The sequence below is a fragment of the Rhinoderma darwinii genome, chromosome 7, assembly GCF_050947455.1.
Source record: "Rhinoderma darwinii isolate aRhiDar2 chromosome 7, aRhiDar2.hap1, whole genome shotgun sequence".
In the NCBI taxonomy this organism is placed as follows: domain Eukaryota; kingdom Metazoa; phylum Chordata; class Amphibia; order Anura; family Rhinodermatidae; genus Rhinoderma; species Rhinoderma darwinii.
This window is the reverse complement of record NC_134693.1, coordinates 88903663-88975751: the sequence shown is the minus strand read 5'-3', so window position 1 is coordinate 88975751 and position 72089 is coordinate 88903663. Positions and strand designations below refer to the sequence as shown.

The 72089-nt window shown below is 42.8% G+C and overlaps 1 protein-coding gene across 2 annotated transcripts; it reads right to left on the bottom strand.

Annotated features, from left to right (window-relative positions):
• Nucleotides 1–17995: 17995 nt before the first annotated feature.
• LOC142658012 (active regulator of SIRT1-like) lies at nt 17996–44814 on the bottom strand. 2 transcript variants are annotated; one of them, XM_075833651.1, is made up of 4 exons: nt 44451–44814; nt 25853–26021; nt 24903–25000; nt 17996–24332 (listed from the first exon to the last, which is right to left on the bottom strand). In XM_075833651.1, the coding sequence occupies exons 1-4, from the start codon at nt 44592–44594 to the stop codon at nt 24201–24203; spliced, it is 543 nt and encodes a 180-aa protein (XP_075689766.1). In that variant the 5' UTR covers nt 44595–44814; the 3' UTR covers nt 17996–24200. The 2 variants fall into 2 exon arrangements, with proteins under 2 accessions (XP_075689766.1, XP_075689768.1); XM_075833653.1 differs by lacking the exon at nt 44451–44814 and adding an exon at nt 35835–35936.
• Nucleotides 44815–72089: the final 27275 nt, after the last annotated feature.

Below are 72089 nucleotides of genomic sequence, written 5' to 3'. Positions count from 1 at the left end.
AAATGCTGGTGACAGGTTCCCTTTAACCCCTTCCCGCAAAATCACGTACAGTTACGTCATGGGAGATGGACTGTTCCCGCATCTCCACGTAACTGTACGTCATGGAGATGAAGTTGGCTCAGGAGCTGAGCCAGCGACATCACCGCCGGGTGACAGCTGTATGTTACAGCTGGCACCCTGAGGTATCGGCCTCCGATCCGACCGATTAACCCCTCACATGCTGCGTTGAATAGCGATCGCAGCATGTTGGGAGTTTATAGCCACCGGCGCCCCAGCAACGTGATCGCTGGGTTGCCGGTGGCTGCAAAGGCGATCGGAGGGCTAATGCTTACCTCCCGGTCCGCCAGCAACGGAATCCTCCTATGCCCCGTCGTCGGCGGGGCCCAGGAGGCTTCCGGTACCATCGGCAAGATGGCACCGACTCAGCTTCCGGCTCAGAAGCTGAGCCGGCGTCATCAGCAGTGGGTGTCCACTGTATGTTACAGCGGACACGCCGATCTATCGCCAGGAACCGGAGCTAGCTCCGATTCCTGGCATTAACCCCTTCGATGCAGCGATCCATTGTGATCGCTGCATCCTAGAGGTTTGTACCAAATCGGCAGCCTTGCCACGCGATGGCAAGGCTGGCGACTGCTACCATGGCAACAGGAGCCCTAACAATGGACTCCTGTCTGCCATTACGTAAGCTGATTACTCCCCGCCCAGTTCTAATACATTGCACTACATTTTCACTCTGCAACATCACGTGCACACCAATTTCTGCCAATCACCTGTGGGGTTAATATGCTCACTACACCCCTAGGTGAATACCTTGAGGGGTGTAGTTTCCAAAATGGGGTCACTTCTGGGGGGGGGATCCACTGTTTTGGTCCCACAGGGACTTTGCAAATGCGACATAGCGCACAGAAACCAATCCAGCAAAATCTGTACTCCAAAAGCCAAATGGCGCTCCTTCCCTTCTGTGCCCTACTCTGGGCCTAAACAGCAGTTTATGACCACATATGTGGTATTGTCATACACAGGAGAAGTTGCTTTACAAGTGTTGCGGTGCTCTTTTACATTTATTTGTTGAGAATATGAAACATTTTCAGCTAAAACTACGTCTTATTGAAGAAAAAGGATTTTTTTTATTTTCACTGCCCAATTCTAATAAAATCTATGAAACACCTGTGGGGTCAAAATGCTCACTACACCCCTAGATGGATTCCTCAAGGGGTGTAGTTTCGTGAATCGAGTCACTTTTGGGGAGTTTCCACTGTACTGGTACCTTAGGAGCTTTGCAAAAGTGACATGGTGTCAAGAAACCAATCCAGCAAAATCTGTGCTCCAAAAGCCAAATGGCACTCCTTCTCTTCTGATCCTTGCCGTGTGCCCAAACAGCAGTTTATAACCACAAATGGGGTATTGGCATACTCCAGAGAAGTTGCTTTACAAATGTTGGGGTTCTTTTATTCCTTTATTTGTTGAGAAAATGAAAAACGTTGAGCTAAAGCTACGTCTTATTGGAAAAAAAGGATTTTTTTATCTTCACTGCCCAATTCTAATAAAATCTATGAAACCCCTGTGAGTTCAAAATGCTCACTACACCCCTAGATGGATTCTTTGGGGCTTTGCAAATGCGACATGGTCTCCGCAAACCATTCCTGCTAAATTTGAGCTCCAAAAGCCAAATGGCGCTCTTTCCCTTCTAAGCTCCGCCGTGTGTCCAAAAAGCCGTTTATGACCACATGCGGGGTATTGTTTTACTCGGGAGAAATTGCTTTACAAAAGTAGTGGTGCATTTTCTACTTTTAGTCCTTGTGGAAATTAGAAAAAATTAGCTAAACCTACATTTTCTTTGAAAGAATGTAGATTTTCATTTTCACGGCCTACTTTCAATAATTTCTGCAAAAAACCTGCGGGGTCAAAATGCTCACTATACCCCTAGATAATTTCCTCAAGGGGTATAGTTTCCAAAATGTTGTCACTTTTGGGGGATTTCCACTGTTTTGGTGCCGCAAGAGCCTTTCAGACCCGACATGGAGCCTAAAATATTTTCTAATAAAAAGGAGGCCCCAAAATCCACTGGGTGCTCCTTTGCTTCTGAGGCCGGTGCTTCAGTCCATTACCGCACTAGGGCCACATGTGGGGTATTTCTAAAAACTGCAGAATCTGGGCAATAGATATTGAGTTGCGTTTCTCTGGTAAAACTTTCTGTGTTACAAAAAAATAGATGAGAAATGAATTTCTGCAAAAAAAAAAAAGAAATTTGAACATTTCACATCTACTTTGCCTTAATTCCTGTGAAACATCTAAAGGGTTAAGAAACTTTCTAAATGCTGTTTTGAATACTTTGAGGAGTGAAGTTTTTAAAATGGGGTGACTTATCGAGGGTTTCTAATATATAAGGCCCTAAAATCCACTTCACATCTGAACTGGCCCCTGTAAAAATAGCCTTTTGAAATTTTCTTGAAAATGTAAGAAATTGCTGCTAAAGTTCTAAGCCTTGTGATGTCATAGAAAAATAAAAGGATGTTCAAAAAACGATGCCAATCTAAAGTAGACATATGGGTGATGTTAATTAGCAACAATTTTGTGTGGTATTACCATCTGTCTTACCAGCTGATACATATAAATTTAGAAAAATGCTAATTTTTGCAATTTTTCGCTACATTTTGGTGTTTTTCACAATTAAATACTTAATGTATCGAGCAAATTTTGCCAGTAACATAAAGTCCAATGTGTCACGAGAAAACAATCTCAGAATCGCTTGGATAGGTAAAAGCATTCCGGAGTTATTACCACATAAACTGAAACATGTCAGATTTGAAAAAATTGGCTGTGTCCTGAAGGCCAAAACAGGCTGTGTCTTGAAGGGGTTAATGACCAAGCCAGATTTGTTAAATCTGGTATGTCTGATATTATCAGAGAATAACTCTGCGAAAGTTTTGAATATCCAAGTAATTCTGACATTGTTTTTTCGTCACATGTTGTACTTTATTTTAGTGGTAAAAGTAGACTGATACGATCTGCGGAAATTAATTAAAAAATAGAAAAATTAAAGAAATTCTGTAAAAATTATAATTTTTCCCTATTTTTAACTGCAATATGTCACATATGTACATACTGCACAATTTTTTTTTATTAAATATATATTTCCATCTTTTTACTCTATTTTGGCAGCACTTTTGAAAAAATATATTTTTTTTTTTAGCAATTTAGAAGACTTACAAATTTAGTAATAATTTTATACATTTTGAAGTACATTTTGTTTTCCTGCACCAAGCCAGGTTTTCAGAGGCTCATAGGTGTCAGAATGGTGGAAACCCCAACAAGTGACCCCATTTTGAAAACGACACCCCTTAAGGTATTTATTGAGGGGTGTTGTAAGTATTTTGACACCACAGTTTTTTTTGTAAGAATTCATGCAAAGCAGGCGTAAAAAAATATAATTTCACTTTTTTCATAAAAGTATCACTTTGAAGACCAATTTCTTTGTAAAGCAATGATGAGAATGAAGAAACACACCACAAAATCTATCACCCTGTTTCTCCTGTTTTCAAAAATAGCCACATTGTGGCCCTAATGCGTTGCCTGGACACACGGCAGGGCCCAAAACGAAGGGAGCACCCGGAGACTTTCAGACTTATGAAAAATTCACTTTTTTCATAAAAGTGTCAGTTTGAAGACCGATTTCTTTCTAAAGCGAACATGAAAATGAAGAAACACACACCAAAATCTATCACCCGGTTTCTCCTGTTTTCAAAAATACTCCCATTGTTGCCCCAATCTGCTTATTAGACGTGTGGCTGTGCCAAAAAGTGAGGAAGAACCCTTTGGCTTTCAGGGCACAATTGAATAAATTCTAGGCCCCATATCATGCATTTAGAGGCATTGAGCTGCCTGAACAAAAAAAAAACAACACGCAGAAATGACCCCATTTTAAAAACTAAACCCCTAAAGGTATTCATCTAGTGGTGTAGTGAGCATGCGGCCCAAAACATTTTTAAAGGAGGAAATAATGGGTATTATTTTAGACACTATTGGTATAGGTTTTCTTCAAATTCTTATTACGTTTCCAGATAAAATAGAGGAGACGTGGTAGAAGGTTATTTTGTTAGAAATATGCCACATTAATAAATTTGTGCGGCATACAAAAGAGAAGTGAAGTCGTGTATTCATAACGGATACATGTTCCTATAGACGTATTTGCCTGTACTTATAACTATGTCTTGCTGAAGAAGGAGTTGTCCCGCATCTGTGCCATTATGATGTCATTGTGGACAGAATTCTGTCCTAATATAAAATCAGTCAGAGAGGAAAAAATAAACTGTACTGGAGTGATGAGCAATATCTTCAAACAAATGGCGGAAAATGTATCCAACTATGTTGCAAACTCGAGTCTGTTCACTAGATAGAAGAACACCTGCAGGGCTGCCATGACAAGGTGTTTTTTTTTTCAGTAAACTGGTTGTACAACGTCTCTTTGGCTCCATCACTGCTTATGAGGGACGAATGTGCCAAGTGATGCAGTACACCATAACAGGCCCCTGCCCGGCAAGGTAGGAACCGCTATATCCACAAAACAACCAATCACCTACAGAATATATAAAGGGGCAGTGTCCAAAACCATCTATAGGAACAGTAAAGGATCACTAATCCCCAAAATGATGTCAGTATTTCCAGAAGAACTGTAAGAAAGTGTATTGATAAGGAACAGCTCAATTATTAGAGATCCTCCAAAAAAAATAATATCATGCCCATATCATGGTACAGAATTAGGACTGTAACAGCTGTATGTGGCAGGACATAGTCATCAGAAAAAGGAAATACATCCTCAATTTATTCTTGTAACCATTGCTAAAATGCACGACTTCCACTAAGGCCTCATTTACACGAGCGTGTGCGTTTTGCGCGAACAAAAAACGCAGCGTTTTGCGTGCGCAAAAGGCACTTGACAGCTCCGTGTGTCATCCGTGTATGATGCGCGGCTGCGTGATTTTCGCGCAGCCGCCATCATAGAGATGAGGCTAGTCGACGTCAGTCACTGTCCATGGTGCTGAAAGAGTTAACTGATCGTCAGTAACTCTTTCAGCACCCTCGACAGTGAATTCCGATCACCATATCGAGTAACCGGTTTTAAAAAAAAGAGGTTCGTACTTACCGAGAACTTCCCGGCCGTTGCCTTGGTGACGCATCCTTGGTGACGCGTCCTTGGTGACGCGCCTCTCTTGACATCTGGCCCCACCTCCCTGGATGACGCGGCAGGCCATGTGACCGCTGCAGCCTGTGCTTGGCTTGTGATTGGCTGCAGCTGTCACTTGGACTGAATTGTCATCCCGGGAGGTCAGACAGGAGGAAGAAGCCGGGAGTCATCGGTAAGTCAGAACTTTTTTTTTTTTTTTACACGTTCACGTATATTGGAATCGGAAGTCACTGTCCAGGGTGCTGAACCAGTTTAAACTCTTTCAGCACCCTGCACAGTGACTGTCTCCTGCCGGGTTCGGTCAAAACGAGTTCGGCCGAACCCGGTAAAGTTCGGTTCGCTCATGTCTAAGACACTCCGTTCAGATGTTTGTAAACAGAAAAGCACGTGGTGCATTCAGTTTGACAGCTCTTGCGCGAATCACGCAGTTCGCACGGAAGTGCTTCCGTGCGACCTTCGTGGTTTTCACGCACCCATTGACTTCAATGGGTGCGTGATGCGCGAAAAACGCACGATTATAGAACATGTCGTGAGTTTTACGCAACGCACTCGCGCTGCGCATAATTCACGCATCGTCTGCACTGCCCCATAGAGTAATATAGGTGCGTACGACACGCGTGAAAAGCACGCGCGTATATTACGCTCGTGTAAATGAGGCCTAATTCAGGGGTGGCTTAGGCCGCAGGTGTTCCGATTCTTTGGCAGTTTTTCGGGCGTTTACTCCCCGAAAATAGGCCGTGTGAACATACCCTTAGAGAGGGTAACGGCGGATAGGTCTGCGTATAGAGAGATCTGTTGAAACCTTCTGGAAGTTCTTGTTTCTGAATCGCAGCTTTCATTACTGCTTCTTTGAAATGATAAAAATGGAGGCGTGCAAGTAGATCTCTTGAGGCACTGGCCGGAAGATTTCGGATATCTGTGAGCCGAGAGATATAAAAAGCTTGGTTAGAAATTCCTGTAGTTGTGAATCGGAGACAGATTCAGGAATGTTTCTGAATCCAATATTATTTATCCTAGAGAGGTCCTCTAGATCAGACAGTTTTAGCTTCATAGTGGACATATCATATTTCATGTCATTGTGAGTATCAACCAAAAAGTTATGAGAACCAACAAATTCCTCCATTTTTTTTCCTCCAAATGAGCTGTTCTTTCACCCACTTCAGAAATGTTAGTATTCATAATAGAAAGAGCAAAAACCACGGCGCCACATAGTGCAAATCAATAGGGTAGGCTGATGAAGGAATAAGAAAACCATGCTCACCATTTAGCCATAGGTAATACGCAGAATAGGTCCACTAGTGCTGCTGCCAGATCCGGGCCTGTTTCCAACGGTAACCGCTTGGTATATGATAAGTAGATGCAGAAAAGTAGGATCTATAACGGCGCTGCTACGTGGTACAAGTCGGTGGAAAACAAGGAGTCTCTTGTATATTGCAAGAATATTTATTGTAAAGGTAGCAACGCGTTTCAACGCCGAACTGGCGTCTTCATCAGGCATAATATGTATTAAAAAAGCTTGGTATATATACACACACACCACTGGGTTTTGATTGGCCCAGTTCAGACGGAACAGTGATGGAAAAAACCGCCAAAACATGGCGGGTCAAAGTTCATGATAAAATCAATATAAAATAACAGCATAGCAAAATTGGTAGTATACTTAACCCCTTCCCTCTTTAGCCACTTTTGACCTTCCTGACCGAGCCTCATTTTTCAAATCTGACATGTGTCACTTTATGTGGTAATAACTCCGGAATGCTTTCACCTATCCAAGCGATTCTGAGATTGTTTTCTCGTGACACATTGGACTTTAAGTTACTGGCAAAATTTGCTCGATATGTTCAGTATTTAATTGTGAAAAACACCAAAATTTAGCGAAAAATTGCAAAAATTAGCATTTTTCTCAATTTAAATGTATCTGCTTGTAAGACAGGCAGTTATACCACACAAAATTGTTGCTAATTAACATCCCCCATATGTCTACTTTAGATTGGCATCGTTTTTTGAACATCCTTTTATTTTTCTATGACATTACAAGGCTTAGAACTTTAGCAGCAATTTCTCACATTTTCAAGAAAATTTCAAAAGGCCATTTTTACAGGGGCCAGTTCAGTTGTGAAGTGGCTTTGAGGGCCTTATATATTAGAAACCGCCAAAAAGTCACCCCATTTTAAAAACTTCACCCCTCAAAGTATTCAAAACAGCATTTAGAAAATGTCTTAACCCTTTACACATGTCACAGGAATTAAAGCAAAGTAGAGGTGAAATTTACAAATTACATATTTTTTTGCAGAAATAAATTTTTAGTACAATTTTTTTTTATAACACAGAAGGTTTTACCAGAGAAATGCAACTCAATATTTGTTGCCCAGTTTCTGCAGTTTTAGGAAATATCCCACATGTGGCCGTAGCGTGCTACTGGACTGAAGCACCGGCCTCAGAAGCAAAGGAACACCTAGTGGATTTTGGGGCCTTATTTTTGTTAGAATAAATTTTAGGCACCATGTCAGGTTTGAAGGGCTCTTGCGGTGCCAAATTAGTAAAAATCCCCCAAAAGTGACCCCATCTGGGAAACTACACACCTCAAGGAAATTATCTAGGGGTACAGTGAGCATTTTGACCGCACAGGTTTTTTACAGAAATTATTGGAAGTAGGCCGTGAAAATTAAAATCAACATTTCTTCAAAGAAAATGTAGGTTTAGCGATTTTTTTTCTCATTTCCACAAGGACTAAAGGAGAAAAAGCCTGTAAAATTTGTAAAGCAATTTCTCCCGAGTAAAACAATACCCCACATGTGGTAATAAACGGTTGTTTGGAGACACGGCAGGGCTGAGAAGGGAAAGAGCGCCATTTGGCTTTTGGAGCTCAAGTTTAGCAGGAATGGTTTGCGGAGGCCATGTCACATTTACAAAGCCCCTGAGGGGACAAAACAGTGGAAACCCCCCACAAGTGACCCCATTTTGGAAACTACACCCATTGAGGAAATTATCTAGGGGTATAGTGAGCGTTTTGACCCAACAGGTTTTTTGCATAAATTATTGGAAATAGGCCCTGAAAATGACAATCTAAATTTTTTCAAAGAAAATGTAGGTTTAGCTAATTTTTTCTCATTTCCACAAGGACTGAAGGAGAAAAAGCACCACAAAATTTGTAAAGCAATTTCTCCCGAGTAAAACAATGCGCCACATGTGGTAATAAACGGCTGTTTGGAGACACGGCTTGGCTTAGAAGGTAAAGAGCGCTATTTGGCTTTTGGAGATCACATTGAGCAGTAATGGTTTGCGGCGGCCATGTCACATTTGCAAAGCCCCTGAGGGGAAAAAACAATGAAACCGCCAAAAAAGTTACACCATTTAGGAAACTACACCTGTTGAGGAATTCATCTAGGGGCGTAGTGAGCATTTTGACCCCACAGATGTTTCATAGAATTTATTAGAATTGGGCAGTGAAAATAAAAACAATCCTTTTTCTTCAATAAGACGTAGCTTTAGCGCAAATTTTTTCATTTTCGCAACAAATAAAGGAAAAAAAAGAACCCAACATTTGTAAAGCAATTTCTACCGAGTACGGCAATACCCCATATGTGGTCATAAACTGCTGTTTGGGCACACGGCAGGGCTCAGAAGGGAAGGACCGCCATTTGGAGTGCAGATGTTGCTGGATTGGTTTCTGGACGCCTGTGGGCCCAAAACAGTGGAAACCCCCCAGAAGTGACCCAATTTTGGAAACTACACCCCTCAATGCATTTACCTAGGGGTGTAGTGAGCATGTTAACCCTGCAGGTGTTTTGTAGAAATTAGTGTGAACTCGATGTTGCAGAGTGAAAATGGGATTTTTTTCCACAGATATGTGGACAATATGTGGTGCCCGGCTTGTGCCACCATAACAAGACAGCTCTCTAATTATTATGCTGGGTTTCCTGGTTTTAGAAACACCCTACATGTGGCCATAATCTCTTGCCTGGACAGTCGACCAGGCTCAGGAGTGAAAGCGTACCATGTAAAATTGAGGCCTAATTTGGCAATTTACAAAGTATTGGTTCACAACTGCAGAGGCTCAGATGTGAAATAATAAAAATAAACCCCTGAGAAGTGACCCCATTATGGAAACTGCACCCCTCAAGACATTTATTAAGGGGTGTAGTGAGCATTTTCACCGCACAGGTCTTTTCCATAAATGAATGCGCTGTGGATGGTGCAAATTAAAAATGTATATTTTTCCCTAGATATGCCATTCAGTGGCAAATATGTCGTGCCCAGCTTATGCCACTGGAGACACACAGCCCAAAAATTGCTAAAAGGGTTCTCCCGGGTATGACAGTGCCATATATGTGGAAGGAAACTGCTGTTTGGGCACGCTGTAGGGTTCAGATGGGAGGAAATGCCATTTGGCTTTTGGAGCGTGGATTTTGCTTGGTAGTAGTTTTGTTTGGAGTCTTACTGGTGTTTCCGTTTATAATGTAGGGCATATGTAAGCCGGGCGGAGTATATAAGGGGCATAGTCAGGTGGTATAATAATGGGGTAAAAAAAAAACAATAAAATAATCCATAGATGTGTGTTACGCTGTGAAGCAATCCTTTCTGCACAGGCCGGTGTCGCACTGATATATGGCGTCCTTTATTATCCCCCTTTTGATCCACACTCCGCGCCTTTGTAGTTTGGGGAATTTTGCTAGGAAGTGTTGTCCTGGTATAATACGGGCACCGTCGCTTCCAGCGGATATGTTTAGGCTCTCCCTTTCCTGGTTCCCTAATTTTAGGTCCTTGATAAATCGCCTCTTTAAACAGAAGAAATGTTCCCCTCGGGCACAACTGCATATTTTTTTATTTCCTGACTTATTGGAGCCATAACTAATTTTATTTTTCATAGATGTAGCGGTATGAGGGCTGGTTTGTTGCGGGACGAGCTGTAGTTATTATTGGTACCATTTTGGGGTACATCCAACTTTTTGATCACCTTTTATCCTATTTTTTGGGATGCCAGGTAAACAAAAAAACGCAATTCTGGCACAGCTTTTTTCGTCTTTTTTTATACAGCGTTCACCATGCGTTATAAATTACATGTTAACTTTATTCTACGGGTCAGTACGATTCCGGCGATACCTAATTTATAGCACTTTTTTATGTTTTACAACATTTTGCACAATAAAATTACTTTTGTAAAAAGAATGTATTTTTTCTGTCGCCAAGTTGTGAGAACCATAACTTTTTAATTTTTTTGTCGACGGAGTTGTATGAGGGCTTGTTTTTTGCGGGACGAGCTATAGTTTTTACAGGTACCATTTTTGGATACGTGCGACTTTTTGATCATTTTTTATTCTAATATTTGTAGGGCAAAGTGACCAAAAAACAGAAACTCTGGTAACGTTTTTTTTTACGCTGTTCACCGCGTGCAATAAATAATATAATATTTTGATACCTCCGGTCGTTACGGTCGTGGCGATACCAAATACATATGGTTTATTATTATTTTTCAATAATAAAGGACTTGATAAGAGTAAAAGGGGGATTGTGTTTTATTTGATTACTTGAAACTTTTACTGTTTTCAAACTTTTATTTTTTGCACTTTTTTATACTTTTTTTACACTTTTTCTCAAGTCCCACTAGGGGACTTGAAGGTCCAACGGTCAGATTTTTTTTTTCTAATACATTGCACTACCTATGTAGTGCACTGTATTAGATCTGTCAGTCATTCACTGACAGCAAGCCGATTAGGCTTCACCTCCCGGCGGGGCCTAAATCGGCTTCCGTAATGGCAGAGCAGGAGACAATTGTGTTTCTTCTGTTGCCATAACAGCAGTCGCCAGTCCCGATTGCCTGTCAGGGCTGGCGATCTGCTAGTAACCGCTACGATGCAGCAATCGCTTTCGATTGCTGCATCGAAGGGGTTAATGGCAGGGATCGGAGCTAGCTCTGGTTCCTGCCGTTACAGGTGGATGTCAGCTGTACAGTACAGCTGACTTCCACCGCTGATGACGCCGGATCAGCTCGGATCTTGACCGGCTTCGGTGCTAGGCAGACCGGGAGGCCAGTATTAGGCCTCTGGTTGCCATTGCAGCCACCGGAACCCCGGCAATTTCATTACTGGGGTTCCGATGAGCTGCAAACACCTTAAGTGCAGCGATCGCGTTTGAGCGCTGCACTTAAGGGGTTAATGGCGGGGATCGAAGCTAATTTCGGTCCCCGCCGTTACAGCCGGATGTCAGCTGTAAGATACAGCTCAGATCCGGTGATCTGAGCCGGTCCCAAACATTCGGCGTACATGTACGGCAAGAAGTCGGGAAGGGGTTAAAAGAAGGGACATATGATCGGGTGTCACATTAAAATTCTAAGAAAATACATATCAGGAGCGGAGTCGCAACAGGTATGGATAGAAACATGTTCAACACATAGAAAGACATAGTAACAGTGGGGGCGATAAGAATTGGTTCGCCCGTCTACTGATAGCGACATTAACCTAACAGTATTTTGTGTATTTATTGTATCGAGTGGTATATACAATGAATAGGGTTCTATTGGTAAACACGGGCCGTAGTCAAGGAGATCATCCTAAACTACGGAGGCCGAGGAGGGCCAAACAGGGCGGTGGAACGCATAATGGCACGCAAACCGCGAGGACTCGTGTGATCCGCTACTGAAGAGGAGAATGAGTGAACCAGCTGTAAAAACATGTAAGTAGACACAGAAAAATTATCCTGATGTGGGTATAGGGAATGGTTAGTTCACATGTAGTTATATTTAAAAGATTTTTCTAGAAGTAAGCATTAAGGTAATTTAGAGTGGGTTTAACCCTTTAGAATTTCTTACATAAAAACATAGAAGATTACTTGTTGGCAATAGTTGTTAATGTTGATACAATGGATTTGGTTGGTAATAAGAATTGGGAATAGACCTTTTCATACGGAAAGGAGTCCTTTAGAGACGGATCTCTATGAAAACATAAGATCTTGTAATGGGGGACTCTTCACAGGAGTATTGGTTATTAGATCCCGGAGTACCTGGGTATTGGGACCAGAGTCTAAAGGAGAAAGAACCGCTTACATCCATGAGTGTGAGACCGTAATATACCGTAATGATACATGCGGTCGTTGAGAGATGTTTACTTGATAGATCTCAATAAGAACATCATATAGTTCTTTAGTGGTGTGTATGTACATCCAGTACATCGTGTCAGTTAAAGGGACAAGAGAACGGGAACCTTGAGGAATTGGTCAATAATAATAAGGTTAATCCAAGGCAGACTCTGCGATGTCATTCATGCCTCCTGGGTGTAGTGTGTTCATTTTAAATATCCAGAAGTTTTCTCTTTGTTTCAACTTATTGAACCTGTTGGGAACATCTGTATGGATGTGTTCAATCGGTGTGATTCTAATTTCACTGAATTGACAGTTATGTACCTGAGCAAAGTGACATTACCTATATATTGCAGTGTCTGTCTAAAATAGCTCTAATTATTTTGCTTCCCTTGTTGTAGGTGGTGACGAAATTGGTGTTGTAGGAAGATGCCTCTCAGTTCATTGATACTTTAAATAGTAATAATTACGAATTAACATTCACACATACTTTTTCTCCCATCTCCATAGACTTTCTAGACCTTACAATTGGCTATGATAGCGATCACAACAAATTTGTCACCCGAACACACTTTAAATTAGTAGACGTGAAAAGTTATATCGATTTTAGAAGTGCCCACTACCGCCCTTGGCTCAAAAACAAACCTTTCGGACAATTTAGGAGAATCAGAAAGAACTGTAGCACAGATGCATATTACCAAAAAGAATGCAATGTCCTTGAGAAAAGGTTTAAAGATAAACATTTTCCTCAAAATCTTATAAAAGGTGCAAGACGCAAGGCTACAGAATTATCTCAAGATTCCTGCCTTAACCCGCCCCCTAAGGAGCCCAAACCGAACAAAAACTACAACACCAATTTCATCACCACCTACAACAAGGGACGCAAAATAATTAGAGCTATTTTAGACAGACACTGGCACATCATAAAGAATGACCCATACTTGAAAGATTTGGTTCCAGCCAAACCGAGTATCACCTTTAGGCGATCTTTAACCCTTAAAAATATCCTAGCCCCCAGCAATTTCCTCTGAGCTGAAAGGGTCCTATAAATGTGGTCACCCACGCTGCCTATGTTGCAACATTATTAACCATAAAAAGCATACGTACACATCATCAGTCACCAATGAAACATTCCCAATTAAAACATTTCTCAATTGTGGCAGTTCATATGTCGTCTATTTAATTGAATGTCCATGCCAACTGCAATATATAGGTAGGATCACCCAATGCCTACGAACCCGTGTCAACAACCATCGTTTTAACGTCAACACTGGTTTGCTGAAACACAGCGTATCCCGTCACTTTGCTCAGGTACATAACTGTCAATTCAGTGAAATTAGAATCACACCGATTGAACACATCCATACAGATGTTCCCAACAGGTTCAATAAGTTGAAACAAAGAGAAAACTTCTGGATATTCAAAATGAACACACTACACCCAGGAGGCATGAATGACATCGCAGAGTCTGCCTTGGATTAACCTTATTATTATTGACCAATTCCTCAAGGTTCCCGTTCTCTTGTCCCTTTAACTGACACGATGTACTGAACGTACATACACACCACTAAAGAACTATATGATGTTCTTATTGAGATCTATCAAGTAAACATCTCTCAACGACCGAATATATCATTACGGTATATTACGGTCTCACACTCATGGATGTAAGCGGTTCTTTCTCCTTTAGACTCTGGTCCCAATACCCAGGTACTCCGGGATCTAATAACCAATACTCCTGTGAAGAGTCCCCCATTACAAGATCTTATGTTTTCATAGAGATCCGTCTCTAGAGGACTCCTTTCCGTATGAAAAGGTCTATTCCCAATTCTTATTACCAACCAAATCCATTGTATCAACATTAACAACTATTGCCAACAAGTAATCTTCTATGTTTTTATGTAAGAAATTCTAAAGGGTTAAACCCACTCTAAATTACCTTAATGCTTACTTCTAGAAAAATCTTTTAAATATAACTACATGTGAACTAACCATTCCCTATACACACATCAGGATAATTTTTCTGTGTCTACTTACATGTTTTTAACAGCTGGTTCACTCATTCTCCTCTTCAGTAGCGGATCACACGAGTCCTCGCGGTTTGCGTGCCATTATGCGTTCCACCGCCCTGTTTGGCCCTCCTCGGCCTCCGTAGTTTAGGATGATCTCCTTGACTACGGCCCGTGTTTACCAATAGAACCCTATTCATTGTATATACCACTCAATACAATAAATACACAAAATACTGTTAGGTTTATGTCGCTATCAGTAGACGGGCGAACCAATCCTTATCGCCCCCACTGTTACTATGTCTTTCTATGTGTTGAACATGTTTCTATCCATACCTGTTGCGACTCCGCTCCTGATATGTATTTTCATGTGACACCCGATCATATGTCCCTTCTTTTAACTTTTAAGTATACTACCAATTTTGCTATGCTGTTATTTTATATTGATTTTATCATGAACTTTGACCCGCCATGTTTTGGCGGTTTTTTCCATCACTGTTCTGTCTGAACTGGGCCAATCAAAACCCAGTGGTGTGTATATATACCAAGCTTTTTTAATACATATTATGCCTGATGACGACGCCAGTTTGGCGTCGAAACGCGTTGCTACCTTTACAATAAATATTCTTGCAATATAGAAGAGACTCCTTGTTTTCCACAGACTTGTACCACGTAGCAGCGCCGTTATAGAGCCTACTTTTCTGCATCTACTTATCACAGTATTCATAATAGAAATGGCTGCATGTATGTCTTAATGGAGTGAGTCTTTTAGCTCTTGAACCAAGTGTCTCATTTTTGCTGAGGAAATGGGAGCATCTGAAGGAGGCATAAAGGACAGCGTGGCCACGCTCTGTCGCAGGAAATGCTGTGTGGTAAGGGTGAGTTCTCTGGGGAGAGATTATGCCATGCAGGCTTACTGCTATTTGTGGCCGCTGAAGAAGCCAGGCCGGGTAAAGGCTGGGATCTGCTCACCTCCATTGATGCTTGTAACAGGGCTGGTCTCCGTCACGCTCCGGAACCAGCGCCATCACGGATGGAGGAGACTGGCAGATACAAGGCCGTTAGTCTTGGTAGACTTATGCTGCGGGTCATGATTATGGATCTTCCCAGGATGGTGAGCATCTGAGACCTATTTTAACCCCTTAATGACCAGCCTATTTTAGACCTTAATGACCAAGCCATTTTTTACGTTTTTCCATTGCCGCATTCCAAGCGCTATAACTCTTATTTTTGCGTCGACATAGCTGTATAAGATCTTGTTTTTTGTGGGACAAGTTGTACTCTTTAATAGCACCATTTTGGGGGACATATTATTTATTGATTAACTTTTATTAACTTTTTTTTTGGGGGGGGGGGGGGGGATAGAAATAAAACCTGAAATTTCGCCACTCTTTTTCGCGTCTTAAATCAACGGCGTTTACCGTGTGATATAAATAAGACCATAACTTTATTCAGCGGGTTGTTACGATTGCAACGATACCAAATTTGTATAGTTTTTGTATGTTTTACTACTTTTACACAGTAAAAACGCTTTTTTTTCAAAATTATTTGTTTTTGTGTCTCCATATTTGAAGAGCCATAACGTTACATTTTTTCGCCGATGCGGTTGTATGAGGGCTTTTTTTTTTGCGGGAAGACTTGTAGTTTTTATTGGTACCATTTTTGAGTAGAAGCGACTTTTTGATCACTTTTTATAACATCTTTTTAAAGTCAGGATTCATAGAAAACAGCAATTTTTCCAGTTTTTTTATTACATTTTTTATGGCGTTCACCGTGCGAGTTAAATAATGTTATAGATTTATAGTCGGGGTCGTTACGGACGCGGCGATCCCAAATATGTGTAACTTTTTTACTTTATTTTGTTTTTTTAATAGTAAAGCATTGTGTAAGGGGAAAAGCTGGGTTTTTCATTTTTTTTTCATTAACTTTATTAAACTTTTATTTTTTTACTTTTTTACTAGTCCCACTAGGGGACTATAATATGCGAATATCCGATTCTCCGATCATTATTGTAATACACTGCAATACTTTTGTATTGCAGTGTATTACTGCCTGTCCGTTTAAAACAGCTGCTAGGTCATGCCTCCAGCATGATCTAGCAGGCAGTCGCTCCAGGCAGACCTGGGGGCCTTTATTAGGCCCCCGGCTGCGATTAGAGACACAGACACTCGGCGATCGTATCGTCGGGTGTCGGTGGGAGAGAGAGGGAGCTCCCTCCCTCTCTCCAAAACCACTCAGATGCGGTGCACGCTATTGCGCACCGCATCTGAAGGGTTAAACGGGTGAGATCGATACTAATATCGATCTCACCCGGCAGAGCAGGGACGCTCCCAGCCCTCAGCTGCCTCTAGCAGCTGAGAGCAGGGAGATTTGACACTCCCTGCTCTGTTTACTTTATCCTGATGCAGTGCCGTAAAAAGGCATATGCATCAGAATAAAGCCCGTTAGTGGCCGCCGTTAAAAGGCGGACTGGCGGTCACTAACGGGTTAAATGTACTGGATAGGTTACCAGCTTCTGTTTGAGCCGCTGAAGTTGATCACTGTGCGGAGCTCCTGCCTCACACGACTTCTTACTTCGGCATCCGGCCACGCCCCGTAGAACTAGGGAGATCGAGCAGGTGCCCTTCTAGCACAGATTTAAAAAAACAAACTGCTAAATTTAAAACTGAATACCTAGAGGACACACTTGGCTCTAAAACCAGTAATCCTTTAAGCAGGAGCTGTAACTTACAGATCATGATTTTAAAAGAGGTCTGCTAAATACAGCTGGGGTCGGAAAACATTCCAACCCCAGGTGTTTAATCCTTTGATCGCCACAGTCCGTGACCGTGGCATGATCAATGGGGACTCCACTCTTTGATGTCGTCATCAGAAACCAGGTGATCAAAGACAGGGGCATACCTCTGCAGTCAGCACTGGGGACCTAGAAAGGATCCCAGGGCAGTCTGCTCAGTTTGCCTGCTGTTTGGACACACTATCTGCTGCCCTAACAGCAGCCTGTGTCAGTGACACAGTATAATGTATTAGCATACAGGAGTATGCTAATACATTATAAGTAAAAAATAAAGTTATAAGTAAAGTTATCGCTTAACGCGTCATGCATATGACCGAGTCCCGTCAGTGATCCGAGGAAAGATAGGACATGTTCTATCTTTCCACGGATCGGAGACTCGGACCATTTTTCATGGACCCGATTCACTCGCTAAAGTGAATGGGTCCGTGAAGACAATCGGGTGCCACTCGGATGCCGTCAAATGGCACAACAGTCAAGTGCAAGAGGCATATTGGGTTTAAAAAAAAAAAATAAAAAATAACTCATTATTTTGCATCAAATATATTTTATTGCCCCTACATTACATAAAAACAAAAAACCTACACATATTAGGTATCTACACGACCATAATAACCTGAAGAATTCATTTAACAGGTTATTTAGCGTGAACAGGGTAAAAATGAAACAAGAAAAACTATGCAGAGAATCGCTTTTTCCTATATTCACACTGTAATACATTTTTTCTACCCCCCAAACTGCAAAAAAAACAACTATTTCTCCTGCATAAAACAAGGCCTCAAACAGCCACATCAATGAAAAAATAAAAAAGTTATGGCTGCTGAAAGGCAAAAACAGAAAAATGTAGCTGGTCATTAAAGCCTTTTCAGGCCCGGTCATTAAGGGGATAAAGAAAGAGAAACCCAAAATGGTCACTGAAATAACTTGAAACTGACAAAAGTACTAATAAGTTTTAATTTACTGAAAATCAACTAATGTAAATCAGACATTGCTTTTGAATTGTGGTTCAACAGAAAAATTTAAAAAATAAAAACGAATGAAACTGGCCTGGACATAAATGATGGTCGCCTTAACTTAATATTTTGTTGCACAACCTTTTAAGGCAATTGCTGCAAACAAACTATTTCTGTATCTCTCAATGAGACTTCTGCACCTGTTCACAGGTATTTTGGCCACTCCTCGAGAGGACACTGCTCCAGCTGTCAGAATTTGCCAAAACGCATATTGACAAGCCACAAAGCTTTGGCCAGATGAGACAAAACTGGAGATTTTTCCAAGTCACATCAGCTCTATGGTCACAGACACAAAACTGAAGCATATAACGTTTTTCCAGTTAGGCCCCATGCACAAGAACGTGTTTTTGCAGCCACTATTCACCCGTAAATCTGCGGGTGAATTGCAGTCCTGTTCATTTCTATGGGAGCCGATGTAGCGGCTCATAGACTTTCTATTGAGCCCATACACCGCTATATATCGATTTCTGGAAAAAGCCGAACAGAAACGAAGTGGCTCAGCACTCACATGAGCACTTTTGCAGCTTTGTTTTAGCAATTGGTGGTAGTCTCAGTGCTCGGACCCCCACCAATCAAAACTTCTGACATGTCCCTATGACACGTCAGGAGCTTCTTGAACATATAGTTACACTTGAAGTAGGAGTAGTCCAACCATCCCTGGCTAATACCCCCTCCTTTAATCACGTCCCTTTTTTTATTTAGACTTTGCGTGTTTGTCATTGTCTGTCTGTAGTGTCTTTGTTGTCTCTGCGCTCTTTTTTTGTGTTCTTATTGTTCTGGTGTCTATACACTTTTTCATATTTGTATGTTTAAGCCAATACTCTACATTGATGAACAATCAATGATTGTGCCATGGTCCTCTTTAAATTTGGTGTGTAGCTTCTTAGATCCTTCAATAAAAGTTATAGACCCATACAGCCACTGCTTCACCTTCTCAACCACAAATCTAGCTTGGCACCAACGTATGACTAGAGCTAAACAAAAAAAAAAATTATAATTGGGATTTGTCTGCAGCATTGCAATCTTCCTGTAGCATGACCAAAGTCGCCAAGTAGCACTAGCCTTCCACCACCTTGTCGAAAAAAAAAAACCACATTTTTTTTTAGAGATTTGCATAGATCGAGAAAACGCAAAATAGGTAGTACTATAACTATAATGGAAGCCAGAAGTGGATCCAAAGGGAAGGAAAAGTATAAATATCTTTTGGTGTCCACTTCTGTGCTTGGCTCAAAAATCTTGAGTCAAAAAACCTGTGCGTGAACCTGGCCTTAATCTTTTTTTCTCCAGTGCATTAGAAAAATAAAAACATTTTGTGTTTCCAGCTCCTATGCAGACCTACATATGTATCTGCATGACATAAAATCTCAAACAAATAATGTATAGTCTGTTCTTTTATACTCCACCTAGGTTAGCAAGAAGAAGGGGGTAGTTGATTGCAGGTTTAGACTACACAGTGTGTGACCATGGAGACGAATAGTTCTGTATAGGAGATGTAGACACAAAATGGTAGGATCTCTTTTTTTTTTTTTTTAAATGAAGCTATTTGCAAAGTTGCTTCATTATTTTAGATGCATTGGCGCAATATAAAAAATAGGTTGCTTTGAAATATCATTGTTTTTTGTAAACAAAAAAATTAAGGGTCTACTTATAAATTGGTGGAAGTAGTTTGTTTTTTTTTCAGAAAAGTTCCAAAGACTACATTTTTTTGTACGCAGGTAACAAAATACACTCCTGGAACGGACATCCACACTTCACACAAAATGTCAGAAAAACTTGTCTACACAGCCAAAAAAAACAAACCCAGATGTATAACTTATTAGTATCTCCGATGTATAAGAAGGTGTTCAAAACATAAATGACATTTTATGGAGCGCACTCCTTAGCTCAAACATAACAGAACTCCTTTGGGCCACATGCACACGAACGTAAAAACGCTCGCAATTCCGTGCCCATAGACTTCTATTGGCCACGGGTACCTTCCCGTTTGCTTACGGGAAGGTGCCTGTGCCGTTGAAAAATATGGACCATGTCCTATTTCAGGCCGTAATTACGGCACAGGCAGGCCCATAGAAGTCTATAGGGCTCCCGTAATTACAGGTGCGAAACTAATCTTCTATACTGGCTGCCAGGCGCTGAAACGAATGCAACCAAGATCGAGCGTCTATGATTTACGGGTCAATAGCTAGCCTCAGAAACATCCAGAGACGTCAAAGACAGTGCTTCTATACTAACTGCCAGGCGCTGAAACGAATGCAACAAGGATCGAGTCTATGAATTACGGTTCAAGAGTTAGCCTCACAAACAGTGGTTCTGAACTTGCTGCCAATAGCTCGCCTGAGAAACATCCAGAGAAGTCAAACACAGTGCTTCTATACTGGCTGCCAGGCGCCGAAACGTATGCAACCAAGATCGAGCGTCTATGACTTACGGTTCAAGAGTTATTCACAGAAACATGGTTCTGAACATGCTGCCAATAGCTCGCCTGGGAAACATGCAGAGAAGTCCAAGATAGTGTTTTTTAGACTGGCTGCCACGAGCTGAATCGAATGCAGCCAAGAGCGAGCGTCTGTGACTTACGGTTCAAGAGTTATTCACAGAAACATGGTTCTGAACTTTACTGCCAGCCGCGAAAGCGAAAATAACCAAGATCGAGCGTCTAGGATTTACTTGTCAATAACTCTCCTGGGAAACATCCAGAGAAGTCAAAGACAGTGCTTCTATACTAAATGGCAGGCGCTGAAACGAATGCAACCAGGATCGAGTCTATGACTTACGGTTCAAGAGTTAGCCTCAGAAACAGTGGTTCTGAACTTGCTGCCAATAGCTCGCCTGAGAAACATCCAGAGAAGTCAAAGACAGTGCTTCTATACTGGCTGCCAGGCGCTGAAACGAATGCAACCAAGATCGAGCGTCTATGACTTAGAGTATGTTTTCAAGGGAAAACAGCACCTGATTTTCAGACTTTTTTTAACAACTCACGTTTTTCGCTGCGTTTTCGTAGCTGTTTTCAATAGAGTCTATGAGAAAACGGCTCCAAAAACGTCCCAAGATGTGTCCTGCACTTTTGACGAGGCTGTAATTTTACGTGTCGTCTTTTGACAGCTGTCAAACGACGACGCGTAACTTACAGGTCGTCGGCACAGTACGTCGGCAAACCCATTCAAATGAATGGGCAGATGTTTGCCGACGTTTTGGAGCCATATTTTCATGCGTAAATCGAGGCATAATACGCCTCGTTTACGCCTGAAAATAGGTCGTGTGAACCCATCCTTACGGTTCAAGAGTTAGCCTCAGAAACAGTGGTTTGAGCACCCGTAATTACGGGAGCGTTGCTAGGCGACGTCAGGGGATAGTCACTGTCCAGGGCGCTGAAAGAGTTAACTGATCGACAGTAACTCTTTCAGCACCCGGGACAATGACTACCACTGGAGTTAATAGTATTAAAAGTTAACTTACCCAGAACTCCCTGCTTCTTTCTCCAGTCCGGCCTCCAGGGATGACGTTTCATCCCATGTGACCGATGCAGTCAATCACAGTCTGCAGCGGTCACATGGACTGCCGCGTCATCCAGGGAGGTCGGACTGGATGTCAAAAGAGGCATGTGTCACCAAGACAACTGTCGGGGGTACATATGAATTTCTTTTACTTTCAATCTCTGCGTAAACTATGCCCGAAAGGGCTGCCTCTTCTCTCTACCTAGTACTGCTAGAGAGAAGGGGCTACCGATTAGTGCAGAGAAAACGGGTCCGTAAATACGGGTGGAATACGTGTGACAAAGCACCCGTATTTACGGGAGGAAAATAATACATTCATGTGCATGGGACCTTAGAGAGACGTTATATATTTCCTTAAATTAGTGCATCTTTCTGATATCCTAATACCAGAAATATATCCCCTAATTTACTTGAAAGGGGTTGTCCACTACCAGACAACTGATGACCTATCCACCGGATAGGTCATCAGCATATCATCAGTGCGGGTCTGACAGCCAAACCCCACACCGATCAGATGCTCCAGAGGCCTTCGGGCACTGGATGTTATGGCCATTATGCAATGTAAGCAGCCAGAAGCCGTTGGCTCTGTACATTGCATAGTGGCCCTGCTGCCGAACTGCAGCTCTGCTACTATTCCATGACCGGAGCGATCAGCTTCAGACATTGACATCCGGTGCAGAGAGGCAGCCGAAGCAGCTTAAAGATGCAGGGTCTGGGTTTCGGACCCCCACAGATCAATGGGTACTGATAACTTATCTGGTGGATAGGTCATCAGTTGCCTGGTAGTGGCCAACCCCTATAACATTTGTCAGGTTACAGATTCTCTTTAAGCATAATCTATTGATTTGAACACAACTGCAAATTTCCTGTCTCCTACAACAGCTATGTACACTGAATGGCCACTTTATTAGACGCCCGCCCTTCCTGCATGGAAATTAGACATGTAACCTCAGAATGCAGCTTAAAAATCAAGGTAAAGAGTTTTTCATGGCTGAGTTTCAGTGTGAATCCACATTAGAATGGGATTATTCAGAGATTTAAAAAGGGGTCAGAAGAGGCTGTCAAGAAAAGTTCTATATACCCAGAGAAATGTATGGCATGTCCTAAGTGTCTGGGATCTACAGGATTTTTGCAAGGCCTATTTCAGAACAGATTGTTGTCTTCCATTTAGCTCAGTATTTAGGTTACTACCGTGTTTCCCCGAAAGTAAGACAGTGTCTTACTTTCTTTTTATCCCCAAAATCCCCACTATGTCTTACTTTCGGGGTATGTCTTATATTGCGTTGCGTTGCTCGATTTTCTAGATAGTCACTGTTCATGGTGCTGAAAGAGTTAAACTGTTTCAGCACCATGGACAGTGACTTCCGATCCCAATAAACATGAACCTGTCAAAAAAAAAAAAGAAGTTCTGACGTACCGATAACTCCCGGCGTCTTCCTCCAGTCTGACCTCCCGGGATGACGATTCAGGCCAAGTGACAGCTCCAGCCAATCATAGGCCAAGCACAGCCTGCAGCAGTCACATGGACTGGCGCGTCATCCAGGGAGGTGGGGCCCGATGTCGAGAGGCGCGTCACCAAGGACGCGTCACCAAGGCAACGGCCGGGAAGTTCTCGGTAAGTACGAACTTTTTCTTTTTTTCACGGCATTCACTGTCGAGGGTGCTGAAAGAGTTAGCTCTTTCAGCACCTTGGACAGTGACGGGCGTCGACTAGACTCATCTCTATGATGGCGGCTGCGCGAAAATCACGCAGCCGCGCATCAGAAATACCCCCGTGTTTCCCCGAAAGTAAGACATATGTCTTACTTTCGGGGTACGGCTTATATTAGCCGACCCCCCTGAAACCCCCGATACGTCTTACAATCGGGGGTGTCTTACTATCGGGGAAACACGGTATTTTATTCTTTAAGCTCTGTATTGTTCTAGATCCACAGAATAACACTGCTTCCATAATCAGAACCTACACCGTATGGATAAAATAAGGAACAAAAAGTGCAAGTATAAGGGAGGCATAAAACTGGAATATCAGATTCCCAGGACTATTAAACTTCAACAAAGAGGAGTTGTGGAAAATACTTGATAAAAACCTAGTATTCTACCACCTGGCTTTCTACCTAGTAAAATTCTAGAGTTCCAGCACTTTCCCTTCCATATTTAAGTACGTGCCAGACCAGGAGTAGTCCTGAGATATCAGGTGCCAAACCAATGTACAATTAATAATTGCAATAAGTCCTGTAGACAATGCAGTGACAGAGAACCAGTGACATAGTTGTAAGTTAGACTTGTGCTGAACTGTCCCTGTCTAGTTAATAATGCAGAGGTCCTTGTCCCTAATGTGATCAGGAAACCATGTATCTTTATTGAGATTTCTCTACTTCCACTCTTTGTTCTTTTTCTTGTATTGGACGCTTCTGTTCCATAAGTGACATATTTCTAGTTTGCCCCCAACTTTATACCATAGATTATATACATTGTTATATCAGCACCTCGGATTGCCAGCACAGAACATTCTGCTCCACTCTGTGGTTTTGAGTTGACCCAATCTTAGCAACATAACAGAACCATGCAGTAGGCATGTAACACCCAAAAAATATATATATCTGTCCAGGGGGTGATAGAGCCTCCTCTCTGCTGCTATCTGGTTCCAAAATACTCCTTTTGAAACTTTTTGAAGTCCTGATCTGTAAACATAGAGTTCTCTTGCACCGTCTTTTCCTTTTTTACACGCTGATCTTTTGCTTTCCGTCCACAGTGCTGAGTCAGAATCTGTATCACGAACATAAAACATATTGAATATTGATAGATTGCTACATGTACTCCTTTTTTCTCAGATTAAAAATGTTATCTTGCTTATTTCATTTCTTCATTGTAATGGGATTTTCTAGGATATAACATTGATGCGCCATAGGATAGGCCATCAAAGTATGAGTGTCTGTCTCTCAGTACCCCTCCTCCCGATAAACAGAGCAGGCCCATTACAGCACAGCTGCAGTACCAGACAGTTGCACAGACAGGGCTAAAGCGGTGTTAGGTACTGCAGCTCAGGCTTATTGATGTAAATGAGGGTGTGCTGCAATACTAGCCAAATTGACAAGAGCAGCACATTGGTAGGAAATACAGTAAAGGGACCGCCGTGAACTAGCAAGAGCCACAACCCCTACTTTCTGCTGATCAGTGAGGTTCTGGCAGTTGGTCCACCACGGATCACCTCTCCTTAGGATAGGTTATCATTGTTAAATCCCAGAAAACCTATTTGAATATTTAAGCAGTTTACTACCGTAGTAAACATACATAGCGTCCAACCACTCTTCAAACGATTTTTTACAATTCACTCACCTTGTTGACTGAGACCTTATTTGCAACAGCTTGTGATTCACGCATGTACTTGAGGTTCTGTGCAAGATGATCCTGCGCTGTACGCTTCTTATACTCCTCTGTAAGAAGAAATCAGACATTGCCCAGATACAAGAGTATGCATCAATGATCAACATTTATTTTAAAAATGCAAAGCCTTATTAAAAACAGCAGCACCCGCTTTGGCAAATCAGGGCACTGCAGCGGTTTCTGACTGTCAGGAAACCTGACCTGTGGAGAAGCTGATAGACTGTTCAGCTTCTGCATAAAAAGGAGTGGTCATGGTAAGACAGCCCATTTAATGGACAATCTGTTGAGTTTATGTAATAAAAAGGGAAATGGAGCTCAAATGCTTGTGTAAAAAAGCCCCATGTCTTATTTCAGTAGTTATTTACATTGCAACATCTATACAGATGATAAGTATGATTTTCTGAGGACTAGACATATGTCTAAAGTCAAAGTTGAAAACTTAGCTTCCATCCTAAATTTGTTAGGGATCCCCCCCCCCCCTTTTAGAACCTTGAACATTTCCATCTAAAATTAGGGCTTCATCTTCAATGGAGAATTACCATAGAACTGAGCAGAGAGAATGCCTGGCAGGACTTAGACTACAGCCGTCTCTTACTGCTGCATTTAAATGGAATCTGCCGTCCAAATTATTCTGTCCCCACTGAGGGCAGCATCCAAATTCACAAACTTGGATGAGATTGATAACAGTTGGATCCTGTGTGGCCAGTGCTCACCGAAGCAGTATGTCCCGCTGACCTGACGGATTCGGCTGTGACCACAATCCCAGGATACATAGAAGCTGTACCTCAAAAAGTTATTTTTTTTCAATAAAACCCAACTGAAAACTTGTTTAAAATACATTTAAAAAAAAGGAGAAAAAAAAAAGGGTTTACACGGTGTTGTGTTGTGCTCAGGATTCTCACCAACTGCGGATTTGATGACTCTGTTTTTGGCAGACGCTCTCTGGTTTTGGGGCTGTCCCTGTTGCTTCAGTTTCCTACGCCGTTTCTTCATTCCGGTCTTGTCACAACTTATGGCTGCATGTGGATTGTGGGCTCTTGTTTTTTTCTTTAAAACGTGACGATTTATTATCTGTGTCAAGTAGAAAAAAATGTAACAGGGAGGAGATGACAACAACATAAAGGTTATGGCCAAAATGACATTAATTTCTCTACATTCACACGAGCGTGACAGATTTACACGCATAAAAAACTTGCGTCAATCTGTCCGTGTGCGTTGCGTTTTTGCATCAGTGTGCTTTGTGTGTGGCATGTTTTTCACGCACTTGCACTTTTTTTTTTTTTTTTTTAAGTGTAATTGATGCGTGAAACACGGACAGCACACGGATGTGCGTCCGTGGTTTTCACACACCCATTGACTTCAATAGGCGACTAGGTGGGTGAAAACGCACCAATATAAGACATGCAGTGCGCTTCACGCAACGAACACTCGCTGCGTGAAAACCCATGCACGTGTGAATAGCCCCATTGAAATCAAAGGGGCAGTGTGATGTGCGTGGTTTCAATGCACAGCACATGGACGAGAATCATGCTCGTCTGAATGAGCACTTACTCACTAAAACAGTGTGAACAATGTCATAACCTTTATTTACCCACGTTCATTGCAAGCGGACTATCACAAGGTTTACATTACAGGGAGTAGAATTAAACCAACATGAGAGGATACTCCCACCTTCTAGTTTTATGGCATATCGGTGGGAATTCGACCTCTAGGCACCGCATCGATCGTGAGAATGAATGGAGAGAGGTTCCATCGGATTATCTCTGCACAACAGCACTCCCATGCTGCAGTTACCGGTTTGTTTGTTTTTTAATTCATTCATCTGATTGGCAGAATACCATCCCTTCTAATGATGGGAAAACCCCTTAACAATGACTACGCTTGAAACTCCCCATATTGAACCAGAGCCACTGCCAAGCAGCAGCTCTTGCTCTGGCAGACTGGAGCAATCTATGTAATGCATCTAAATGGCCATCATATACTTGGCAAATTCAGCTGTTTGCTGGAGGTGTGAGGAGCTGGGCCCGTAGCTTCTGAAAAGGGGTGGTCTTTGTGAGAGGCACTAATGTGATCTGGAAGTAGTCGTGGTAATGGATGTCGCTATAACTTTCAGAATACCGCTTCCCTTCTGTGGCAATATGCGAGAAGCGTTAGTCTAAACATATTATTGTATTTACTGAAATTCTTTTAGAGATTAGAAAATTAATTAGTCAATAAAACTCAAAGCCAATGTACTGATACACCAACTGCAAATCTTCAACTATCAATTTACTCCTCAATACATCGAATGCCCTCTTCATATCACATTTGTGACGTCCATTTAGCATGTATGTCGGGAAAGTTTCAGACGTGCACATTAAATGCGTCCATGGTAGGGATGTCACAATACCAGAATTTGGACTTAGATACCGATACTTCGTGTAGTATTGCGATACTCGATACCAAAACGATACTTTGCCAACAATGAAAAAAAAGAAGTTCTTCCATTCTCTGATGTGAGGCACGTGGTGTGATGAATTTTGAACCTCCACTTGCCTCACATTAATAGTAATTAATCCCATCATGTTCCTCAGCCATAATGAACAACATTGGGTTCATGTGCGAGATACATGATGGGTTAATTACCATGAATGTGAGGCACGTGGGGGTTCAAAATTCATAATACCTCGTGCCTCACATTAATAAGTGAAAGAAAGCAGTTTTTATTTCATAACATTGTAAATATCATAAATGACGCTATAAATTTATTACGGCCGCGACAATACCGAATACATGTATGTTGTATGTATTGAGACTTATTAATGTTTATTGTAAAAAAGGTGTATGTGCGTGTGCGTTTTTTTTTTAATTTAACCCCTTCAGGACTGAGCCTGTTTTGACCTTCAGGACAAAGAAGATTATCCAAATCTGACACGTGTCACGATGTGGTAATAACTTCGGAACTACGTTACGTTAGTGAAAAAATTTGGACGATAAATTCAATATTTATTTGTAAAAAAAAATGGCAAGATTGAGAACATTTTAAAAAATTAGCAATTTTGTAAATTTAAATGTATCTGCTTGTAAAATACCACGCAAAATAGTTACTAGTTTACATTTCCCATATGTCTACTTTATGTTTGCATCGTTTTTTCTAGGGCGTTACAAGGCTTAGAACTTTAGCAGCAATTTCTCACATTGTCAAGAAAATTTCAAAAAGCTATTTTTTCAGGCACCAGTTCAGTTCTGAAGTGGCTTTGAGGGCCTTATATATTAGAAAGTCCCCATAAATCACCCCATTTTGAAAACTGCACCCCTCATTCAAAACAGCATTCAGAAAGTGTTTTAACCCTTTAGGCCAGAGTTTCCCAACCTTTTCAGGCTCAAGGCACCCCAGGGGAAAAAAAAATTCTCAGGGCACCCCTACCAAAAATTGTTTACAAAACGACAAAAACCGGCTAAAAACAAGCACTACACTCTTATGGTATGTTCACACAACGTTTTTTTGTAAGGTAGAAACTAAAAATCTGCCTTCAAATTCATTTAGGAATTTTGAGACAGATTTTGAATTGACAGCGTTGTTTGACTGTTTTTTGCCCACATTTTTTTTTAAGCCGTTAAAGCAAATGCAAAAACCGCAGACAAAAAAGCACCAAACGAGCGCCGCAGGTTTTTTTCTGCCTCCTATTAATTTCAATGGGAGGTCAGAGGCGGAAACCACTCGAAGACCATCAACCCGCCACTCACAGTAATGACCATCAGCCGCCCACTCTCAGTAATGACAATCAGCCGCCCACTCACAGTAATGACCATCAGCCGCCCACTCACAGTAATGACCATCAGCCGCCCACTCACAGTAATGACCATCAGCCGCCCACTCACAGTAATGACCATCAGCCGCCCACTCACAGTAATGACCACCAGCCGCCCACTCACAGTAATGACCACCAGCCGCCCACTCACAGTAATGACCACCAGCCGCCCACTCACAGTAATGACCCCTCAGTAAAGAGACCATAAGCCTCAGCCCCCCCCAGTAAAGTCACCATCAGCCTCCGTCCCCCAGTAAAACGACCATCAGCCCCCTCCAGTAAAGCCACCATCAGCCTCAGTCATCCGTCGTCGTCCATCCCCCCCCGATAAAATGACCATCTGCCCCTCTAGTAAAAGTGACCATCACAGAGAGAAAGTGTGCTTACTCCTGGGGAAGGAATAAATAAGGAGCTATAAGAACAACAACTCCCAGCATGTCCAGGCTATTATGTGATATCAATGGACATTACAGGAAGGAGATATAAGAGAGAACTACAACTCCCATCATGTCCAGGATGTTATGGGATATCAGAGGACATTACAGAGAGGAGGTATAAGAGGAGAGGACTACAACTACCAGCATGTCCAGGACGTTATTATGGGATATCAGAGGACAAGAGGAGAGAACTACAACTACCAGACGGTCCAGGACGTTATTATGGGATATCAGAGGACATTACAGAAAAGAGGTATAAGAGGAGAGAACTACAACTCCCAGCATGTGCAGGACATTATTATGGGATATCAGAGGACATTACAGAGAGGAGGTATAAGAGGAGAGGACTACAACCTCCGGCATTCTGGCTCCATTTCTCACACAACTGCTAACAAAGTAAAGAAAAAAAATACTTACCCTGCCCAGCGTTAATGGCTCCTCTCCCTCCATCAGGCTTCTAGTGGGAAGCGGTGGACGGTTCTCGTAACAGACGTCCGCGCGTCACGTCCGCTACGCATGCCACAGGAATTAAACCAATTTCATTTTTTTTGCCAAAATTCATTTGTAATACATTGTTTTCTGTACCACAGAAGGTTTTACCCGACAAATGCAACAAAATACTTATTGCCCAGATTCTGCAGTTTTTAGAAATATCCCACATGTGGTCTTAGTGTGCTAATGGACTGAAACACAGGTCTCAGTAGCAAAGGAGCACCTAGGGGATTTTGGGGCCTCTTTTTTTTTTTTTTTAAGAATATATTTTAGGCACCATGTCAGGTTTGAATAGATCTTGTGGGGCCAAAACAGTAAATACCACCAAAAGTGACCCCATTTCGGAAAAACTACACCTCTAAAGGAATTTATCAAGGGGTATAGTTAGCATTTTGAACCCGCAATTTTTTTTGAATTGGTATGGGATGATAAAAATCTACTTTTTTTCTGAAAAAACGTAGACATTTTAAATTTTTACAAGGAATAAAAGGAAAAAAAAAAAAACACCCCAACATATGCAAAGCAATTTCTCCCGATTATAGCAATACCTCATTTGCAGTGGCAGATTAAGAAGAACATGGGCTGTTACCCAAACTTGGGCCCCCCCTTCTCCACCGCCGCGATGCCGCGCTGTAACTATTGCTAACACTACCTTTTTGCACAAGCATTAACAAATGGGTGTTACGATTCCCCTTTCACAGGGCTGTGTCCCTACATACTGACAGTATCACACTGTGCAAGGGACACATCCTCCTGACAAGTACCCCCTGTAGATAGCGCAACCCCCCACTGTAGACCGCGCCACACACACAGCCCCCTATAGATAGAGCCACACAGGCCTCCCCCTTGTATATAGTGCCACACAGTGCTCCCTTCCTTATATATAGTGCCACACAGCGCTCCCCCCTTGTATATAGTGCTACACAGCGTCGCTGTCATTTTATCCCATATGACTGCTGAAGTCTGCGATTGGCTGCAGCGGTCACATGGGGTGAAACGTCATCCCAGCAGGCCGGCCCGGACCAAGAAACAGAATTCTGGGCAAGTATAAGATTTTTATTTTTTCCAAATTGCGTTTTTACATAACAGCTGTTATTTGTTGCGGGTTTTACCTCCCCATTGAATTAAATGGGGGAAAACCCAAAACAAATGAGCAGTATTTACACAAATACAATTGACATGCTGCGGAATAAAAACTGCACCGCAGGTCAATTTCTGAGCTTCTTTTCCCCACTTATTTACGCAGCGTGTGGATGAGAATTGTTCACATCTAATCTACTGTGCTGCTACTGTATTAGGGCTTCTCCACACTTAACAGAATTGCTGCGTATTTTCCGCCAGGAAAATACGCAAAATACAGTAGTGGCAAAGTGAGTGAATTTACCAAATCTCATCCAGACGCTGCGTAAAATTTCCGACCAGACATTTTGTCCTGCGGTGCGTATTTCTCGTACTGCAGCATGTCAATTCCTGCTGCGGAAAATGGACAGAATTGCTGCGTTTTTTCAGAGGAGATGTCACCATCCCCCAACATTGAGAAAAACGCCGCAAAATACGCACCATTTTCTACAGTAAAAATACAGGAAATGGTGCTTTTTTTCTGCAGAGATTATATATATATATATACACACACACACACACTCTATATATACACATGTACACATCGCAGACACATGAGTATGCACATTATACACATATAAAGTACACATTGTAAACACACATGAATATGCACATTATACACATATAAAGTACACATTGTAAACACACATGCACTTACCTTTTATGTAGGATATTTGTGAAGGGCCGTTCAGCAGGTTGATGTGGTGGGAGCCTTCACTCAGCGTTTCTTCTGCTCACAGCCCGACACAGAGCCCGCAAACAGCCTCCCCTCCCCCATGTCCTGACTGCTAGCAGCAGGAGGAGAGATTTGTAGAGCAGGGAAGGGGGGCTGGAGGGGGAGTTTCAGTACAGACCATGGCTGCTAAGTAGGAGCGAAGCTCACTTCGCCTCATGACAGGTGCGGTCCTGGCACCGGGGCTCCCTTTGGTGCTAGCGACGCCACAGGTCATGAGGGGGTTCGGGCCCCCTGGGAGCCTTTGGCCCCGGGCGGCCACCCGAACCGCCCTAATGATAATCCGCCACTGCCCATATGTGGTAATGAACTGCTGTTTGGACCCACAGCAGGGCTCAGAAGGGACAGAGCACCATTTGGATTTTTGATTTTGCTGGAACAGTTTTCAGTGCCGTGTCGCGTTTTCAATGCACCGGAGGGTCCAAAATAGTGGAAACCCCCCAAAAATTACCCCATTTTGGAAACTACACCCCTTTTTCTGAAAAAAACTTAGCCATTTTTAATTTTTACAAGGAATAAAGGAGAAAAAGCACCCCAACATTTGTAAAACAATATCTCCCGATTACATAAATATGCCATATGTGGTAATAAATTGCAGTTTGGACCCACAGCGGGTCTTGCAAATGAAGGAGCGCTATTTGGCTTTTGGAGCTCAAATTTAGCTGAATTGGTTTTCGGATGCCATGTCGCATTTGCAAAGCCTCTGAAAGGCCAAAGCAGTGAAAACCACCCAAAAGTTACCCCATTTGGGAAACTACAAAACTGAAGGAATCGATCTAGGGGTATAGTGAGCATTTAGACCCCACAGTTTTTTTGCAGAATTAGAATTAGGCAGTGAAAATGAATATCAACATTATTTCCACTAAAATGTTGCATTTTTTCAATTTCACAAAGGATAAAGGAGGAAAAAGCACCCCAACATTTGTAAAGCAATTTCTATCGAGTATGGCAATACCCCACATAGTCATAAATGTTTTTTTCATTAGAAAGTAATTAACCCTTTCCGGACAACCATTTTTTGAATTTTCTTTTTCCCTCCCCGCGTTCACCTTGCGAGTTAAATAATGGTATATTGTAATAGTTTGGACTTTTATAGACACAGCGATACCAATTTAGTGGCTTTTTTTTTTACATTTTTACATCACTTTAGACAAAAAAAAGTGAAAAGGTTTTTTTTTGTACTTGAAATATTTTTTCAACTAATAATTATTAACTTTTTTTTTTTTATACATATTTTATTAGTCCCTATAAGGGACTTGGACCAGCAATCAGTAGATAGCTGGTACAATACACTGCAATATTAATGTATTGCAGTATATTGTCATTTTTACACTCTCCTGTAACAGCGCGACCGCTGTTCCTGACCGTTAGTCATGCGTGTCAGCTGTAATACACAGCGGACAGCGTATGGCACTGGCTCAGAGCGTGAGCCCGCTCCATATATTACCCCCCCACAACACAACATGCTATGTCGTGGTGCGCAAAGAGGTTAATGCGCAGCGGATGGTGCAGAGCGAAAATTTTAATTTTCCACTGATTTACCATTTCAGAGCACTATAAATTATGCCCAGTTTGTGCCACTGAAGACAAATACCTTAAAATATTAACCGGGTTCTCCCGGCTATGGTGATGCCATATCGGTGGACGTAAACTGCTGTTGGGCACGCTGCAGGGCTGAGAAGGGAGGGAGCAGCGATTCAGCTTGGTAGTAGTTCTGTTTGGCGTTTTGCTGGTATTTCAGTTTATAATGTGGGGGCATATGTAAACTCTGTGAAGTACATCAGGGCATAATAATGTGGTAAATAAATAATTCATAGATGTGTGGGCAGTGTCACACTGATAAATGGTGCCCAATTTAATCCGCTTTTGGAACACTGCACATTTTGCATCGCCATATTCTAAGATCTGGAACTTTTTTTTATTTTTTTTTAACGTGTTGATTTTTTTCCTGGTCCTCATAGGCTTCCGTACATGGCAGCCCAGAGGACATTGTGGATGGGCCGCTGATCGGCAACACACAACGCTGGGCAGACACGCTGCACAGTTAGGCGCCGCCGCGGTGTAGCGCCATGCAGCACTTAAAGGAAGGGTGCCGTGAAAAAAATAATTTTTAGATCAATTTGCTGTTAGTGTTTTATTTTAAAAAAAAATATTTGTGTGTTTGTGTTTTGCTTTTATTTTTTCAAACTTTTTATTCACTATGGGGGATGCCATTTTTTTTCTTCATCTCTGTATGTCGATTAACGACACATACAGAGATGGAATACGGCACATACATCCTCATAGAGAATGCGAACGGGAGCCGTTCGCATTCACTATGGTGTACGCCGTCTGCGTGGGAACGGCGCATGCGCCGCTCCCACACAGTCCAAATGGAAGGTCTTCGACCGAGCGACACCCGGCGCCATTTTCTTGTGGACCGGAAGCCGCGGCCGGACAGTAAGATGACTACTTCCGGTTGCGGCTTCCGGACATGTGTTCTGAAGCAAGCACTAGGAGCGGAGGGAGCAGACAGAGCGTATGGACCGGAGGGAGCGGCGGCAGCAGGAGCAGGTAAGTTATGTCTGTGTATGTACGTGTTTTAGTGTGTGATTACCACTGTATGTAAGCCTACTACACTGTATTCGCTCAAAAAATGGCGGCACAGTGTAGGAGGCTTGAACATTCAATCCCCTCCTTTCTCCTGGCACTAGCCAGGATAAGTGAGGGGGAGATTCTGTGAGCTCACTAGAGCGTGTGTGTTTACACCAAATTTGCAGCATAAAGCAATGTGGTTGCTTTACCACATGCCAATGCTGAAATTTTGGGAATTGCTCCCTCTAGTGATCAGCACAGGGAAATGTTATAAATTAGAATCTAATCTATAATATTTCCTGACTTGTGAAAAAATAAAAAAAAATTATAATAATGTTTAATCATTTATACACTAACAGTTTAACTAAAACGGAACATATATGGACAGTGAAGTGAAGGACGTCTCCTGGAGCCGTCCTCTACAGGAAAGTAGGGAGGGGTGCTATCTATTGGGGGTGACTATGTACAAGGGTGTCTGTGTGGAATTATCTACAGAGGGCAGCGTGGGCATTATCTACAGAGGGCAGCCTGGAGCATTATCTACAGAGGGCAGCCTGGGGCATTATCTACAGTGGGCAGTCTGGGGCATTATCTACAGAGGGCAGCGTGGGGCATTATCCACAGAGGGCAGCGTGGGGCATTATCCACAGAGGGCAGTGTGTTGAAAAAAATGTACAAATGAAATTCATCCAATTTTAAAACGGACAGGGAAAAAAAAAAAAAAAAAAAGGATGTAAAACGGGTCAAAATCGTCCGTTGGCCTGAAAAACTTGGCCCGGAACGGATGCAAAACGGCCGAGAAAAACTGACGTTTTTATCGATCGACACTCGGACCCGGTCGTGTGAAGAGAGCCTTAAAGGGTCAATGACTTTCTTATTCACTACAAAACAACCAAGTTGGACGGTGCACAAAATGAATCTAAACATTTAAATCACTTTCACAATCTATATTTGATATCCGTTTTGCATGGCCATTAAAAAAAAAGTGCATTTCATTTGTCAGGCTTTGTTGTCCCAACCCCCTGAAAACAACAAAAAGAAGGTCATTGTCATGATTGTTATACAGCCCCCCTGTAGATGATGCACACACACACACACACACACACACACACACACACACACACACACACACACACACACACACACACACACACACACACACACACACACAGCTCTCCGGAGAAGGCACCTCCCCCTCCCTGTAGTAATCTTCCGGGACTGGTTCTGTATAGCTCTGTTCACATCTGCGTCGGGGTCCCTTTCTGACGTTCAGTCTGAGGTTTCCGTCAGAAAGCCACCCTGAGCAGACACAAACCGACACCAACGGAAACCAGAGGTTTCCATTTCCATCACCATCGATTTCAAAGGAGACGGTGGTTTCCGTTTGTCTGTTTTGTGCACCGAATAAGCTATTGCTTCCGGCAAAACGATGGATCCGGTGCACAAAAGAGACAAACGTAAACCACGGAAATTAATGGTGATGGAAACGGAAACCTCTGGTTTCTGTCGGTGTCAGTTTGTGTCTGCTCAGGGTCCCGTTCTGACAGAAACCTCCGGCGGAAAGTCAGAATGGGACCCCGACGCAGATGTGAACAGAGCCTAAACTTAAAGGGGTTTTCCAATACTTTATTTTTTTTTTTAAATCAATGCAATGTTCCTCTATTAATATATTAGTGCACTCTGTCTAGCTTTTTCTTGATAATAAATGGTTTTAGTAACATTACTCCCTATTGTTTACCTGGAGAGGTTTGTTTTGCTCAGTAAGTTCATTCCTCTTCTCTTCCTGTGTTTCTCCTCCCTGCATGCACTGCTCTAGTCCCAGCATGCAATGTGCATGCAGCAGTGCACTTGCTCCGCCTACTACACCCAGCTCTACTAACTTCTGCAATCTCAGTCTTCATTTTGGTGCTCTCATTCTATTACTGCTAGCACAAGCTGAAATCACTGGATATCTGCGTTTTTAAACAACACTGACCCTATATGATGATACGTAAAGTTTGGTCTTTATAATTATAAGTTTTCTAAATGTATATTAACTGTTTATACAGTCTTAGTTTTAAATACTGTATTATATATATATATATATATATATATATATATATATATATATATATATATATATATATATATATAAAATAAAAAAAATTGAATTCTAACATGTGAATTGGGATAAAAGGAGCAATACCTGTGGATCGCCGCTGCATCCTGTGTCGGAGATTCACAGTGAGCAAGAAAAAACTAAAGGGAAGCAGCGCTCCTAACTAGCCATCGATGAAAAATAATTCCCCTTCATGTAACTCTGCTACCTGTCAACTGAAAAGTCATCCACCACAGGGAAAAATGTTAGTCCATCATGTCTGATTCCCAGGTGTTTCTTTGCGGTACTCCTCTGTGTGGAAACATTTTTCACTCTGGCAGCTGATTTTTCCATTGACAGGTAGCAGAGTTACACAACAGGAAAACAAATTCCCCATCATGTAACTCTGCTACCTGTGAACTGAAAAGTCATCGGCTGTTTGAAGGGGGTGCACCGCTCGTATAAGCGCTGCTTCCCCTTACTTCATCACACTGTGAATCGCTAACTAGTTCGTATAGAAGCGAAGTATTGCCTAATTATTTTTTTTGGGCTTCCAGTTCAGTTCTGAAGTGGCTTTGAGGGGCAGGGCCGCCATCAGGAATTTCAGGGCCCCCTACAGCTACATTTTCTGGGCCCCCCTACCGTGGCACCGCCTGTTAACGGTACTCCGTCCAGTACTATATCATGGTACCCAGGGCCGCCATCAGGGGGGGTATTAGGGGTACTGATGTGAGAGGCCCGGCCAAACCTAATTGAAAGGGGGGCCCGGCAAACTGCCGCGACTTGCCTTTGGTAGAAAAAAAACAGGCCCCTGCAATGGGGCCCGTTTTTTTCACCAAAAGAATGTCATGAGCTGCGGGCCCCCCTTTCAATTAGGTTTGGCCGGGCTTCTCACATCAGTACCCCTAATACCCCCCCTGATGGCGGCCCTGGGTAGCATGGGGGCCGTCAAACACCGCCGCCCGTGCGACCGATCACGCGCACCCGCAAACTCCCGCGCATGCGCACCGGCGACCGCCTGGAAGCGCGCACCGAATTTTGAGGCAGATTTTGACCTGCCCACACTATCTTGCCGCGTTTTTTGCCTGCGGCGATTGAGGACAGCAGACAGAAAACGCAGCGAAAAATGCATTTTCTGCCTCCCATTGATTTAGATGGCAGGTCAGAGGCAGAACCGCGGCAAGAAAGGACGTGCTGCTTTTTCTTTTTTCCGCGACTGGCTCCCATTGATTTCAGATTAAATCAATGGGAGGCGGTTTTGGAAGTTTTTTGGTGCTGATTCTGACGCAGTGTCCGAGTCAATATCAAGGCCCAAAAACGTTGAACTGGGCCTTATTGTTAGGGCTTATTCAGACGAACGTGTAATACGTCCGTGAAACGTGTGTGATTTTCACGCGCCTTGCACGGACCTATGTTACTCTATGGGGCCGTGCAGACTGTCAGTGATTTTCACGCAGCGCGAGTCCGCTGCGTAAAACTCACGACATGTCCGATATTTGTGCATTGTTCGCGCATCACGCACCCATTGAAGTCAATGGGTGGGTGAAAATCACGCCCAGCACTTCCGCAGCCGTATAAACTATGAATGAAAACAGAAAAGCACCGCGTGCTACAAACATAGTGTCATAATGATGGCGGCTGCGCGAAAATCACACAGCCGCGCATCATACGCTGCTGACACACGGAGCTGTTATGGACCTTTTGCAAGCGCAAAACGCCACGTTTTTGCGCGCGCAAAAAGCACACGCTTGTGTGAATCCGGCCTTAGGGTAGGAACACACTAGGCATGAACACTGCAGATTTTATGCAACACGTTTTATTGCGGAAAATCCGCAGCGTATCACAGTCGCAGCAGAGGGGATGAGATTAGAACAAATCTCATCCACACGCTGCATAAATAATGGACCTGCAGTGTGGCTTTTTGGCTTTTTAAGTCGCATGTCAATGTATTCTGTGGAATCGCCGCTCCACTGTTGCAGAAATGCTGCGGTTCTGCCGCAAAAATCACAAATGAGAAAAAAAAAAAAGGCCACTTTTTTAAATTTATAAAAAAGTTTAGACTTGCCCCGGCCGTAGTCCTGGTGACGCGATCCTCTATTCTTAGCGTAGCCCCGCCTCCTGTCATGACGTTTCATCCCATGTGACTGCTGCAGCGGTCACATGGTCTACAGCGTCATCCCAGGAGGCGGGGCTACGTTCAGAAGAGAGAGATGCGTCACTTAAACTACGGCCGGGGTAAGTCTAAACTTTTTTTTCCCTGCAGGATTCCCGCAGCGGACACGCCTCACGAAACCTGCGCCACTATTTGGTGCGGTTTTTCTGGCGGAATTCCCTGCGGCTCCCGGGATAAGCTGTGTAGTTTTACTCAGCATATCCGCCTAGTGTGTCCCTTATGATGTCGCTCCTGGAGCTGCTGCCGGTCTCTAAATAGGCAGTTGGTCCAGTAGAATTTGGAATTATTTTTTTTTGTGAACCAGCTTAAAAAAATACAAAACTTTTGTGTTAGGGCCTGTTCACATCACTGTTCGCTTCCGCTCCGGGGTTCCTTCTGAGGTTTCTGTCGGGTGAACCCCGCAACGGAAAGTGAAAGTGATAGCACAGCTTCCGTTTCCATCACCATTAGCGCAGTCGACTGCGCTATTAATTCCGTCCGAAAACCAGCCGGAATGGTGACGAACGGAAACCATTAGCGATGTTTCCGTCACCATTGAGATCAATGGTGACTGAAACGGAAGCTGTGCTGTCACTTTCACTTTCCGTTGCGGGGTTCACCCGACAGAAACCTCAGACGGAACCCCGGAACGGAAGCGAACAGTGATGTGAACAGGCCCTAACACAAAAGTTTTGTATTTTTTTAAGCTGGTTCACAAAAAAAAATAATTCCAAATTCTACTGGACCAACTGCCTATTTAGAGAGCGGCAGCAGCTCCAGGAGCGACATCATAAGGGACACACTAGGCGGATATGCTGAGTAAAACTACACAGCTTATCCCGGGAGCCGCAGGGAATTCTGCCAGCAAAACCGCACCAAATAGCGGCGCAGGTTTGGTGAGGCGTGTCCGCTGCGGGAATCCTGCAGGGAAAAAAAAGTTTAGACTTACCCCGGCCGTAGTCCTGGTGCCGCATCTCTCTCTTCTGAACGTAGCCCCGCCTCCTGGGATGACGCTGTAGACCATGTGACCGCTGCATCAGTCACATGGGATGAAACGTCATGACAGGAGGCGGGGTTGCGCTAAGAATAGAGGATCGCGTCACCAGGACTACGGCCGGGGCAAGTCTAAACTTTATCAATTTAAAAAAGTACCTTTTTTTTCTTCTCTTGTGTGATTTTTGCGGCAGAACCGCAGCATTTCCGCAACAGAGGAGCAGCGATTCCACAGAATACATTGACATGCGACTTAAAAAGCCAAAGCCACACGGCAGGTCCATTATTTTTGCAGCATGTGGATGAGATTTGTTCTAACCTCATCCACTCTGCTGCGACTGTGATACGCTGCGGATTATCCACAATAAAATGTGTTGCATAAAATCCGCAGTGTTCATGCCTAGTGTGTTCCTACCCTAAGGCCGGATTCACACAAGCGTGTGCTTTTTGCACGCGCAAAAAACGTGGCGTTTTGCGCATGCAAAAGGTCCATAACAGCTCCGTGTGTCAGCAGCGTATGATGCGCGGCTGCGTGATTTTCGCGCAGCCGCCATCATTATGACACTCTGTTTGTATGTTTGTAGCACGTGGTGCTTTTCTAATTTCATTCATAGTTTATACGGCTGCGGAAGTGCTGGGCGTGATTTTCACGCACCCATTGACTTCAATGGGTGCGTGATGCGCGAACAATGCACCAATATAGGACATGTCGTGAGTTTTACGCAGCGGACACACGGACACACGCTGCGTGAAAATCACTGACAGTCTGCACGGCCCCATAGAGTAACATAGGTCCGTGCGAGGCGCGTGAAAATCACACACGTTTCACGGACGTATTACACGTTCGTCTGAATAAGCCCTAACAATAAGGCCCAGTTCACAGAGTTTTTGGGCCTTGATATTGACTCGGACACTGCGTCAGAATCAGCACCAAACAACTTCCAAAACCGCCTCCCATTGATTTAATCTGAAATCAATGGGAGCCAGTCGCGGAAAAAAGAAAAAGCAGCACGTCCTTTCTTGCCGCGGTTCCGCCTCTGACCTCCCATCGAAATCAATGGGAGGCAGAAAATGCATTTTTCGCTGCGTTTTTTGTCTGCTGTCCTCAATCGCCGCGAGCAAAAAACGCAGCAAAAAAACGCAGCAAGATAGTGTGGGCAGGTCAAAATCTGCCTCAAAATTCTTTAAGGAATTTTGAGGCAGATTTTTTTTTGCCTGCAAAATACTGTGTAAACAGGGCCATACATAAACAGCACTTTGAGATAATTTACTCACTGTCAGAAGAGATGCTCCCACTCCAGTCCTCTTCCGGCGATGTCTTCCAGGGGAGGTCTTCGGTCCAGACGTCCAGTCCTTCACCTCCAGCCAGGCTCCAGGTAAGTTTTGTCCATGTGTGTCCGCGGCTGCGCGCGCTTCGTTCGCGGGTGCGCGCGCGGCCGGTCGCGGGTGCGCGCGCTTCGTTTGCGGGTGCGCGCGCGGTCGATCGCGGGTGCGCGCGCGGGCGGTCTCCAGTGCGGGCGTTCGTGGATGCGCTCGCGAGTGCGCACGCGCGGCAGTTTCATTGTGCGCGCGATCGGGTGCGCGCGCGGGCGGACGGTTTGACGGCCCCCCATGACGAGGGGAGGGGGCCCGCAGCAGCAGCAGCTCACGACATTCTTATGGTGAAAAAAACGGGCCCCATTGCAGGGGCCCGTTTTTTCCTACCAAAAGAATGTCGAGGCAGTTGCCGGGCCCCCCTTTCAATTAGTTTTGGCCGGGCCCCTCACACCACTACCCCTAATACCCCCCTGATGGCGGCCCTGTTGAGGGGCCTATATATTAGACACCCCTATGAAACACGACATTTTAGAAACTAGACCCCTCAAAGTATTCACAACAGCATTTAGAAAGTTTATGCACAAAATGTTTTACCAGAGAAACGCAACTCAATACTTATTGTCCAGATTCTGCAGTAGAAATATCCCACATGTGGCCCTCGGGCGGTAATGGACTGAAGCACCGGCCTCAGAAGCAAAGGAGCACCTAGTGGATTTTGAGGCCGCCTTTTTATTAGGCACCATGTCCGGTTTGAATAGGTCTTGTGGTACCAAAATAGTGGAAACCCCCAAAAGGTGATCCCATTTTGGAAACTAGACCACTTGAGGAATACATTGTAGTTTTCTTGGGGTGCATGCAGCTTTTTGATCAGTTTTTATTCTATTTTTAAGTGGCGCGGTGACTAAAAAACAGCAATTCTATTGTTTTTTAATTCTATTTTTGTTACAGCGTTCACCGTGCGCTATAAATGACATATTCACTTTATTCTATGGGGCGATACGATTAGGGCTCATTTACACGAGCGTATTATACGTTTTTGCAACGCGCGTCGCAGGGACCTATGTTACTCTATGGGGCCGTGCAGACAGGTACGTGATTTTCACGCAGCGTATGTCCGCTGCGTGAAACGCACGACGTCCTATATTTGTGCGCTGTTCGCGCATCACGCACCCATTGAAGTCAATGGGTGTGTGAAAACCACGCATGTCGCACGGAAGCAATTCCGTGGGACGCGCGTGATTCACGCAACAGCACTGTAAAGGATGAATGAAAACAGAAAAGCACCACGTTCTTTTCTGTTTACAAACATCCAAACGGAGTGTCATAATGATGGCGGCTGCGCGAAAAGCACGCAGCCGCGCATCATAAAGGGCTGACACACGGAGCTGTTAAGTGCTTTTTGCGCACGCAAAACGCCGCGCTTTTTGCTTGCACAAAACGCACACGCTCGTGTAAACTCGGCCTTACGGTGACACCAGATGTTTATAGTTTTTTTATGTCTTATGGCGTTTGCACAATAAAATAAGTTTTGTAAAAAATCATTCACTTTTTGTGTTACCTTATTCTAAGAGCCAGAACTTTATAATTTTTCCATCAATAAAGCCGTGCGAGGACTTATTTTTTGCGTAACGAACTGTAGTTTCGATCAGGACCATTTTTCGGTAAATGCAACTTTTTGATCTATTTTTAATACATTTTTTGGGAGGTGAAGTGACCAAACAATTGTGATTTTGGTACGGTATATTATTATTTTCTTTTACGGCGTTCACCGCGCGGGATAAATAACGAAATAATTTTGTAGTTCAGGCCGTTACGGACGCGGCGATACCAATTATGTATCGTTTATTTATATATTTTTATTAATAAAAAAGGACTGATAAGGGAAAAAAAGGGGGATTTTTTTAACTTTTAATTTCTTATTTTTACACATCTTTTTTAACTTTTTTTTTTACTTTATTACTTTGTCCCACTAGGGGACTTGAGGGCAGGAGGCCCTGATCGCTATTCTAATACACTGCACTACATCCGTAGTGCAGTGTATTAGAACTGTCAGCTATTCACTGACAGCAAGCATAGTGGGTCCTGACTTTGTCAGGACCCACTAGGCTTCCGTCGATGGCATAGCCGGACGCCTTTGTTTGGTGTCCGGTTGCCATAGTAACCATCGCCGGCCGCTATCGTGTAGCAGGCCGGCGATGGTAACTTAACCCCTAAAAACCCGCGATCTCTATAGAACGCGGCTTTTAAGGGGTTAGACAGCGGGGACACAGCGATCGGTCCCCGCTGTAGGAGCTGCGGCAGCTGCTGTACGAGACAGCAGCTGTCACAGCTCCTGCACCTGTCGGGAAGACGGCCGAAACGGCCGTTATTCCTGCAACTTCGTATACACACCGCTACACACCTTCAACCTTGCGCATGCGCCGTGTAATATACACGGCCGCTGAAGACGCAGCCACATAATTTCACAGAGCATGCGCGGTGGAGTGTGTTCACCACGCATGCTCTAATTCAATAAAGAAGCACGTGGTACGGTTACGTCATTTTTGACGTAACCGTACAGTGTGAAAGCCGGAAACCGGAAGCAAGGCAGAAGACCAAATGGACGGGTCTGCACAGGAAGTGCAGATTTTGCATTGCTAAGGGGACGGCGACGGAGGAGGATATACGACGCTACAGCCATCTGATGAAACGTAAGTACATTGGAAAGTTATATCTTTTTCATTGTTTTATTTAAATAAATGTAATTTTTTAGTTCCGGAATACCCCTTTAAGACAGCCCCGTAAAATTTGCTGCAGTTGACAACAATGCCCCCTGTACTAGCGCCACACTACCCTTGTAGTGAGCACAATACCCATATAATTCACATATAATACACATATACCCATACATATATACACATATACCCATATAATTCACATATAATACACATATACCCATACATATATACACATATACCCATATAATACACATATAATTCCGCCTGAATGCCCTACACGCTCACTGATGCAGCGCTGCCTACTTCATATGGGGTCTCTAGTCTTCACGAGTTCTGCGAAGGCAGCGCGATGACATCCTCTTGTCACCTTCGCAGAACCCGTGAGACTAGAGACCACACCTATAGAGGACGGCGCTGCATCGGTGAGTATGTGTCATCACACCGCCAATAGCCAACAAGGGAACCAATAATTCCCTTGCCTCTTGAACCACCATGTGATAGATCCGTTTTTAACGGCTGTTAGGGCCTGTTCACATCACCGTTCGTTTCCATTCCGGGGTTCCGTCGGAGGTTTCCGTTGCGGGGTTCACCCGACAGAAACCTCAGACGGAACCCCGGAACGGAAATGAACAGCGATGTGAACAGACCCTTACATGAATTCACAGCGGTTAAAAATGGAGCCATTGACTTCTATAGGGGCCGTCTAAACGGCCAAACATAGGACATGTCCTATTTTTTTGACGGCCAATATTCACGGGCCGTTAAAAAAAACGGCAGTGTAAATACACCCATAGAAAATCATTGACGACCGTTCAAAGATCGGCCGTTTTTCACTGTCGTGTGAATGTAGCCGTATAGCATGGTTAAACGAAACCAATGTAATACAAAAATAAGTCCAATATAACAATGATGTAGTGTCACAACTGCTGCGGAGACACAAATCCCAGCATGCTCTCTTGCAGATAATATGGTATGCTGTGAATTGCAGTTTCATATTAACTGGAGAACAGGTCGCAGATCGGTGCTATATACCCCAGTATAGATCAGGGCAGTTATGTGCCGTCGCTAGGCTGCTCTCCACATACAAACAATTCTCACCCCTGGAAACAGGGCCCAGTATCTCCAGTCCTTTCCTGAGTAGCGCCGCGGACATGTTCTCCCCTCTACACAGCGATACAGACCACACGTGTGACTTCCATAAGCGGCTCCGACACCAATCACCAACAATTTCCGGCGTGGCATGGCGCACTTCCGTACATAAGCTTCTGGGTCTTATTTACTACCATAGAGTCTTGACACTTGCGCTAGAGTGACCCGGCTAAGTGACGTCAGCCGAGTGAGGGTGTGCAGTGATGTTGTATCACTAGGTGGCGATAGTAGCTAATGGAACCAGTGACTTGACAGAACGTGATGTAGTGGTGAAATGGGGCTTTATAGGAGGATCAGCTCATTTTCTTTGAAAGAATTTGGCGGCATTGCTAATATTAGGGCCACAACACCTGTAAGGAGGGAGTAGCTGGGAAGACGCTAGGTCACGCTCAGTGTTGGTTTTTAATCCCTTCTCGCTGCAGCCACTTTTAACCTTCCTGACGGAGCTTTATTATGACATGTGTCACTTTATGTGGTAACTTTGGAATGCTTTTACCTATCCAAGCAATTCTGAGATTATTTTCTCGTGACACATTGTACTCTAAGTTTGTGGCAAATTTTGGTCCATACATTAAAGAGGCTCTGTCACCACATTATTAGTGCCCTGTCTCCTACATAAGGAGATCGGCGCTATAATGTAGGTGACAGTAATGCTTTTTATTTAGAAAACCGATCTATTTGAAACCACTTTATTAGCGATTTTTAGCTTTATGCTAATGAGTTTCTTAATAGCTAAGTGGGCGTGTTTTTACTTTCAACCAAGTGGGCGTTGTACAGAGTGTATGACGCTGACCAATCAGTGACCAGTCAGCGTCATACACTCCTCTTCATTCATTTACACAGCAGCATCGCGTTCTTACTAGAACATGATGTGCAGCCACATACACAGACATTAACGTTAATCAAGTGTCCTGATAATGAATATACATTACCTCCAGCCTGGACGTCATGTGTATTCAGAATCCTGACATTTCTGAATCTTTTCTGTGAGATTCCAGCAAGCCACGCATAATCTCGCGAGATTTCGAGGTAAACGAGATTTCGTTTCCCTTACTGGAAAGCTCACAGAAAAGATTCAGAAGTGTCAGGATTCTGAATACACATGACGTCCTGGCTGGAGGTAATGTATATTCGTTATCAGGACACTTGATTAACGTTAATATCTGTGTATGTGGCTGCAGGTCGTGTTCTAGTAAGAACGCGATGCTGCTGTGTAAATGAATGGAGAGGAGTGCATGAGGCTGATTGGTCAGCGTCATACACTCCCCTGTACAACGCCCACTTAGTCAAAAGTAAAAACACGCCCAGTTGGGCATTAAGCAACTCATTAGCATAAACCAAAATCACTAATAAAGTGGTAAAAAAAGATCGTTTTTTTTAAATAAAAAGCACTGCTGTCATCTACATTACAGCGCCAATCTCCTCATGTAGGAGATAGGGCACTTATAATGTGGTGACAGAGCCTCTTTTAAGTATTTAATTGTGAAAAACACCACAATTTAGAGAAAAATTTGCATTTTTCTAAATTTAAATCTACCTGCTTGTAAGGGCTTATTCAGACGAACGTATAATACGTCCGTGCTAAGCGCGTAAAAAATCACGCGCGTCGCACGGATCTATGTTAATGAATGGGGCCGTTCAGACTGTCAGTGAAACGCACGACACGTCCTATATTTGCCCGTTTTTCGCACATCACGCACCCATTGAAGTCAATGGATGCGTGAAAACTGCGCACGGCACACGGGCGCACTTCCGTGTGCCGCGCGTGATGAGCGCTACAGTAGTCAAAACTATGAATGAAAACAGAAAAGCACCACGTGCTTTTCTGTTTAGGCTGGGTTCACACGACCTATTTTCAGACATAAACGAGGCGTATTATGCCTCGTTTTACGTCTGAAAATAGGGCTACAATACGTCGGCAAACATCTGCCCATTCATTTGAATGGGTTTGCCGACGTACTGTGCAGACAACCTGTCATTTATGCGTCGTCGTTTGACAGCCTCGGCAAAGAAGTGCAGGACACTTCTTTGCAACGTAATTTCAGCCATTCTTCATTGAAGTCAATGAAGAGCAGCTCAAGATTTACGAGCGTCAAAGACGCCTCGCATAATGCGAGGAGGAGCTTTTACGTCTGAAACGACACAGCTGTTTTCTCCTGAAAACAGTCTGTCTTTTCAGACATAAAAGGAAGCTAGCGTGTGCACATACCCTTACAAACATAAAAACAGAGTGTCATAATGATGGCGGCTGTGCGAAAATCTCGCAGCCACGCATAATATGCCGATGACACGTGGACTTTTTGCGCGCTAAGACAGATAGTAATACCACACTAAATAAATGCTAATTAACATTTACCATATGTCTAGATTGGCATCTTTTTTTGAACATCCTTTTATTTTTCTAGGACCAGTGGCGGATTAAGTAGACCATAGGCCCTGGGCTGTTACCCATAGTTGGGCCCCCCTTCTCCACCGCCGCCCTGTAACTATTGTTAACACTTCCTTTTTGTCCAGACATTAACAAATGGGTGTTACTACTCCCCTTGTCAAAAGGCTGTGTCCCCACATACTGACAGTCTCCAACCATCGCTGACAGTATGTAGGGACACATTCTCCTGACAAGGGGAATAGTAACACTTAGGGTATGTTCACACGAGGGCGTCCGTTACGGCTGAAATTACGGGGATGTTTCAGCCTGAAAACATCCCCGTAATTTCAGCCGTAACGGCATGTGCAGGCGCTTGAACACCGCGTCCATTACGGCCGTAATTAGCGCTGCTATTCATTGGAGTCAATGAATAACGGCTCCAATTACGGCCAAAGAAGTGACAGGTCACTTCTTTGACGCGGGCGTCTATTTACGCGCCGTCATTTGACAGCGGCGCGTAAATATACGCCTCGTGTGAACAGACAAACGTCTGCCCATTGCTTTCAATGAGCAGATGTTTGTCAGCGCTATTGAGGCGCTATTTTCGGGCGTAATTCGAGGCAAAAACGCCCGAATTACGTCCGTAAATAGGCCGTGTGAACATACCCCTATTTGTCTATCAGTCCTGGACTGCACAAAGACTTTGTGAAATACAAGGATTTCATATAATAAACATGTCAGTAGAGATGACAGATTGTCTATAAATCTAGTGACTCACAGGTGACGACGTAGTTTTTTTCCTTTTCTCCATCCAGTCCAGACTTCATGACGACTTTTCCCGGCCATGACCAATTTCTGCAGAATTTGCCACTCAGATGTCTTTGGCTCCTCACTTTTCCAACATTTCCACACCTATAAACAAAGATAATATTATCATGGTGCCACACACTGTGCCCCTAAATATAATAGCACCAAACACTGAGCCCCTGAATAAAATAGTATAAACACTGTGCCCCTAAATATTATAGCACCATAGACTGCGCCCCTGAATATAATTGTGTCAAACACTGTAGATAGCACCACACACAGCCCCCTGTAAATAGCGCTATACAGTCCTCCCCCTCTGTAAATAGCGTCACATAGCCCTCCCCCTCTTGTATATAGTGCTACACAGCAATCCCCCTTAGATATAGTGATACACAGCACTCCCTTCTATATAGTGCTATACAACAATCCCCCCTTGTATATTGTGCTACACAGCGTCTCCCCCCTTGGACCTGCAGCTCTTGTAATTGCTCAGTATAATGTCCCCCGTAGCTGCCCCCACAGTATAATGCCCTTCATAGCTGCGACACAGTATAATGCCCCCATAGCTACGACACAGTATAATATCTCCATAGCTGCTACATGGTATATTGCCTCCATAGCTGCGACACAGTATAATATCCCCATAGCTGCGACACAGTATAATGCCTCCATAGCTGCAACACTGTATAATGCCCCCATAGCTATGGCACAGTATAATGCCCCCATAGCTGCAACACAGTATAATACCCCCTTAGCTGCGACACAGTATAATGCCTCCATAGCTGCGACACAGTATAATGCCTCCATAGCTGCGACACAGTATAATTCCCCATAGCTGCGACACAGTATAATGCCTCCATAGATGTGACACAGTATAATGCCCCCATAGCTATGACACAGTATAATGCCCCCATAGCTGCGACACAGTATAATGCCTCCATAGCTGCGACACAGTATAATGCCCCCATAGCTGCGACACAGTATAATTCCCCATAGCTGCGACACAGTATAATGCCTCCATAGATGTGACACAGTATAATTCCCCATAGCTGCGACACAGTATAATGCCCCCATAGCTGCGACACAGTATAATGCCTCCATAGCTGCGACACAGTATAATGCCTCCATAGCTGCGACACAGTATAATGCCTCCATAGCTACGACACAGTATAATTCCCCATAGCTGCAACACAGTATAATGCCCCCATAGCTGCGACACAGTATAATGCCTCCATAGCTGCGACACAGTATAATGCCTCCATAGCTGCGACACAGTATAATGCCTCCATAGCTGCGACACTGTATAATGCCCCCATAGATATGACACAGTATAATGCCCCCATAGCTGCAACACAGTATAATGCCCCCATAGCTGCGACACAGTATAATGCCTCCATAGCTGCGACACAGTATAATGCCTCCATAGCGGCGACACAGTATAATGCCTCCATAGCTGCGACACAGTATAATGCCTCCATAGCTGCGACACAGTATAATTCCCCATAGCTGCGACACAGTATAATGCCTCCATAGATGTGACACAGTATAATGCCCCCATAGCTATGACACAGTATAATGCCCCCATAGTTGCAACACAGTATAATGCCCCCATAGCTGCGACACAGTATAATGCCTCCATAGCTGCGACACAGTATAATGCCTCCATAGCTGCGACACAGTATAATGCCTCCATAGCTACGACACAGTATAATTCCCCATAGCTGCAACACAGTATAATGCCCCCATAGCTGCGACACAGTATAATGCCTCCATAGCTGCGACACAGTATAATGCCTCCATAGCTGCGACACAGTATAATGCCTCCATAGCTGCGACACAGTATAATGCCTCCATAGATGTGACACAGTATAATAGCTATGACACAGTATAATTCCCCATAGCTGCGACACAGTATAATGCCTCCATAGCTGCAACACAGTATAATGCCTCCATAGATGTGACACAGTATAATGCCCCATAGCTGACACAGTATAATGCCCCATAGATGTGACACAGTATAATGCACCATAGCTGACACAGTATAATGCCCCATAGCTGCGACACAGTATAATGCCTCCATAGCTGCGACACAGTATAATGCCTCCATAGCTGCGACACAGTTTAATGCCTCCATAGCTGCAACACAGTATCATGCCTCCATAGATGTGACACAGTATAATGCCCCATAGCTGACACAGTATAATGCCCCATAGCTGACACAGTATAATGCCCCATAGCTGACACAGTATAATGCCCCATAGCTGACACAGTATAATGCCCCATAACTGACACAGTATAATTCCCCATAAGGGTATGTTCACACGGCGGGGGTCCGTAACGGCTGAAATTACGGGGATGTTTCAGCCTGAAAACATCCCCGTAATTTCAGCCGTACCGGCATATGCAGGCGCTTGAACGCCGCGTCAATTACTGCCGTAATTAGCGCTGCTATTCATTGGAGTCAATGAATAGCGGCTCCAATTACGGCCAAAGAAGTGACAGGTCACTTCTTCTACGCGGGCGTCTATTTACGCGCCGTCATTTGACAGCGGCGCGTAAATATACGCCTCGTGTGAACAGACAAACGTCTGCCCATTGCTTTCAATGGGCAGATGTTTGTCAGCGCTATTGAGGCGCTATTTTCGGGCGTAATTCGGGGCCAAAACGCCCGATTTACGTCCGTAAATAGGCCGTGTGAACATACCCTTACTGACACAGTATAATGCCCCATAGCTGACACAGTATAATGCCCCATATGTACGTACCTAATAAAAAAGAAAACATAATTACTTACCTATCCCGGTTCCCACGACGGTGGGGGATGCTTCTCCTCCTCTGCACTGTACTGTGAGTGACTCCATGCAGACAGGCGCGATGACATCACTACATCACGCCTGCCTGCACCGAGCCGCTCACGGCAGAGTGAATGCCGGGGCGAGGCTCCAGCATTCAACCCAACTGAATCTGCGTCCTGCGGACGCAGATTCAGTTGGAAGCGGGCAGCGCGGCACCCTGGCAGCCTCGGGCCCCGGGCGACCGCCCGATCCGCCCATATTATAATCCGCCATTGTCTAGGACGTTACAAGGCTTAGAACTTTAGTAGAAATTTCTCCCGTTTTCAAGAAAATGTAAAAATACTATTTTTACAGGTGCCAGTTCAGTTCTGAAGTGGCTTTGAGGGGCCTATACAATAAAAACCCTCATAAGTCACCCCATTTTAAAAACTTCACCCCCTCAAGGTATTCAAAACAGCATTTAGAAAGTTTCTTAACCCTTTAGGCTTCTCACAAGAATGAAAGCAATGTAGAGGTGAAATTTACCCAAAAAAAAATTCTTGCAGAAATTCATATTTAACCCCTTCACGACCAGCCCACGTAGATTAATGGGCTGCCGTGCTGGGCTTTTGTCCTGCAGCCCGTTAATCCACGTGCTGTGAGAACAGAGTGCACAGCGCTCTCCCTGTGCTCTGAATCTCTCAGCACACGCTGCTACTAGCAGCCTAAGTGCTGAGGCTCCATGCACACGACAGCAAAAAACCTCCGTTTTTGCGGACCGCAATTGCGGTCCGCAAAAACGGAGCCATTCACTTTCATTGAACACTGACACCTTTCCGTAGCACCACGGAAGGGTGTCAGTGCCGTGGAAATGTTCCGGGAATTATGGAACATGTCCGTTCTTTCGCATTTTGCGGGCCGTGCTCCCATACTTTGTATGGGAGCACGGCCCGAAAATGCGGCTGTCAGTCAGCGGCCAGCCGTGCCCGCAAGCGCGGGCTGTGATTGAGGGCACGGTCGTGTGCATGGGGCCTGAGATAAGACATCAGGACCGGATTGGTGTCGGTCCCGATGACGTGATCACCATGATAAAGCTATCATGGTGTTCACAGCAAAGTTTGTTGCAGCAACAAACTTTCGTGCTGTTTGTTACAACGTTTCTCCTCCCTCCCTGCCAGATCGTTCTGAGACAGTGGGGGAGAAGAAGCTGTGCCGAGCAGCTGCTGTGTGTCTCGTATAAAGACACAATGACTGTGAAACACAAAAACACCTCCACATAGATAGTTTAGTTTAGGCAGCTAGTTATAGTTTAGGTAGATAGTACTCAGATTAGGGCAATAAATTAGTTAATTGATAATCAATTAGGGCTTATAATGTGTGAGTGTATATATATATATATATATATATATATATATATATATATATATATATATATATATATATATATATATATATATATATATATATATATATATAAAATTATAGCTATATATATATATATATATATTTATATACTGTGTGTGTGTGTGTGTGTATATATATATATATATATATATATATATACATGTCTATATTATATATGTGCATATATATATATATGCATACACATATATATACACATATACACACGTAATATATATTATATATAGACATATATTTGAAATTTGTTAATACAAAAAATTTATAATTAGGGATGTTATATATCTATAACATCATATAGATATATACGTACATGTAATATATACTCATGCACACATTTACTTATATAAATCTCTTCATATATTTTACACGTCTGTAAATTCTAAATACATTGATTCATTGTTAGGCTGTGTTCACACAGAGTTTTTTGCAGGAGGAAAATTCCTCCTGCAAAAACTGCTCCAGGTGTTTTTTGCACAGTGGTTTTGCAAAAACTCGTCAAAACACTCGTCGAGGTGTTTTCTTTACCCTCCTGACTGATTGAAATGGGGTTTTGGAGGCGGAAACCGCCTCAAGATAGGTTATGTCGCTTCTTTTTACCGCGATGCGTTTTTTTTGCTCACGGTAAAAAGGCTCGTCCAACTCCCTTTCAAATAAATGGGAGACATTTTCGGGCGGTTTTTTAAGAGTTTTGCAGAGCGGTTTCCACGCCAAAAAACTCAGTGTGAACAGGGACTTAGGGTTGTCCATAAATTTATTGATCAATGGATTAGTGGACTTTTTCTTTGTTACTTTTATTAAAACTGTTGCAAAAAATAAGTAAAAAAAAAAATACATAAAAAAATGGCACGCAAGTTATATACCACTGAAGAGGCATTTGCTCTCTTGGATTCTGATAGTGAATGTCACTTTTGGGTGGTTTCCGCTGTTTTGGTCCCTCCAGGGCGTTGCAAATGCGACATGGCACCGAAAACCATTATAGCAAAATTTGAGCTCCAAAACCCAAATGGCGCTCCTTCCCTTCTGAGGGCTGTAATGTGTTCAAATATAAGTTTATGACCACATATGGGGTATTGCAGTAATCAGGATAAATTCCTTTACAAATGTTGGGGTGCTTTTTCTCCTTTATTACTTGCGAAAATTAAAAATGTCTATGTTTCTTCAGAAGATTTTCATTTTCACAGACTAACGCCAATAAATTCAGCAAGAAACCTGTGGGTTTAAAATGCTCACTATACAACTAGATAAATTCCTTGAGGGGTGTAGTTTCCAAAATGGGGTCACTTTTTGGGGGTTTCCGCTGTTTAGGTACCATCTTCAAACCAGACATGGAGCCTAAGGCTGGGTTCACACGACCTATTTTCAGACGTAAACGAGGCGTATTATGCCTCATTTTACGTCTGAAAATAGGGCTACAATACGTCGGCAAACATCTGCCCATTCATTTGAATGGGTTTGCCGACATACTGTGCAGACGACCTGTCATTTACGCGTCGTCGTTTGACAGCTGTCAAACGACGACGCGTAAAATGACTGCCTCGGCAAAGAAGTGCAGGACACTTCTTTGCAACGTAATTTCAGCCATTCTTCATTGAAGTCAATGAAGAGCAGCTCAAGATTTACGAGCGTCAAAGACGCCTCGCATAATGCGAGGAGGAGCATTTACGTCTGAAACGACGCAGCTGTTTTCTCCTGAAAACAGTCTGTCTTTTCAGACGTAGAACGTAGCTAGCATGTGCACTAAAATATATTGTAGGGGCGTGGCCTGGCTGCTGACCGAGATGGCTGCATGAGAGGTTAGCTCCGTACCCGAGATCTTAAAACAGCGACGATAAAGATAACCAAGTACCTTCAAAGACAAGAATCAATCGTGGGAAACTGCTGCCGACATGCCTAAGAAGAAAAAACTGACGGCGAAACCGGAGAAGTTGATGGATTTCTTCTTCTCCGCAACATCAGAGAGAAGCCAAGATGGCGCGGCCGCAGAAGCAGGCACAGGCCTCGTGGTGTCTGAACATCCGACCGGACAAAGGGACGCGCGCACTGCAGCGAACATGCCGAGACGCAGTACATCAGCACCTCCCCATCCTCCGGTAATATCTCCAGCAAATAAGTGGAACCAAGAGGGAGAGGAGGGGAGAGACACGGCAACAGACTTACCAGCGAGACGCCATTCAAGAGAGCTCTCCTCATCGGCTCCGTCGTCACCATCCCCCATCAGCAAGAAGAGTCATGCCCAGCAGATACAACTTTCGTCTGTCCTCAGCAATGAGGTAAGCCACGATGTTATTCCAGGGATGGGGGTTCTGGAGACAGCGGACATGTTTGAGGGCATTCCTACATCCGACATGGCGCTTACTGAGTCCAGCATGAAGCACATGTTGCAAGCGTTGAGACGCTCATTGCAAACGGACATTGGCCATTTAATTAATCCTCTCCAAGTAGCGGTGCAGGAAGTGGATCAAAGGGTTCACGCTGTGGAATCCAAGATGGGAGAATTTGCAAGCTCACATAATAATTTAATTGATGCACATTACCAAATGGAATCAGAAGTGCAGTTTCTCCGCACCAAGGTGGCAGATCTGGAGGACAGGTCAAGGAGAAACAACATCAAATTTAGGGGTATACCTGAAAATGTAGCCCCCCAAGAGTTGGAGCAATTTATTCAAAAGTTTATACATGTTATGCTTCCCACATGTCGACCATCTGATATGCTGATAGACAGAGCTCATAGAGTCCCTCGCCCTAGACACCTGGAAGAATCAATACCTAGAGATGTATTAGCTCGGATCCATTTTTATCAGACCAAAGAGAATTTAATGGCGGCGACAAGAAAGCTAGGAAATCTACCAGAGCCCTACCGGAAGCTAATGTTATTTACGGATCTATCAGCGGCAACGCTTCAACTTCGTCGACAACTGAATCCGATTACTGCGGTATTGAGAGAAAACAAGATTGTATATAAGTGGGGATTTCCGGTGCGGCTGATTATATCCAGTAATAACGAATTCCACATCGTTAGGAATATGGAAGAAGGGATGGCCTTATTACGCAAGTGGAATTTACAAGCGCCGAATGCAGAGCCAACACAACGACAAATTCCGAGACCGATATCGGATGGATGGCAGTCCGCAAAACAGAGGAGAAGGGATAAGATCTGAGGTTCCTAAGAGAGATCTCGGGTAAACCGAGCGGCTATTTCCTGTAGACTCGGTACTCAGGGACAATGTTCTCTAAACCCGAAAATTTGAGGTTAGCTAAAATGCTAGACCTTTTTGTTTGTCTGCCCGCAAGGGCATTATACACAAAGTCATGGTTACTCATGATTATTCAAGTTTATTGTTTGTCTGTTTTTCCACAAAGTCTGACAATATGTTTAAGTATACGGAGGTCACATCATTATGTGAAAGTTCATCCGCTGACAGGTGCATCTCTAACATATATCAATCTTGTTGTATTTCCCAATGGTACTTAAAATTCTTTCCTTAAATGTAAAAGGGCTAAATAGTCCACAAAAAAGGGCATCCCTGTGGGCGGAAGCAAAAAGCCTATCGTGCGATGTCATATGTGCTCAGGAGACGCATCTTGTACAGAAGGATGCCCTTCGGATGAAGCATCCAAATTTCAGATGCGTTTTTCAAGCACACTATCATTCCAAATCTAGAGGGGTACTTATTGCTATGAAAGATTCCCTGGCTTTTCAACTTATTACTGAGGAGGTGGACCCAATGGGTAGATTTGTCATACTGGTCTGCTCCATTAATAGTGTAATATACACAATAGCATCTATATACGCTCCAAATAAAGGCCAAATAAGATTTGTGCACAAATTATTAAGACGGGTAAATAAGATCAAACAGGGGAGACTTGTCATATGTGGGGATTTTAACACTATATCAGATCCTGAGGTGGATACAACCTCTTCTGCCAGAGGAAATGTACCGTCACTGGGCAGAGTACTGTGGCAGAGGGAGTTGTATGATGTATGGAGAACACATCATACGACAGAACGAGATTATTCATTCTTCTCGGCAGCACACAAAACATATTCAAGAATAGATATGTTTGTAGTAGACAAAGAAAGTTTAACAAAAACTCAGGCGTCCACGATTGAAAACATCACGTGGTCGGACCATGCCGCCATTACTTTGTCAATAGAAGAGACGCACAATTCCAAACAGACATACATATGGAGAAGTAATTCATACATCTTAAATCACTCAAAATATAGACCTATTTTTGAAACAGATTTACAGGAATATTTTGAGGCTAATGTTGACTCGGTGAATGATCCATACACATTATGGAATGCCCATAAAGCTTTTATAAGGGGAACATTTATTAAGCTGGGACATAGGGACAAAAAAGTACGGAATGAACAGATAACTAAGCTTCTTGAAGAAATCAAACAACTAGAAGTACTTAATAAAGCCCAACAAACATCGGCACAAGTAGAGGCCCTGGCGAATCTTAGACAGAAACTCCGTACCTCTCTCCTTTTTCGCTATCAACAAAATTTAAAAAAGGTGAAAGCCAAATACTACTCCCAGAATGATAGAGCAACTAAACTTCTAGCTTCCCGGATCAAGATACAACATACTAAAAATAGAATTCCCTATCTGAAAAATAAAACAGAGAATGGTAAGCTATATAGCCCTATTGAGATTGCTAATAGATTTAAAGACTATTATGGTACGCTCTATGACCTGCGCTCAGACCCTTTTTCTTTCCCAATACTAGAAACAGAAATCCAACAGTTCTTGTCTAAATTAAAACTTAGCAAACTAACGGAAGAACAAATAGAGGAGCTGAACTCTCCTGTGACAAAGGAAGAGATATCTAAAATTATCGCTTCCCTTCCTACATTTAAATCGCCGGGACCAGATGGACTGGCAAATGACTATTACAAAACATTTCAACCTATTCTTGCCCCATACATGCAAAGGGTGTTTGAGAAGGCTATGGAGTCGGGTTCGTTCCCAAGGGAAAACCAGGAGGCCCTAATTGTAACATTGCCCAAACCAGGAAAGCATTCAGATGTTCCACAAAATTTTAGGCCTATATCATTACTGAATTCAGATCTGAAAATTTATGCCAAATTATTAGCTGTTAGATTAGCTCCTTTAATACCTGATTTGGTGAATCCTGACCAGGTTGGATTTGTCAAAAACAGACAAGCCCCGGACAACACCAGACGCATCCTAAACATTTTACATTATCTGGAGACGGAGAACATACCCTCCATACTGGTATCATTAGACGCTGAGAAAGCATTCGACCGGATTAATTGGATGTATGCGTTTTCGGTCCTTAAACATATGGGATTCAGGGGTAACATATTGACAGCCATTATGGCACTATATTCGGCTCCTTCAGCAAGGGTTTTTACAAATGGAGCTCTATCAGACACGTTCCATATTTCCAATGGGACCAGGCAGGGATGTCCGTTATCCCCCCTAATATTTGTCCTATCAATAGAACCACTAGCACAAGCCTTAAGAGAAGACCCTTTGGTTAAAGGGGTAAAGATAGGAGAGCGGGAACATACCGTTTCACTATATGCAGATGATGTGATCCTCACATTATCAGATCCAGAGGAATCTCTTGAAGCAGCAGTAGACATTATCACGAAATTCGGGCGCATCTCACATTACAAACTGAACACCTCCAAATCTCAAGTTCTCCCCATAAATATTGCTGGTCATTCACTTTCTTTTATGAAAAATCGATTCTTTTTTGACTGGCAACCAAAAGGGATAGATTATCTAGGGGTAGTATTAACCTCAGCTCATAAGGATCTCTATAAACGCAATTATATACCAATGTTAAACATTGTTCAACTTGAGACTCAGAGAATTACTAAATTTGAAATTTCGTGGATAGGACGGATAGCAGCTTTTAAAATGATGCTACTCCCTAAGCTTCTATACCTCTTCCGCACCCTCCCTATCTCAATCCCTAAGTCATTCTTTGCTTCCATACAGAAGATTATCTCAAAATTTATATGGGCTGGGGGTAAACCTAGGACTTCATATACACTATTAACCAAAGATAGGAAAGCAGGCGGGGTTGGTGTACCAGACATATACCACTATTATATGGCCTCTCTAATATCTCCGCTTGTATCTTGGTGGCAAATGGACACCCACAAACATTGGGTACAAATTGAAAACCACGGAGCTCAGCCGTTTAATTTGAAACTGATGATGAAGGCTGCATACTGGAAGATGCCCATTTGTCTAAAGGTTTCTCCATTAATTAAAGCCTCCCTACATATGTGGTCAAAATTTCACGAGCTGTCAATACCAAACAATGTTTTAGATATATATTCCTACCCCACGGAACTAATGGAATTAGCGATCCCAAATTTAAATATGACAACATGGATCCAAAAGGGTATCACGGACATCTCTAAAATATATGTAAAGTCCCAAATTATGCCTTTTGAGAGAATATCGGACATATATGCTCTTACAGAGAAAGATAGATATAAATATATACAAATTAAACATTTTATGACAGTGAGATGTCAGGAGGAGATCAGAGGTAATGAACCTATCTTTCAGGTATTCACACAGCAAAGCAAAGGGTTAAAACATATATATTCTTTTATTGAGGGAAAAAATAAGTTTGGTAAGACATATCCATTTCGGGAATGGGAAAGAGATTTAGGTATTACCTTTGAAAATGAGGAGTGGGCCAAGGCGTTCAGATGGATTAACAAATCTCTAATATGCAGCTCGCATTATGAATCAGCAATGAAAACAATACTGAGATGGTATTATACTCCAGAACGGTTAAGCAAAATGTATCCAACATCCTCATACTTGTGTTGGAGGAGTTGTGGCCAAAAGGGTACCTTATTACACACTCTGTGGACATGTCCCTGTATTTTAGGGTACTGGAGAAAGATATTCAATATAATCTCGGATATTAGCGGGACAACTGTCATAGGAACACCTCAGGTGGCTTTATTATTTATGGAACTTCAGATTATCCCTCCGAGATACAGAGTTCTGATATGCAAAATATTGGTAATAGCTAAAATTATCTTGTCCAGGTATTGGAAATCCGATTACGTCCCATCAATAGAAGAAGTGATAATAGAAATAAATAATACATATCTGTATGAGAAAATGGTGGCATATGGATCACCGGCTCCCCAAGCCTTTTCGAATATATGGGATGCATGGAAAATAAATCCTAATTTTAAAAACTAATGGCTTCAATGGCTGGGGAGAACGGGAGGGGGGAGAACCTAAAGGTACTAAGTAAGATGAAATGACAAAAACAATCCGAGACAAAATTGTTAAAAATGTATACAAGATAAATGCTAATGTAAGTTTAATGAGGCATCTTAATGTCAACTTTGTGGACTTTATGTATGTTTATGTGTTATTTTACGTGTTATTCAAGGCTTCTGTTATGTTGAAAATATTACTTGACTGTATGTATGACAAATTGTGTAGTACTGTGCTTATGAAAACAATAAGTATATTGTCATGCTTGTTATATGTGAAAACTTTAATAAAAAAAGATTGAACCATAAAATATATTGTAATAAAAAGGAGGCTTCAAAATCCTCTAGGTGCTCCTTTGCTTCTGAGACCGGTGTTTCAGTCCAATGGGACACTAGGGCCACAAGTGGTATATTTTTAAATACTGCAGAATCTGGGCAATAAATATTGAGTTGTGTTTCTCATGTAAAACCTTCTGTTACAGAAATTTTTCTATTACAAATGAAGTTCTGCAAAAAAAATTACATTTGTAAATTTCACCTCTACTTTGCTTTAATTCCTGTGAAATGCCTAAAGGGTTAAGAAACTTTCTGAATGCTGTTTTGAATACTTTGAGGGGTGAAGTTTTTAAAATGGGGTGATTTATGGGGAGTTTCTAATATATAAATCCCTCAAAGCCACTTCAGAACTGAACTGGTCCATGAAAAAATAGGTTCTGAAAATTTCTTGAAAATGTGAGAAATTGCTGCTAAAGATCTAAGGGTATGTGCACACACACTAATTACGTCCGTAATTGACGGACGTATTTCGGCCGCAAGTACCGGACCGAACACAGTGCAGGGAGCCGGGCTCCTAGCATCATAGTTATGTACGATGCTAGGAGTCCCTGCCTCGCTGCAGGACAACTGTCCCGTACTGAAAACATGATTAAAGTACGGGACAGTTGTCCTGCAGCGAGGCAGGGACTCCTAGCATCGTACATAAGTATGATGCTAGGAGCCCGGCTCCCTGCACTGTGTTCGGTCCGGCACTTGCGGCCGAAATACGTCCGTCAATTACGGACGTAATTAGTGTGTGTGCACATACCCTAAGCCTTGTAACGTCCTAGAAAAATAAAAGGACGTTCAAAAAACTATGCAAATATAAAGTAGACAAATGGGGGATGTTAACTTGTAACGAGTTTGTGTGGTATTATCTGTTTTGCAAGCAGATACATTCAAATTTAGAAAAATTAAATTTTTTGCAAATTTTCTCTAAATTTTGGTGTTTTTAACAAATAAATACTGAACTTATCGACCAAATTTTTTCACATTCGTAAAGTACAATATGTAACGAGAAAACAATTTCTGAATCGCTTGGATAGGTATAAGCATTGCCATGCTATTACCACATAAAGTGACACATGTCAGATTTGAAAAAATCGCCTGCTTCCACAAGGCCAAAACAGGCTGTGTCCTGAAGGGGTTAATCAATTTTTTTCTGTAACACAGAAGGTTTTACCTGAGAAATGCAACTCAATATTTATTGCCCTGATTCTGCACTTTTTAGAAATATCCAACATGTGGCCCTAGTGTGCTAATGGACTGACAGGCCTCATATGCAAAGGATCACCTAGTGTATTTTGGGGCCTTCTTTTTGTTAGAATATACTTTAGGCACCATGTCAGGTTTGAAGAGGTCATGTGGTGCCAAAACAAAAGAAACACCCCCCAAAATACCCCATTTGGGAAACTACACCCCACAAGGAATTCATCTAGGGGTTTAGTGAGCATTTTGACCCCACATGTGTTTCATAGATTTTATTAGAATTTGGACGTGAAAATGAAAAATGTAATTTTTTTTCCAATAAGATGTAATTTTAGCTAAAAAAAAACACCAATGTCCACAAGGAATAAAGAAGAACAAGCCCCCTAAAACCTGTAAAGCAACTTCTCTGATGTATGGAAATATGTGGGCAAAAACTGCAGTTTGTGCACATGGCAGGGCTCAGTATAGAATAAGCGCCATTTGGCTATTGGAGCACAGATTTTGCTGGATTGGTTTTTCTGCACCATGTCGCATTTTCAAAGCCCCTGTGGGACCAAAACAGTGTAAATTACCAAAAAGTGACTCCATTTGGGATACTACACCCCTTGAGGAATTAATCTAGGGGTGTAGCGAGCATTTTGACCCCACAGGTGTTTCGTCGATTTTATTAGAATTAGGCAGTGAAAATAAAAGTTACATTTTTTCCCAATAAGATGTAACTTTAGTTCAAATTTTTTAATTCTCTCAACAAATAAGGTAGAATAGGCACCCCAACATTTGTAAAGCAATTTCTCCCAAGTACGGCAATACCCCATATGTGGTCATAATCTGCTGTTTTGGCACACAGTAGGGCTCAGAAGGGAAGGAGCGCCATTTGGCTTTTGGAATGCAGATTTTGCTGAATTGGTTTCTGGGCGCTATGTTGCATTTGCAAAGCCCCTGTGGGATCAAAACAGTGGTCACACTCTGCACCTTTGCCATTTGGGGAATTTCGCTGGGAAAGTGTTGTCCTGGTATAATACGGACACCCTCGCTTCCAGCAGATCTGTTTGGGCCCTTCCTGGTTCCCTAATTTTGTGGCCTTGATAAATCGCCTTTTGAAACAGAAGAAATTTTCCCGTTGGGCCTGCACAACTGCATTTTCTTTCCTGACATATTGGAGCATTAGGGTGTATTCACATCAGCGTTAGTTTCCGCTGAGGGGTTCCGTCGGAGGTTTCCGTCTGGTTAACCCCTCAGTGGAATGTCAAATGTAAACATCAGCTTCTGTTTTCCTCACCATTAAACTCAATGGTGACGGAAACTTAGCTAATGGTTTCCGTCTGTCACCAGTCGACTTCGCTATTGATTCCGTCCAAATCAACGGAACCCTGTCACAATGGTGACAGACGGAAACCATGAGGGAAACGGAAGCTAAGGTTTCAATTTGCCTTTCCGCTGAGGGGTTAACCCGACGGAAACCGCAGACGGAACCCCCCCCCCCCCCCAATGGAAGAGCAACGCTGATGTGAACAGGCCCTTAGTGACGGACATTCAGGTTTTTTTTTTAAGTTGGTTCACTAAATTTTACATAGCGTAGCTTTATAGTTTTAGTCTAAAGTTACTGCAGTATAATTTTTATACTACAGTTTTTTTATTACGAATACATAAGGTTACAAATTTAGCATCAGTTAGGCTTCGTTCACTGCTTGACGGATGCCACACTGATTGCAACGTGATGTAAAATATCTTGTTTTTTGATTGATCAGTTTAACGGATCCGTCAAAAAAACGGACACTTTCTCTCAGTTTGCCATCAGTTATACTCCGTTGTAACGGATAAGTTTGTTTGTATTGTTTTGTCTAGAAGGACTATAAAAACCAGAACAAATTCCAAGAACTTCAGTCTGGACAAGATATTTTCAGAGGAGAGTACATTCTGTTTCTGCTCCAGATTTTCCTGTTCTGCACTTTCAACATGTTTCCTGCTTATCTAATTTTCAGTTTTGATGTGTGGATCTTGAGGATGAGGAGGAGAAATTTGGAGAGGGAGAGACGGCGACGGAGATATTGGGTCCACTCCATAACTTCGACAAGGATGACCAGCGGTGTTTATTCTACCTTATACCGTAATCTCTGCGAACATCCAGACAAGTTTAGTGACTACCTGCGCATGAGTGTTTCAAGTTTTGACCATCTCCTGCAGCGTGTTTCGCAATGACTTTAGAGAGAAGACACTTCCGTAAGAGCATTCCACCAGATGACCGGCTAATCGTTACCCTGTGGTAAGTTTAAATCTTTAAAACAAAAAAAATTATTTAATGATTTATTTTATGGGCAGTGCTATTTTGCTGTAGATCTTCAAAGAGAAATTACAGCAAGAAGGAAAAGCAATGTATTATAAATGACAAAGAATATTTCTATAATGACACGTTTGATTCTTTCAACTGTGTTTTCTTAAATTTTTATTGTTTTATTCTGCGTTTTATATATTTTTCTCTTATTTCTGTTTTTCCTTTAAAGTTTTTGGCAACAGGAGAAAGCTTCTCATCCCTTCATTTTCAATTTAGACTTGGGAAGTCTACTATTTCATACATCGTGCGGGACACATACCAAGCCTTATGGGATGTACTACGTGATGACTATATTCCGCATCCCTCTACCCAGCAATGGAAGTTGCAGACAAGTTTTTGGAGGTCATGCAATTCCCAAACTGTGTTGGTGCTATGAATGGAAAACATATTTGGAAACAGAAGACTTCAGGAACTGGATCGGAGTACTTAAATTACAAGAAGTACTTTTCCATTATTGTTATAGCCATTGCAGATGCAGAATATCGATTTGTTGCTGTGGATGTTGGGTCATTTGGCCAAACAAATGACTCCAGCATATTGAAGAACTTTGGATTACCTTCACCAATGACATCTGGGAATGATGGACCTCCAATGCCCTTTGTTTTTGTTGGCAATGAGGCCTTTCAGATGTGTGGCAACTTGTTTAAACCATACGCCAGCCGTGCGCTCAACTACAAGAAGCAAATTATCAACTATAGACTTACAAATACAATGACAATGAATACAATGTTTTTTGGGTATTTCAGTAGATTAATCACACGGAACACAGTTTGTCCAATTTAACCCCTTAATGACCGGGCATGTTTGTACCTTAATGACCAAGCCAGATTTGTCAAATCTGGTATGTCTGACTTTATCAGAGAATAACTCTGTGAAAGTTTTGAATATCCAAGTAATTCTGACATTGTTTTTTCGTCACATGTTGTACTTTATTTTAGTGGTAAAAGTAGACTGATAAGATTTGCGGAAATTAATTAAAAAATAGAAAAATTGAAGAAATTTTGTAAAAATTACCATTTTCCCCTATTTTTAACTGCAATATGTCACATATGTACACACATACTGTACAATTTTTTTAATTAAATATATATTTCTATCTCTTTACTCCATTTTGGCAGCACTTTTGAAAAAATAAAATAAATTTTCAGCAATTTAGAGGACTTACAAATTGAATAATAATTTTATAAATTTTGAAGTACATTTTGTTTTCCGGCACCAAGCCAGGTTTTCAGAGGCTCATAGGTCTCAGAGTGATGGAAACCCCCACAAATGACCCCATTTAGAAAACTAGACCCCTTAAGGTATTTACCTAAGGGTATAGTAAGTATTTTGACCCCACAGTTTTTTGCTAAATTTAATACATAGCAGGTGAAAAAAAATATAATTTCACTTTTTTCATAAAAGTATCAGTTTGAAGACCAATTTCTTTGTAAAGCGACCATGAGAATGAAGAAACACACCACAAAATCTATCACCCTGTTTCTCCTGTTTTCAAAAATACCAACATTGTGGCCCTAATGCGCTGCCTGGACACACGGCAGGACCCAAAATGAAGGGAGCACCCGGAGGCTTTCAGGACTCATATTTTGCTTGAAAATGTTTTAGGCCCCAATGTACATTTGGAGAGGCTTTGAGCTGCCAGAATGATAGAAACTCCCCATAAACGACCCCATTTCGAAAACTAGACCCCTTAAGGTATTTATCTAGGGGTATAGTTAGCATTTTGACCACACAGGTTTTTCGCTAAATATATTGAAATTAGTCTGTAAGAATTAAAATGTACTTTTTTTCTGAAACAACATAGAAATTTTTATTATTTACAAGGAATAACGAAGAAAATGCACCCCAACATTTGTAAAGCAATGTCTCCCGATTACGACAATACCCCATATGTGGTAATAAACTGCTGTTTGGACCCACAGCAGGGCTCAGAATGGAAGGAGCGCCATTTGGATTTATGATTTTGCTGGAATGTTTTTCGGTGCCATGTCGCATTTGCAATGCACTGGAGGGACCAAAACAGTGGAAACCCACCAAAAGTGACCCCATTTTGGAAAAACCTTCAAGGAATTTTTCTAGGGGTATAGTGAGCATTTAGACCCCACGGGTCTTTTGCAGAGTTTATTAGAATTAGGGCGCGAAAATTAATATCAAAATTTTTTCCACTAAAATGTTGCATTTTCTCATTTTCACAAGGGATAAAGGAGGAAAAAAACAACCATTTTTTTATAAAGCAATTTCTCCCGAGTACGGAAATACCCAACATGTTGTCATACGTTTTTTCATTAGAAATGAATTAACCCTTTCAGGACTGATCCATTTTTTGCTTTCATATTTTAGATTTTCACTCCCCGCTTTCCAAGAGCCATAACTTTTTTATTTTTCCATCAATAGAGTGGTGTGAAGGCTTATTTGTTGCGGGACAATCTGTAGTTTTCATTGGTACCATTTTGGGGTACATGCGATTTTTTTTGATCACTTTTTATTAAATTTTTTTGCAATCCTGAGCAAAAAACAGGAATTCTGACACCGTTTTTTTAGGTTTTTTTTTTGCGGCGCTCACCGTACGCAATAAATGACATTTTTAATTTATTCTGCGGGTTGGTACGATTACGGCGATACCATATGTATATAGGTTTGGTCCTTTTTTTTAGCGTTTGCGCAATAAAATGACTTATTTATAAAAAAAAAAAATTCTGTGTCACCATATTCTGAGAGCCATAATTTTTTAATTTTTTAGTCAAAAAAGCTGTGTAAGGGCTTGTTTTTTGCGGGACGGATAGAAGTTTTTATTGGTACTATTTTCGGGTACATGCGACTTTTTGATCACTTTTTATTCTTTATTTAGGGAGCGGTGGTGACCCAAAAAATTGCGATTCTGTCGTAGTTTTTTATTGATTTTTTTTGGGGTGTTCATCGTGCGGGAAAAATAACATTATAGTTTTATAGTTGGGTTCGTTACGAACGCGGTGATACCAGATATGTGTACTTTTTTAACGTGTTCATTTTTTTTCTATAATAAAAGTCTTATTATAGGAAAAAAAGCATTTAGTGTTTATAGAACTTATAACTTTTATTTTTACACTTTTTTTAAAACATTTTTATTACTTTTTTTTACTTTTTTAACTTGTCCCACTAGGGGACACTTAGTCTTGCAGCTTTGATCGCTGCTAGAGTACATTACACTACACACGTAGTGTAATGTACTCTAAGGGCATGTTCACACGGCGGGGGTCCGTAACGGCTGAAATTACGGGGATGTTTCAGCCTGAAAACATCCCCGTAAATTCAGCCGTAACGGCATGTGCAGGCGCTTGAACGGCGCGTCAATTACGGCCGTAATTAGCGCTGCTATTCATTGGAGTCAATGAATAGCGGCTCCAATTACGGCCAAAGAAGTGACAGGTCACTTCTTTGACGCGGGCGTCTATTTTCGCGCCGTCATTTGACAGCGGCGCGTAAATATACGCCTCGTGTGAACAGACAAACGTCTGCCCATTGCTTTCAATGGGCAGATGTTTGTCAGCGCTATTGAGGCGCTATTTTCGGGCGTAATTCGGGGCAAAAACGCCCGATTTACGTCCGTAAATAGGCCGTGTGAACATACCCTTACTGTCATTGTGACGTGACTGTCACACTGACAGGAAGCAGAGGAGGAACGGCCGGAGGCTGTTCCTCCGAGGCTTCCGTGCATGGCAACCCGGAGGTCATTATCTGACCTCCGATTGCCGTGACAAGCATCGGTAGCCCCCACGATCACTTCGTGGGGGCTGCTGATGTGCTTCAAACCACTTAAATGCGGCGACGGCAATCCGTCGCCGCACTTAAGGGGTTAACTGCCGAAATCAGCGGCGATGGTCCGCTGTCCGGCAAGACTAATGTCTCAGCTGTCGGGGACAACTGTCAGCGCGGGTCTGTCACTCTGTGTTTACACAGAGTGACAGTTTGAAATGCGGACGAAAATGTACGTCATGGTGCGGGAACTAGCAGCCGACCATGACGTACATTTTCGTCCTTGGTCGTTAAGGGGTTAAGACCTTTACTTTATATGTTAAAATTAAATTATCAATAAAATGATTAATAACATCAAAACTATGAAGATTGTTTTTTTGTTTTGTTTTCTTCAATAATCAAAAGTGAAATTTTCAAATGTGTTCATGTTTTTTTCAAACAAAATTACAATATATAAAAACTAAATTTACCTTTATTCACGCTGGGGGAGGCAGATACATGCCTTTGTCTGCTGACCCCTCTATCTTGAGTTTCTTCCGTAATGCCACTCTGAAAAATCTTGCGCTCTCTGGAAGTACTACAGGAGTAGATTGGTGAGGGGTTTGGAGAGAATAAGAATCGGTAAAGAAGGAAAGAGTTGAGTGCGAGGTGTGGAAGGTGTAGGAAACGAGGTAGGTAGAGGAAAATGAGAAGATGGAGAGTGAGCAGAGGAGAAAGAGTGAGAATGAGCGGATTGAGAGTGTGAAGGTGGGTTGGAATGTGTTGGTGTAAAGGATTGTGAGTGGGGTTGGGAATGAGAGGAGGAATGTGCTTGGGATGGGGGATAAGACTGGGATGGGGGGCGGTGTAGACAGACAGTTTGAGCGAGTGTCACCCAGCACTCCAATATCTGTTCAGGTGTCATTTGCTCCACCCAAGGAATGAGAGTTTCGAAGAAATGATGACTAGTTGTAGGGAAATTTGTCACTCCCACGCCCTCCGAACGACGAATTAGATGTAAAATCTGCTCCCTAAAAGTAGTCAATCTGTTCATCTAATCTCAGCAAGGCATCCCTACAGTATCTTGTGAGATCCTCCCATTCACTTGGGCGTCTCCTACCAGGTCTCTCCCACCTTAACATATTCTCAAAATTTGTGTGAATTAATGATCTGCCTGTTAAGGCGGAAGAGGCTTCTGGTAGGGGAGCACCAGTGCCCTGAACAGACATTTGGGGGATAGAGGGGCCAGCAGAGTTGTCCTCTCTAGTGATCGCTTCACGAAGGACTTCAGGCTCTCGAGTACTCGATGTTGTCCTAAAAAGAAATAAAAATGAAATAAATATGTATAACAGGCTATAAGTAGTAGGATTCAAACTACTTGAACGATTTAGGTTGCTTATGCCATGTACCATGATTTGCTTGCACATAGTCAATAGTATTTTTTCTTTTTAATTTTTTTGAAATCGTGAGAATAATTACCTAACATAACAGGTACGTAGAATAGCATATTTAACAAAATTAAGATCATATATATACATATATGTGTTAAGGATCTGCCAGGCACAGCTTCTGTATCCACGCCCATAGGTAATCAGTCTGCACCTGCTTCTATGTCTGTGAGACTGACTCCATCTTCCACCACTCAGGATGGTAGGCTTAGGAGTGGGAGAGCCTATCACAGCCTGGCCAGACGGAGCTAGTTCCCGCCCCCTGTCTATTTATACCTGCCTTTCCTGTTCCTCCTTGCTTGTGATTCTTCTTGTGTGCTTTCCTGGCCCTGCTGCAGCTTCTTTGAATATTTGACCCTGCTTCATATTGACCCTGGCTTACTGACTACTCTCCTGCTCTGCGTTTGGTACCTCGTACACTCCTGGTTTGACTCGGCTTGTTCACTACTCTCCTGCTCTGCGTTTTGTACTTCGTACACTCCTGGTTTGACTCGGCTCGTTCACCACTCCTGTTGCTCACGGTGTTACCGTGGGCAACTGCCCCTTTTCCCTTGCTTCTGTGTACCCTTGTCTGTTTGTCTGTCGTGCACTTATTGAGCGTAGGGACCGTCGCCCAGTTGTACCCCGTTGCCTAGGGCGGGCCGTTGCAAGTAGGCAGGGACTGAGTGGCGGGTAGATTAGGGATCACTTGTCTGTTTCCTTACCCCCATCATTACAATATGTTCATAAGCTCGATGTAGATCTACAATATAGATTTTTAAAAATAGGGACCGGGATTACAGTGTGTATATTATTGTACATAGGAAGCAGTGTTTTAGTAGTTCAAATCTTGTATATAGCATTCAGTTTAGAACTTTTATTAATGGGTTTGTACAGCATTAATTACTTCTGCATAAAGGGCAGTATTATAGTAGTTATATTCTTGTACATATGGGGCAGTATTACAGTAGTTCTATTCTTGTACAAAGTATACAGTATTAAAGTAGTTATATTCTTGTATATAGGAGCCAGCATTACAGTAGTTATATTCTTGAATATAGGAGCCAGTATTGTAGCAATTATATTCATGTACATAGGGAGCAGAAATATAGTATTTATATTTACCCTTTCACCTATGACAGCACCCCTGGAGGGACATCCCATTCGCTGGACAGGAAGCCTAAGGATATAAAAAAGGACACACCTCTCCACCCACCTAGTCAGGTTTCCGGTCCTCCGGATGGGATTGTTCTGTTAGGAAAAGAAGCACATCTCCATGAGTTGCAGACCCCCTAGCAAGGTTTTTACCTTTTCTCCCTAGGGTGCCTCTGGAAGGTGTAAGTCTCCTTGGAGGGAGCAACCTTAAGTCTGGGTTTGGTTACTCCTTCCTCTCCCAGTCCATCGCTTCCGTCCCTGGAGGTAGTTTTAAGTCCCACGAGGTGAGACCTTCCTCTGGAGGGAGAGCGGTTCTCCCAGGGGCCTTACTTGGTTCCCTAGTCGGGCCGGCACGCATGCCCAGTGTTGGGGGCTTTCGGCGCACTCTGTGCAAATCTTCCAGTCACCGCGACGCGTCACTTCCGGCAGAGTGACGCGCCCTATTCCAGGAAACGTTGGTTTCTGCGGCCCCAAAGGGAGGAGGGGCTCCAGGTGTCTGTAGCAGAGAACCTCCCCAGCCAATCCAAGGCCTATCTAGGCCTGAACAATATGGAGCCTCAGTCTCCAGCATCTCCTTCCATAATGGAAACGACAGGAGAAGCAACAGGACGCACTGACCGCTCGGATGCCACAAGATCCTCCAGGTCCTAGGGAAAAACTGGATAAAACCCGTAACAAGGAGTGTGCAGTTTGTAATACAAAAACTAGCAGCCTCTTAAAATAAAAGACTTTTCCAGAATTGTTTACATAAAATAATCACGGAAGAATCTACAAGTCTGGCCTCGAGCATTAAAGAGATTGTGAGGGCAGAAGTTAGGAACTCCCTAAAGTCCCTAAAGGAACAGAAGGATCTTCCATCCATCTTGTCTGGTCAGGTAGATCTATCCGATTCCTCTGCTGAAGAGGATTTTCAGCTAGAAAAAGATGAAGAGCTGAGCTCTTCAGATTATTCCTCAGACGAGGACGGGGAGGGGGATTTGTTCTTAGCAGAAGACGTAGACCAGCTTCTTAAAACCGTAAGAGCAACTATGAACATCGATGACCCCAAAGAACCTCGTTCCGCCCAGGACATAATGTCTGAAGGCTTAGGGCCTAGAAAACAGTGAAACTTTCCCATTCATAAGAATGTATGAAGCCTCATTAAAAGGGAATGGAAAAATCCAGATAGGAAAGTTGGTATTCCCAAATTTCTTAAGAGGAAATATCCCTTTGAGGAAGGACTGGGATAATGCCCCAGTGGCAAAAATATCAAGGAAGAATGCTCTTCCATTTGAGGATCTAGGCTCTTTATTCGATCCCATTGATAGGAAAGCCGATTACTACCTCAAGAGAACCTGGGAAGCTTCTACGGGGGTTTTTAAGCCAGGCATTGCCACCACTTGTGTGGCTAGGTCTCTAAAGATATGGCTAGCGCACTTAGAGCTCCAACTTAGAGATAAGACTTCTAGGAATCAGATCTTCTCCTCCCTTCCAATGTTATCTAAGGCAGCAGATTTGTTGACCGACGCCTCGGTAGATTCTATTCGCCTCTTTGCCAGATCAGCGGCTCTCTCAAACTCCACCAGGAGGGCTATTTGGCTAAAAACCTGCAAGGGTGACACTGGGTCAAAAGGGAAGCTATGTGCCTATTCCCTGCTCTGGTGATTATTTGTTTGGACCCCCGCTAGATGACCTATTAGAAAAAGCGTCTGATAGGAAGAAGGGGTTCCCTACACAAGGGAAACCAATGGATTCCTTTCATTCCAGGAGGCTTAATAAAAGACCTAACCCTAGGGGACAGGAGTCTAGGCCCTCAAAATTTCCTAAGAAAAACAAGGGCTTCCTTTTCAGGCCTCAAAACGACCCCAAAAACAGAGACCACCAGCAATGATGCCAGAAAGCCCATGGTGAGGGATCATCTATCCAGGTATTACAAAAATTGGGAAGAAATAACATCAAATCCGTGGATCCTAGGAATTATAAAAACTGGGTACGTCCTAGAATTAGGATCTCTTCTCCCAAACAGATTCTTTTCCACAAAGACCCTAAAGAATTTAGAGAAACAAGAAGTTTTAGAGGCAGAAATTCTGTCACTTATAAGAAAAGGGGTTCTAATTCAAGTCCCAAATGCAGAGGCAGGCCAGGGCTTTCATTCCCCTCTCTTCCTGGTGAAGAAACCAGAAGGGAAATACAGGGTCATAATAAATCTAAAGGATTTGTTCTCTTATCTGACATACAAAAATTTCATATGGAAGGCATTCCTTCTACTATAAATCTCCTCTCCAAAGATTGTGTGATGGCATCACTAGACCTGGAGGATGCATATCATCATGTGCCAATATGCAGTCCTCACCAGAAATATCTAAGAATAGCAGTGACCCTCAACAAGTCTTTGTTTCACCTTCAGTACAGAGTCCTTCCCTTTGGCATTTCACAAGCCCCAAGGGTGTTCTCAAAGATAATAGCAGAAATGACATATATCAGGACGAGGGACATCCTCCTGATTCCCTACCTGGACGATTTTCTAATAATGGCAGAAACATCTCAGGCCTGATCCAACAGATAAAAATAATTTGCTCCATCCTAACGAATTTAGGATGGAAGATAAATCTAAAAAAAGTCCAATTTAATCCCATCAACCAGATGTATCTGTCTAGGGATTCTGCTAGATTCCTCCAGGCAGATGTCCTTTCTTCCAGAAGGGAAGATCAATCCCCTGATAGACAGGGTCTCAGAGCTACAGTATATTTAGACCATATGACCTCTTTCAGGGAAGCTATGTCCGTGCTGGGCCTCATGACGTCACGCATCCCAGCAGTATTATGGGCTCCCTTCAGATCCAGGGCCCTACA

Coding starts and splice junctions, on each gene's coding strand:
- LOC142658012 (XM_075833651.1), bottom strand. CDS start 44,594: ATGCCACGCCGGAAATTGTTGGTGATTGGTGTCGGAGCCGCTTATGGA. Junction 26,022..44,450: donor ACTGGGCCCTGTTTCCAGGG/GTGAGAATTGTT, acceptor TACTTGACACAG/ATAATAAATCGTCACGTTTT. Junction 25,001..25,852: donor AGTCATCAAATCCGCAGTTG/GTGAGAATCCTG, acceptor TTCTTCTTACAG/AGGAGTATAAGAAGCGTACA.